At 34.1% G+C, this 55016-nt stretch overlaps 2 protein-coding genes across 11 annotated transcripts; one reads left to right on the top strand and one right to left on the bottom strand.

Moving 5' to 3' along the window:
• Positions 1-15074: 15074 nt before the first annotated feature.
• Positions 15075-17784, top strand: LOC112511468 (photosystem I reaction center subunit N, chloroplastic). Its single transcript, XM_025117097.1, has 3 exons — positions 15075-15455; positions 15579-15704; positions 17598-17784. The coding sequence occupies exons 1-3, from the start codon at positions 15156-15158 to the stop codon at positions 17685-17687; spliced, it is 516 nt and encodes a 171-aa protein (XP_024972865.1). The 5' UTR covers positions 15075-15155; the 3' UTR covers positions 17688-17784.
• A 5084-nt stretch (positions 17785-22868) lies between these two features.
• Positions 22869-36762, bottom strand: LOC112511777 (ACT domain-containing protein ACR3). Of its 10 annotated transcripts, XM_025117532.1 has the most exons (12): positions 36584-36762; positions 35928-35971; positions 34471-34675; positions 33459-34367; positions 33160-33315; positions 32665-32964; positions 32370-32415; positions 27496-27610; positions 26582-26649; positions 25412-26029; positions 24609-24713; positions 22959-23389 (listed from the first exon to the last, which is right to left on the bottom strand). In XM_025117532.1, exons 6-12 carry the CDS (start codon positions 32733-32735, stop codon positions 23072-23074), a joined length of 1341 nt encoding a protein of 446 aa, XP_024973300.1. In that variant the 5' UTR covers positions 32736-32964; positions 33160-33315; positions 33459-34367; positions 34471-34675; positions 35928-35971; positions 36584-36762; the 3' UTR covers positions 22959-23071. The 10 variants fall into 10 exon arrangements, with proteins under 10 accessions (XP_024973299.1, XP_024973300.1, XP_024973301.1 ...); XM_025117531.1 differs by having other exon boundaries at positions 22869-23389; positions 33160-34367; XM_025117533.1 differs by having other exon boundaries at positions 32665-32874; positions 33160-34367.
• Positions 36763-55016: the final 18254 nt, after the last annotated feature.

Genomic DNA, 55016 nt, shown 5'->3' with positions numbered 1-55016 from the left:
ATAATATAATATTTTATAAAAATAATAATTAAGTATTATGTTAGAACTCAATAATTATCCTAATTATATTTTAGATTTTTTATATTTAAAATGAGATGTTTATCTTGTATTTGATATGTTTATCTGTAGTTAGTTACACGAATTCAGATATGGAGCTTTAATAAGTTAACTTACGCACAATCTACTTGTAATCTTGAGTTTTAAGTAATATGCATTAATAAACAGTATTTTATACATAAAAAGTGGTTTTTAAGAATTTTTATCAAATGCTTTATAATACAGTATATATATATATATATATATAATTTTTACAAACTTCTAAATATTTAATTAGTAGGAATAAAAAGAAGAAATATTTTTCTTTCTATCGGTATTTTATTTTGGAGAGTTCTTTAAATTTACAGTTTTTTAGTCTTTTCATTTTCACGATATGAAGAAAGTTTTGTAGATCTATTGGATTAAAAAGAATAAGGTGGTATTTATTCAAATAATGAAAATATCAAACTTGAAATATGTCAAAGAAAATTGGATCTAAAGAAATTGGAATGAAATTTGATCATGTTTAACCGTATATTTGGTTGGCATGAATTAGAATGAAATCTTTTAAAAGAATTTGAATCTGTCTGTTTGGTTCGTTGGATATAACAGTGACGGTGAGCTAAGGTAATGGTATCGATGGTAGTAGCAGTAATAGTGGTGGTGGGTGCTGACAAATGGTGGTGATGGTAATGGTCACAGTGCTGGTGGGGGTGAAACCGATGGTGATAATTACAATGATGTTGGTGAAGAATACAATGATGACATCAATCGTGGTGGGATGAAATGAAATAGAGTAAATATAATAGTATGATTTTTTAAATATAGTACGAAAGAATTGTAATTCCTTGCTATAACGTAAGGAATTTACACTCCACCATATGTGGAATTTGAATTCCTTACAACACTCAAATAATGAATCAAACACAAGAATGAAAATTGCAAATTCATTCAGATTCAACTGAATTTCAATGAACCAAACGCCGTTGAAGATAAAGGTTTCAAATTTTTTAGAGTAAATTAAATTCTTAGTCTTTATGGTTTATTAGTTGTCATTATTATAGTTCTTCAAACGTGTTTATTATAGTCTCAGTACCTTAGGTATCTAAAAACGCACACTCTAACGAAATCTGTTAGATCAGTTAACTCAAAGGCTGTTTTTGTCTTTTAAACTATTTTTTGTCTTTGTTTTATTATGTGTGTGTGTGTATATATACATATCTATACTATATTATAAAGTATTTGACAAAAACTGTTAAAAATCATTTTTTATGTATGAAGTACTGTATATTGATGCATATTACTTAAAATTCAAGATTACAAGTAAATTATGCATAAACACAACTTATTAAAGCTCGATGTTTGAATTCGTATAACTAACTGCGGATAAAAATAATCAAATAGAGAATAAACATCTTATTTTAAAATATAAAAAATCTAAAATATAATTAGGATAATTATCGAGTTCTAACAAAATAATTAATTAGTATCTTTATAAGAANTTAAAATATAAAAAATCTAAAATATAATTAGGATAATTATCGAGTTCTAACAAAATAATTAATTAGTATCTTTATAAGAAAATTATATTATTAAATCAAATATAAATTACTTCGTTATTGAACCTAAATTAAATTATAATAAAAAAATTGAATTAAAAAATTACACAAAAAATGAGGAATTTTAAATAGTTAATTTGATACTAATATCGATATATTTTTGTCAAATTTTTATGATATCTTCAAATTTTTTATTTTATTCAAAAATAAAAACATCATCGCTTTCTCAAAATCACATAAAACCATATTATAACATCAACTGAGATAAAAGAATAAAATGAAATATTAAAATCAAGATGTATCTTGCTGCATTGCATGAGTACCCTTCTAGTGTATATATATATATATATATATGTATATATATATATATATATATATACACACACTACATCTCTTGTGAAGCCATCCTCACCGATGCACTTTATCTCTGGTGAAACTATCCTCTCTTTGAACTCCATCTCAGGTGAAGACATCTTCTCCATCAAAACCCACCCCCTTTTTCCCTCAACCTAAGCCATCACCACCACCTCCGTACTCCATCTCCATAATGGTTAACAAACCAACAATAATAGTCGTCCTTACCGTTGGTTTCCTTCACCACCGGTGGCCCTCCCTCTACAACTTCTCCCCCTTCTCTCACCCCCACACACATATCCCCACCAATCGTCTTCTTCATGAAACACACCCACCTCCCCTTCCTACCAGCCTCCCTTTCCCCTACCTCGTTTTCTCTAGGAAATATCCCTACCAATCGTCTTCTCTGATCTTCCCCTACCTCGTCTATGACTTTCGATAGGCTGGAGGACTGAGACTATAAGTAGGACAATGGTTCCATCTGTCCTGAATGAGGGAATTAAGGCGGGTATAGTCGAACTGGTTGATTTAAGGTGGGTGATAAGCCTCTCGTCCATAACCTAGCCCGAAGCTCTCAGGATGATTCGACCAGCGAATGAAGTGGGTCAACCCATAAACCACTAACGCCTTCCTCGTTGGGGCTCCGTGCACTGGGAAAAGGCTCCGCAAGTTTCACATCTAAGTAATACTCGATCCGATACGAGAAACATCCATACCTCATCTTTTCTAACCTTCCCCCACCTCTTCTTCTACATGGAAGTCCCCAAACTGTTTTTCTCATCTTGTCACCGCCCATCATTCTCCCCCTCCCATCTCACACATACACAAAACAGATTGAACACACATATATACACATACATCAAAGAACTTCTTTCTTCAATCTTGAACCATTACCAAAAAGAAGTCATTGAGGGTGTGTATCACAGAGCCAATAGTAGGTTCTCATTGGTGACCAGGTTGTAAAAACTCATTAAGAGAAGGGAGGGGGAGAAGTGGGTAGAGGTTTCTTGGAAAAAATGATCGATTGGGATGTAAGAGGTGGTGGGTTTAGGTAAGACCAATGGGTTTAGGGCTCCTGTGCCGGTATGTTTGGGGAGTTCGGGAAGAAGAAGATGGGATGGGGTAGGCTTAGATTTGGGGTTCACAAAATGACAAAAAATATAATTGTAGGAACCCAGAACCTCAATTGCACTAGTAATTACTGCTTGAGTTAACATGTAAGCAGAAGCAACAACAATAATACCATAATGGTTAAGACGAAATGACAAAGACATAATAATCTTTAAGGAAGCAGTCACTTCGGCTGTATTTCAATAGCTAAAAGAGATTACACAAGAACACCAAGAACACACAGTAATGTGTGTATAGAAATTCTCTCAAGTAGCTAAATCTCACAAGTGCAAAATATTCTCTCTTAAATATGGTAAGAGCGTGTCTTCTTGATTTGTAAATTGGTAAATATACCCTTAGAGAAATTACCCTTTTATAAGCGTTTCCAGAAAAGGCATCTTCCGAAATTGGCATCTTCGCTAAGTCAACGCGTCCATCAATGTGCTGCCTCCATGTGTCTAATTGCAATAATCGTTTCTGTATACGTGTTGGACGGAGAATGGAACACTTGTGAGTATGGGACAGGACGTGGAACCTTCACGTAGACGAGCTTAGTATGAGACCCATAGGTTCTACATGTACTATGCAGAGGCTATGTGTATGGGAGTTGGGCTCTGTATCCAAATACTTGGCTTTGTAGGTGCATGTCTTCGGTCTTCATTCCCTCTGTGTCAAAGATCTTGGTTCCAAGCCGCTTTTTGACTAAGTCCTCTTGACTAGAGCAAGAGACTTTTTACTTACACTTTAAATGATATTCTAACAATCTCCCCCTGAGTGTAATAAAAAGACTTGCTGGAATGTATAACTAGTCTAGAAAGCAAGAGGCCAACATGGTCCTCTGTAAATTGACTTTTCATTGAAACTGAAAGCATTAAAACTTTACATAACTTGATTACAAAAGATATGAGCTCTATACATGTTGTAACTTCATGAACCTCCTAAGAAGTCCACCAAAGTCCAATAGACCATCAATGGTTCTTATTAGCTCTGCAGCTCCTCTGGATGAGGGGTCTTCATCTAATTTCTGGATCAACCTGTGTTTTAACCAGAGTAGTGTTGTATCTGAGTACTTGTACTTTTCATCTGCTCCAAAGAAGTTCTTCTCTTTATGCTCATTCCTAAAGATGACCCATAGCTCTGGCTCAACAATGATCGTCCAAGATGGAATGTGTTGAATGCCTTCAAGTTCTTCATTAGGCGCAGTGACATACAGTTAGTCTACACCCATCTGGAGAGCAATTTGGAAGTCAACCTTGCTTATGTATTCCAACAGATCTGTCATCGCCTGTCTTATCGTAGATTTGGCCACATCGTATTTGATTCCGTTGTCCTTCTTATGGTCAGTATGGAAGTACAGAGTGAGAAGATCCCGAGGGTTCAGATTTATGAGGTCACAATCCGTGAGCACACTTATCTGGCCTTGTGATCTCTCCACCATGTACTGGTGAAAGATTATCTGGTTGTGAGCAAAGGTTCTTCTTTTGATGTCAAGTACCCGTTTGATCCCATCCCATAAGTGAACTTCACATGGGGTCAAAGTGTATTGTTGAAGAAATCTCTGTCTGATGTGCTCTTGGACCATGGGAATGCAAATTGATCTTCATGGGGGTACCTCTTCCCATTCCCTATACAGAAACTGGTAGATCTTTTTATTTGAGACTGGATCTTCTAGCATTTTACCCTTAGGCAGAGGCCTTCTCATCGCGTCCATTTGTTCTCCGATCTCATGTAGTCTGTCGTATATGGAATTGGAAGTTGAGGGTCTGCTGCTGGACTCTAGTTGGCTTGACTCTGGATGAACGTCAGTGACTTGATTGATCTGTAGAGGTTGGATTTGAGCTTGGTACAGAGGCTGGACTTGTAGAGCTTTAGATGTTGATGCAAAGATGGATGTTGATGTAGAGGCGGCCGAACTTGCAACTAGTCTCGATGGATTCATTGGCTTGAAATGTGAAGTATCATCCTCGGACTTTGAGCTGCTTTCAAGAGCATTCACCACTACCACCTCTTTTTCATGAGCTCAGACTGCTCTGGCTTTCTCCATGAATGGCTGAGGACGATGATGATGTTGATGTAGAGGATGGAACATATGTAATCATCTTCAAGGAGAGGTGGATGCATCCATGTTTTCACCAAAGACAGATGTAGAGGTAGAAGCGACATCTGATTGATCTTGGGGTCTTGGTGAAGTCACATGCTCTGGATGTGAGTTTGGAGCGGGTGTAGAGGAGACGGGGGTAGCTGGAGTAACATGTTGATGAGAGCTCTCCCCTTTTTGATGGTCTTGAGGGCTAGATTCATCTAGGTCCTATTGATCATCAAACGTTACTTCCAATTTAGACTCGGATGGAAGGTCATTGATGAGTGGACTAAGAGGCTAGTCGTGAGCCTCAGAGTCATGTGCACCTAGGGCTTGCTCTGAACAAGCTTGGGGAGATACAACTAGTGTAGAGGAAACACATTCTTCTATAGGGGAAAGTGGTATGTGGAGACATACCACTTATCTTTTCAAAGGTCTCACCCTTTTGCGAAGATGAGCCCTGTAGCATGGCTTTCCTTTGGCTGTGCAGGACAGAGGTAGATGCGACCTCTGGTTGGGTAGGGTTCGAGGTGTGCACTTCTGGTTCAATATCTCTTATTTCTCAACCAACTGGGCTAGATGTTTGGCTTGCACTGGGGGTAGGGGTGTAGAAATATGTGTGCTTAGTAGGCACCATTCGCTCTGGCTCTTGCTCCCCCTCCCTCTGCCTCCTCTTCATCTTTCCTCATCATCTTTTTCTTGGTCATCTTCACCAACATCTGTTGGAACAAAAATGTTGTATTCAAGTCTTGGTGCTGAAAACTGTTTTATATTTCTTTGTAATAGTTAGTTTGTTGTATTTTCCGTTTATATAAAAGGTAGTTACTTTGCTGTTTTTAGAAGACTGTTATAAATAGTAGCTTGTTAGCTTTGTTAGTAAGTGATTGACGTAATTAGAATCATTCATACATACTTTGATAGAAGCACATTCATTCATATGCATCAAAGTAGTTTTTATCAAGAACAAGTGTACTAAACAGTTTGGAAAAAAAAAGCTTGCCGACATATTGAAATCATCTTCTATGTTCTTGATCTTGTTATGAATTGATTGTTTAGACTTGAATCTGGGATCACAATTGGTATCAGAGCTAAATCAGTCTGACTGTATTGGATTTGGATTACAATTATCTGCTTGAATTCTTAAATTTTTGGTTTGAACATATTAAGTTACTGTTCTTGGACGTTTTGACCAAATTGAACCTATGTTTTTGTTGCAATTGTTATTGTAATTCTGTTTCTGCACTAACTGCGATCTAATATGTAAAGAATCACCTATGTCGAAAGGAAGACCAAGACCCCGTGGCAAGAGAGAGAGTCTCTGCACTTATACACTCAATCGATGGTGTGCTTGAGTTTTGTGAGTTTCTTAGGAGGTTCATGAAACTTTAGCATTTCTAGGTCTCTTTCCTTGAAACTTTTTTGGTCATGTATTGTACTCGTCTTTATCAATTCCAAATAAAAAGTAAAAAAAGCCTCTTGCTCTAGTCAAGAGGACTTACTCTAGAAAGATGCCTGGAACCAAGGGCTCTGATACAGAGATATTACCTGGATATAGTGTAACACCCCACTTTCCACATTTGCATATAAACATGTATTTCATATATAAAGAAATACAATAATACAACTTCGGTCCCACTAGTACAAGAAACTATACTACATAATTTTCAACTCAAAAGTTCCAAAATAATATTCTTGTACATCACTTGTATAATTAACAAACTTTCCAAAATTTTATCAGATAACATGCTGATCTTTATAGAGCAGTTAAACACAAATAGGAAAATAATCACATTTCCCCTTCCCTTATCTCGAGACATAGCTGGACCTTCAATGCATACTTTCAAAATACAAAATAAGAGTTAGACCTTGAGGTCTAGTGAGAAATCCCATTTTCTTTGCAATTATAAGGTGAAAATACCAAAACCGGATATAAAATTTCTTTTGCAATCGTACATATATAATCCAACTTTCATAAGTTTAAACATCATAATATAATAAGAGTTTGTAAATCTGCCTCGCCACCCATAGCATAAAAACAATCAGGTCCTCGCATCACTCTGTGCGAGTTTCTCAAAATCCCCGCTTCTTACTATATGCATATACCCAGAGCTCTTCTAGTTCTTAAGAACCAGAGCTTCTCTGTTGAACTAGAGTCCCTCTGGTTGACCAGAGCCTTTGCTCTTACCAACTAGAGCCTCTAAACTCAAACTTCTAAAATAGCCAAGACCATGCGACCAACCAGAGGCCCTTTGGATGACCAGAGCCTCTGGTCTATCTAGACCAAAACTGTTCGGAAAGAAAAGAACATAAAGATTTTGATATAACCAGAGCCTCTCTGGTTCTTTGCTATATTTATAAAAGATATTTAAAAAGGTTAAATTTATAAATATAATATAGGGTTAAGAATTTAAAAGACAAAGCTCAGACATAGAACTCGGAACAGAGCTCAGATACATAAAATTCATGATACAGAGCCTCTGGGTCAAAGTGAGTTCCGAAACACTTAAAAGATTCTCCACACAACCAGAGGCCCTCTGGTTAGTCTTGAAAACCAACCAGATCCCCTATGGGTCTCATCAAACACATACTCTTTGAATAATTATAAATCATAATGTTCGAAATCCCAAAAATATTTGTTTATCCGAAATCACGAGCAAATAATGCCTCTGGCTATAAGCCATTTCCCCCTTCTAAATAACATCGTTGTTATCATTTCAATAAGATCAATCATTCCAAGTGTTCATGTCACACAAAAAAATGTTAACTTAGAACTATCGCATCTTATGGATGTGATAACAAGAGCTATAATAGTAACACACCCACAAATGCCATCCTTATCCAAAGGTACACCTCTCCTTGATATAGCCATCCTTATCCCATGGTACACCTCTCCTTGATATGCCACCCTTATTTCCTCATTTAATCTGTAGATAAATTTGCAGTTTTAGCCAATAATGGCCTAAGAAACAGTTTCCTCTCAAAAACTTTCACAGTTCTAAACTCAATTTCAATATCATCTCAAATCCACTTTCAAAAATTGTTTATCAATCTCAAACAGTTTTGAAAGAACATCAGTACCTTTCTCAATTTAGAAACAATATTTGAAAGATACAAAAATAATAACATAAGTCCTTATTGGACACCAATTAGATGGATACCCCTAATGACTGTCCTTCATCGGATAGGCCTTGGGCGATAAACAACCCTTATTGGCCAACACTCTATCTGGATAACATTCACCGAGCAATACTTGGAAGATAAAAACATACTCACCAGTCAATACTATGACCGGTGACCACCTTCATCGGTCAACTTTTAAACACAAATAAAACAACTATACAATGCTTATTCGATGAGCATCCTCGTTGGAAAAGGCGTTTGGACGATAAACACACACTCCGGTCAACACTCAAAACCCCAACCACTTAATCCGTTAAACACTTGGGCAATAAGGTGCCCAATCCGAACAACCCTTATCCGATAAAGGTCTTCACCGGACAACACTTCGTTCGATGAAGTCCTCATCAGACAATACCTAAAAACTCAACTAACCTCATCGGTCAAGACATGACCAATAAGGAACTCTCATTGGACAACACTCTGTCCGATTACAAGCCTCATCGGACCATGCATGAACATAAGAACTTACAACAGTTTATAACAGTGTTCAAAATCATAAAACCCAGAATTTTACCAACAACAGTTATAAGCTGAATTCAAAGACTGTTTGTAAAAAAACTCACCTTTTGAAGCAAAGGGTTTTGAAGATGAAAACAACAAACAAACTAGCTTCAACAATAAGATCAAGAATCCCAGCTAGCAAAATTCCTGAAGCCTTTTCTCTCTTTTCCCAACTCTTTCTAAAAATGGCAGGAAGTTTGCCTCTTCAAAATTCCTACCTTAAATACTCAGGCATGAGATGAACTTAAGTATGAAAAAGAGTTGAATATTTGTGCTCAAAATGAATTTCTGATTAAATCTAATGAGCTTAATGAACAAATCTCAGAGTTGACCATGCATCTAGTTTATAAAGACAAACTGCATGAGTCTAACTTACAAAAGATTTCAGATCTTGAAAAAGAGTTGAGTTCATGTTTTGATGACTGAACCAAGCTGATGAGTAAAATCATTAAACTTGAAGAGGAAATTAAAAAATCTTTAAGTTCAGGGGATAAAAATTCAGAGGTTACTCAAATTGCATCCAAAGCTGAATCCACTGTTACTGATAAGATAAATCTTTCTGAAAGCATTTTTGAAACAGGAGAGTCTTCTGGAGTTAAATCTCAAAATGATTCTAAGACTACTCTTAAATCAGTCAAATCTGTTTAAAATAATAAATCTGAATGTTCATCTATCAAATCTTCTACTAATTCGAAATCTTTTTCTATGACAGATCTACAAAGGCATGGCAATGTTTGCAAGAAGAATAATCTTTCACAAAAGAAATATGAAAATGTTTCAAAAGCTAATTCTTCTGTAAAGAGCTTGAAAGCAAACTGTAATAGTTGTGATTTTAATTCTTTCAAGACCAAATGTAATATGAGAGTTGATTTGAAGAATGCTAAAAACTTTTCACATTCAGATCTCTTGGCTATTGCTCCTATACATATACATTGCAACTATTGTGGTTTAAATTCTTTTCCCATAAATGCCAAATGTAAAAAGCTTATCAGATCGACAGATTTCTAAATCTAAATCAGATCTTTCACATAAATCTAAAGCTGCAAATGGTTCTTATGCTCCAAAGAAAAATCTTTCACATATATTTTTTCAAAAGAAATAGAACCATATTTTCATTATTTTGTGTGAAGTTTATTTGGAAATGGGTTCCTAAGCAAAAATATGAATGGCACGTTAAAGCTGTATCTACTAATTTGCTTGATACTAACCTAAATGTTTCAAATTGATATTTGTGTAGACTTCTAGATAAATTAGTCTAGAACTCGAACTTCAATGGTTTAGATTCTAAACATTTTTAGTATAGAACCTATTCTTCATTGTTATGACTTCTAAACAAGACAATTCAAGACTCAAGCTATAATAATAATAGGAAAAAAATACAAGCTCTTAACGATGAGTATGACAATCAGAATAATCATACTGATGTTCATCCTCCACATTGTACACAAGAAAAAAGATTTTTCATTTGTACATGTCAAGGGGAAGTCTCTAAAATGTTGATCTGTTTGTGTGAGCTAAATTCAAAGGGGAGCATCATGATCTAAGTTTCATTATGATCTGAATCTCAGGTATATACTATACTTTAAATCTCAATATGCTTAGAAGAAGGACAACTTCTTGGTATATTAAAATGTTCTCTTAAATATTCAAACCACTTCTTTGAACTCAAAATGATTTTATTATTCTTAGTAGTGTGATTTTAAACGATTTTCATTTTATTTTTGTTTGTAACGAGTAATATCTCTGATAAGGTATTTCATTAAGTCAATACTTGAGTATTTTCTCTTCATATATAATTCCATTACATGATTCATCTATTTTTCAATATATTATTATCACGTCTCTAAATTACATAAGTTCATTTTCAGTGATAATACACTCGTTTGTAATCAAATTTGTCTTCCGAAAATATTGAACATAATTCTTCATTGTCAAATACTTCATAATTCTTTGATTGCTATATCTGTAATTTGTTCTTACATATCTTCGTTTATTTCTCTCCATATAATTTCATCTTTGAATAATTCTTTGAATATTCACCGTGTGCTTAACTGCAATATATTTATGATCTAACTCTTGTGATCAAGATTTATGAGCTTAAATGTATATATTTCCATTGATCTTACAATGCAAAAATTCTTAGATGGGACTGGGTGCTTATCAGCTAAATCTTTATGGACTATTAAAACCGATAACGCTACCCAAGAGGACAACCATACTGAGTGAGCTTAACTAAAAATGGGTATGTGTGTTGAGCTAAAAGTGTAAAAAAGAGGGGTAGTTGCTGTGAGCTTAAAATAATTATATCAGAGTTGTGTATAGGATTAAAAGAATATCAGAATCCTGATCCATCAATTATAATCCGGGCAACCACACAATCTATTAGTTCTTAATTCTTTCGAGACTACTATTGAAAAAGGCAAAGCCTAGACCAACTCTTGTTTAAAACCCCACCAACTACTTATTTATCTCTCAAAAGATACATGTTCCATTAACACTTGGGACATGTAGTTCATAATCTATCGGTTTCTCATTTGGAGATGACTGATATTGATAAAGAAGGATATATGTCCCCCCCTTCAACTCTTTTTGATCACAAATCGAGTCTGATAAATTTGTGTAGTCCACACTATTTATCTTATTGAGCTTATTTGAAAGCATTTGTTGCTTTATCTTTTCTACACTGTACAAATTTTATAGAATATATGTTATTCTATCTCAACATTCATAGATATGGCTTTTCAAGATATCAATGATTGAATGAAAGTCCTAGTGAGATGAATGTTAAAAAGTCTCATATATAAAGTACATTCGTTGTACTGAATATATTTGTTGTATTCACAGGCCAATCTTTTTATAAAAGATTGAAAATGGATTCATAAGTTGAATCTGGTTTTTCCCCAAACTCATAATCTGAAAAGATCAAATATGTGAATTTGAAAAGATTAGCTTAAATACTCTATGAATTGACGATATATTTTCTTGTGTAATTCATTTCATGGTATGATGTTTACGCTCCACATTTACATCATAAGGGGGAGTAGTGATCAAATGAATGAGTCTTTTCTGAAGATAAGGGGAATAGATACAAAACGAATGAAAAGTGTTAATTCTAGGGGGAGTAAAGAAAAATCTCTGAAAACTAATGTTGAAGATTGTTCTCTAGCTGTGACTAAGGGGGAGATACTGTTGAAAGAGAGTAAGTGTAAAGATTTTTTCTAATTCGTTTCAAAGAGGGAGTTTGAAAGAAAATTGAAGATCATTACAAAGAAAGATTACATGTTTTCTACAATGTTCAAGGGGAGATTGTTTGAAAGTAGGAGAAGATAATTTGTTTGTTACAAAGGAAAAGATTGCTTAAAAGCTGAAAAGAAGATATTATCAAGTTTAGGGGGAGCTTGTCAATAGTTGAAAATGATTACTATTTGAGGGAGATTGTTCAAAATTGTGCTTTAAAGGAGATTATGAAAGAATGGGGGAGATTGTTAAAGTTCTGAAGAAGTTTTGAAGATTGTCAGAAAGTCAAGTATAGAAAAAGTTTTCAAAGGGGAGATTGCTAAAGCTTTGAAAGATAAAATCTGTCAAAGTTTGTTGAATATTTCTGAATAAATTCTGAAGATCGTTGCTGCTAAAGCTGAAGTTTTAAAGATCTGAAGAATTTGATGGTTTTCAACTTGAATCCAAAAGGGGAGATTGTTGAGTCTAAAATATTGTATTCAAGTCCTCGAGCTTATTGTGTTTTAATATGCTTTGTAGTTAGTTTGTTCTTTGTATTGCCTGGTATAAATAAGGCTGGTAGTTTAGTTGGTTAAGAAATTAACAGCAGTTGAAAACAGTTGCATATATGATGTTCCAGGAATTAATCAATCCATTACAAATCAAGAATGCAATCAAGATCAATGATGGTTAACAATGGCAGTTTCTAAGAATAGTAGAGAGAGAATTCTTCATTGTGTATAATTCTTCAAAGATTACAATTGAGAATTACAAAAATGAAGTGCTCACAAGCGTTCTTACACAACTTACAAATGAACTAAACTATTTATACAAAGAGAATTCAAAGCTTGAATACAACATTAAACCACAAAGCATTGAACCCAACATTCTCCTCTTTTGGATTCAAGCTCTAGAAATTGGAAATCTTGAATTTCTAAAACCCAAATGCATCTCAAATCTTTTTATAGCATTCATGTACTCAATATTCTCATCAAACAACTCCAGAGCTTTAAGAAGTAAGAACATTTCTCTTAAATTCAACCTGTTGGACCTCAACGCTTTGTCGTCTTGAGCTTTCTTTAATTCGAGCTGTTTCCTGATAATTTTGATCGTTCCATCACTGTACTTTTTTAGTTCACTGAAACTCAGAAACTTTTTGGCACATTCAGAGTTTTTATATATCACACCTAACTCCGGATATTCAAGAATCATGTATAAAAGATAACCATCAACGTCTTCTAAGTCTTGATTTGGCCTTTTTAGAATCACATGCTTTTGATTGCTTTCATAATCCATATGAACATCTATAACATAAGACAATTTGCTCTGACACTTGAGAAACCTTTTGATAGCTTCTACTCCTATGTCGATTCCTTTCAATCTGACAGTCTGGTTTCGAAAATTATGATACATAAACTCCAGGTCTTCTAAGTACCAATTCAGAAAATCAGCTTCACTAAAGTACCATTCTCTACCATTTTGCCTTGTGACATAGAAAACTGGATGCCAAACTCTTACAAGTATTTTGGCTTCCACGTTCTTTATCGAGACAATTCGGTGCTTTGTTCGCACAAAGTGAATGGGTTGGCGTTTGGATTTAAGGAAGTACTTATACTCTTTATGATATTCAATGGTTTCGTTACGAATACCTAAGACTTTATCAACACTTAATGCTTTCATATGACGGATAAATATGTTGGCGTACATGTCTTCAAGATAAGGTTCTCTTATTCTAGTTCTGTCCCACCCTGGAGTTTCAAGCTTCTCAGTGATAGGCACATACCTTTATCATGTCTCAAAAATGCAAAATTCATTTTTCAATGATAATATGCTCGTTTGAATTCAAATTTGTTTTCAAATCTGTAGTAAACCGACTCTTTATTGACAAATATTTCAATATTCTTTGCAATTCAAATCTGTAAATTCTTCTTACATATATCTGATCATTTCTTTCCTGAATATTTATGCTTTGAATCATTTCTTCGACATCATGTGCTTATCTGAAATAAATCTTTTATTTTCAACTCATGAGATCATATTAAAGTTTACGAGCTTATTTGTATACATCAAAATTCATTGTTCTTACATGTAATATCGTAGATGGGACTGAATGCTTATTCCGATATAACCTCTATGGACTATCAAAACCGATAGCCCTACCCAAGAAGACAATCACACTAAAAGGTGAGCTAAAACGGAAAATGAGTATGTATGCTGAACTTAAAATGAAAAAGAGAGGGGGGTAGTAGTTGCGAGCTTAAAAGAACTGAATGAGAGTTGTGTACAGGATTAAAAGAATAGAAAAAATCCTGATCTAGATATTATAATCCGCACAACCACACAATCTATTAGTTCTCAATTTTTTGGAGACAAATATTGAAAAAGACAAAGACCAAGGCAACTCTTGTTTGATACCCTACCAACTACTCAGTTATCTCTTAAAAGATAGTTGTTTCAATAAAACGTGGGCCACACAACTCATAATCTATCGATTTCTCATTCGGAGATTTCTGATATTGAAAAAGAATGATATATGCCCCCTTAAAATTTTCTTGCTCACAATCGAGTCTGATAAATTTATGTAGTCCACACTATTTTATCAATTTAAGCTTATTTTGAAGCATTTGTTGCTTTATCTTTCTACACTACACAAATTTTACAGAATATCTATTATTCAGTCATAACATTCATAGATATGTTTCTTCAAGCTATCAATGCTTAAATGAAAGTCTATATTTAAATTGGTTAATTAACAAATAAACCCTTTAAGGATATACATTTTTACCCTTTACAATATCCAACTAAATCACCTTCAAATTTAATTATCATTTTATTACTTTTTAAATTTCTGTTTCTCATAATTTGAAAAGAAAAAGAAAAACAAAAAAAGGGAGAAATATTGCATATCATCAAGAAAGCAAAATGTGCCAATAGGAATGAAGCAATCTCACCTTATCCACACTCCCACCACAAACCATCTTCATATCCATCAATTCACACCCACAAATTTCTTCAAATTTATTTATCTTCTAATTTTGATTCTTGTTATATAAAATTCCATCAAACACATCAAAATCATTCCCATAAGCTTCTCACTTCATTTAAACCATCACTAAAAAATGGCCACCATGAACTCCAGTGTATTGGCCTGCAACTATGCTGTCTCCGGTGGTGTTGCTTCGCCGGACTTCAACTCAAAGCCCTCCTCCGCCACGCCTGCTGCCGTCGGTTACAAGTTTCCGGTCATCCGGGCCAAGCAGACGGTGAAATCATCGTCTGAATCCAGTGATCAGTCACAGCAGGGGAGAAGGGCAGCTCTACTTTGTCTCGGAGCCGCACTGTTCGCCACCGCCACCGCCACCTCCTCCGCCAACGCTGGAGTTATCGATGACTATCTTGAGAAGTCCAAGGCTAACAAGGTTTGGGTTCTCTACTTTGTACTTTGACTAATCTTATTGTATAACAACGTTCAGTGGTTTTGATTAGCTTTTTTGTGTGTTGGAAGAACATATCAAAACGACATCGTTTATTTTATTGTATAGGAATTGAATGACCAAAAGAGGTTGGCAACAAGTGGAGCAAATTTTGCAAGAGCTTACACAGTTCAATTTGGAACATGCAGCTTCCCCTACAACTTCACTGGCTGCCAAGATCTTGCTAAGCAAAAGGTATTCTTTTTTGCATTGTTTCTTATATGAAATAAAACAGTGTCTTAGGGGCCGTTTATCCAAATGCTTACCCGGTAAGTGCTTACTGAATACTGATAGGAGTTAACACTATTATTTACTTATTGGGTAAGATTTTAGTCCACCAAAACGACATCGTATGGAATAATTTACCCGGTAAGCGCTTACTGAGGTAGTTAAGACTCTTGGTCCTTGTCTCGCTCTTACAGAGTAAGATTCTTGGTCCTTACCATATAACGTGACTTGGTAAGCGTTTACCCGGGTAAGTGTTTTGTAAACGGCCCGTTAGTGTGACATGATAAAGAATTGGCATCGTTAGTGGTTGTATGAGATCGATGCTCTTATGATCAGTATGATTAACGATAATCGTTCGATTGCAATGACAAAAACAAGCTAAAGATGTTCCGTTTTTTAAAATTTAAAGTTTTTGGGTTTGAATCTTATACTTGTTGTATCGGCATCTGGTTGGGTCCAAATGAGTCGGGTTGGCTCGGGTCAACCCGAGTCAACATTTTCATTGGATTTGTGTATTTAATATATTAAGTCTAATTACGAAAACTATTATTGAAATAAAATATAAGCCATATTGATTCGGTTACATATAAACGACTTGAAATCTTGCATGAGCTTAATGAGATATGGAGCTGAATTCATGTATTTTTGTTTCTGGGATGCATCTTATTAATACAGTGTCAACGAGTTTATAGGACATCCCCAATCTTTAAGCGTCCCAATGGACCGTTTTGTAGAACTTAATTTATATACCAAAATATAAAACGTCATATCTAAAGGTGTTGTAATAAGTTTATATGACGCTTTTTGGCGTCTTAACAAGTCTTTTAGGACATTTTTAATACAAAGTGTCGCATTAGCAACTTTATAGGACACTTTTGAGAAAGTGTCATATAAACTCATTTTTTATAGGACACTTGTTTTTATAGGACATTTTTTCAAATAGTGTTCTATAAAGTTGCTAATGGGACGCTTTATATTAAAAGTGTCTTAAAAAACTTATTACGATGTCAAAAAACGTCATATAAACTTATTACAACGCCTTTAGATAAGACACTTTATTTTTTTGATTCTATAAATTAAGTCCTGTAAAGAGGTTTATTAGGACGCTTAAAAATTGGGAGTGTCATATAAACCCAATTTTGTTGTAGTGGTTGTTTGGGCTATTTGGCTCGAGAAATAACATAATGCTCCGGCTCGAATATTTTTTCAATATTTCAAGCTCGAACTCGATGTTTATTTAACAAATTTAAGTTACACATTATGGCCTAAACTTTAAGCTTTATAATTTTTTTTATTAACCTGGATATACAAGCCGATTAATCCCAGGACAACCACCTGCTTAGTGGGTAATCTAGAATCACCGCATTTGAACCTACATGGCCACAAGGGGATTCTTATTTCTTCTTGAATTCGAACCTCAGACCTCCAGACATTTTTGACCTTTGGAGTCCAAGCTCAAACCAATCGGGCAACACCCTTGTGGTTAAGTTTTATAAGTTTGTTTATGCGCCAAATCGATTAAATAGCATGTTTATCAAATTCAAGATTTGTTCAAGCTTGTTTATATATGTTTTGACTGTATTTTGCTATGGACATATGAACATGTTCGGTCAAAAATTATTCTTATGGAACTAAGTGACTCAAACAATTTAAATGTGCTTTCAAACGAGTCTAGTTGACATTGTTGGTACGGTGCTCGACCCGTTCTGTTAAATGACTTCTATTTTGTGTTCGAGACTCGAGATCAACTCGAACTCGAGTAACTCGTTAAACGCTCAAAACCCGAAAGCGTTTCCGTTATTATATTTTTATAATTCTATTTATAATTAATCTTAATTTGGTTAATTACATGATATGCAGAAAGTGCCATTCATATCAGATGATCTTGAGTTGGAATGCAAAGGGAAGGACAAATACAAGTGTGGTTCAAATGTGTTTTGGAAATGGTAGTTTTGACTCTTTTATGTAAACCATCTTTTGTATTTATGACTCAGCAACTTGATTATTTTGCAATGTCAATATTCTTCTGTAGTTTTCTTTTGGTAAATTTTATTAGCTGCTCTGTTTTATATAATGCATTGATTTTTTTAACCAATTATAGCATCTCTCGTTTTTTACCATACGGGAATGGGGGTGTTACAAGTTGTGGTATTATAGGCTACTAATAACTTTCATCGTAAGTGTAAATTGATTTAGAAGTTATTGGGTTAGCCTGCCATTTTAGGCTATGAAATGATACTAATGGTACCAATAACTTTCATTATGATTTTATACTGATTTAACGCTTAATGGGTTTGCCAACTCTTTTAGGTTATGAGTTGTTACACCCATTATCCCGTTCTTTTTTACTTGCAACCTTTTTTTTAGCTTTATTATCATTACGAAAAATTTGGTCTGTTATAATACGTACAGTCGCTTTAATCGAGTATTTAATGAGATCACTTTTTAATTTAATATTAATATTTGAGTTTCTTATATAAAAGTGTTATAATAAGTTGGAAGAGAGTTTAACAAGTTATATATTTATGAAAACGTAAGTCGCTATAAAAAAAGGGTGACAGACAAATAAGATCCAAGAAAAGTAAAATAATAATATTAGCCATTTTAATATGAATGTTTTTTTTTAAATGTCTTGTAAATCATCCTAAAAACGAACATATTTTTGATAACATACAAGTTGGAGTCTCACGTTGGCTAAATTTGGATCATTTATCCTCTATATATGTTGGAATCCCCTTTTCTCTCCTAAATGGTTGTTTCAGAGAGTAATTTAATGAGGTTCTGGTGTATTACATCTTCTCACATGGTATCAGATACAAGGTCTACCATGCGACACCCTAAAATAGGGTAAATAAATAAATATAAAAAGAAATGGGCTTTATTGGACCAAAAATGTGAAGGAAAAAAGTGAAAAGGGGGTCAATCATGTAATTTAATGAAAGTGAGAAGTGAATAAAGGAGTTTATGTTCAATCGGACTAAAAATAAAGAAAAATGTTAGATCAAGGGTGAATAGTGTAATATGGTCCGAAGTGTTGAAGTCAAGGGACCAAATGTCATTTTCTAAGAGTTCAGGGGGTATCAGACGTCAACTTTCTCATACTTGAAGGACTTTCTTTGTAGAAAATTTAAAACTTGAATGCAACAAATTTTGAAGAATGTTATTGACTCATTTAGTCAACTAATAAGACAAACAATTTAAATATAAATGAAGCCAACCATCTTAGCAGCATAATGTTTCAAGAAAGTAGCAAATATTATGGAGTAGTTAGGGAGAAATCGGAGCTCAAAGTCTCTGGCCGAAATCTCGATTTATCGTTGTTTTGAGGTGAAATACTCTCCCAAACTTCGAGTTCTTTATATGTTAGCTTCATATTTAAGTCCTTTATCGAGCTTTAGTAGGCTTATGTCTCAGATTTTAGTTTAGAAGGTCCAATTTTGAGTTTCTTTAAAGATTTTCGAGTTATATAAAAACTGAAACTTTAAATGAGAAAATGATATTCAATACTTGATGGTTTCGTTGATTCTTGTTCTTATGGTTGAAAAAAATGTTTTTCTAGAGAAAATGATATGCAAAATGAAGTTTCGAAAACGGTGAACAAACGAAGCCAAACGGTTATTTTCTGATTGCCAACGAGTTGTCATCGAAATAATGTCGACGGAAGTCTTGACGAGAAATTTTGTGGGTTGTGTACTTGTGTTATGCAAGTTTGATGGTTTGTCAGTTTTAGTACCTCAACTTTTTAAATGCTATGTTTAGGTCAAAAGATGTTACTGATAAATCAGTGCTCTTGTTGGGTCAAAAATGTTGTATTCAAGTCCTTCTACTTTAAACTGTTTTAATATTGCTTTGTAGTGTAGGTTTACAAGTTTTGTAGATAGTTTGTTCCCTTGTATTCCCTGGTATAAATAGATTGGTTGGTAGTTTTGTTGGTTGGTTAATCATTCTTTAGCATTGAGAGATTCTGAATATGTGAGATCTTTGAGAGCTCAAGAACACTTTATACTTTGATCTTTACATAAATGACTTGCCGACATACTTGGATCTATTCTAAGTGTTCTTGATCTTGATGAATAGTGTGTTATAGACTTGAATCTGGGATCTATAATTGGTATCAGAGCAAACAGAAAGAATCTGAATTGGTTTTGGAATTGTATTAAATTTTAATTGTTTGAATTTGTGATCAAAACTCCCTATTTTTGTGTTCGAAACTGTTTTTGATCATTTTGATCAAATTGAACCATTTTAATATGTTTTTCATCAAATTGGCATAACAAAAAGTGTTTCTAGTGTGTGTGCAATATAATCTGTGCAGTTTATAGCATCCAATTTTGGATTTTTGATCGAATTTGGTGATTTTCTTGAAGTTATTGTTTGACCAATCTTCATCGCCCATTGAATATTCATTGAGTGATATTCATATGCTCATCGCCAATGAATCTGTATTGACTGATTGCTCATCGCTCATTGAATGTTTTGGGTCTTCATCGCACAAGTATTGGAAGATATCTTGTGCTCATCGCCCAAGTCTTGGAAGGTTTTTGTACTCATCGCTCAAAGTGTGAATTTTATCGCTCATAATTTGGTAGTTATCGCTCAATTTTGTTGAATAGTTTGTCTAAGTTTTGGACTTCATCGCCCAAGGCATAGGCGATAAAAGGTATATATCGGACAAGCCTTTGCCCGATAAAAGTATAATCCGCCCAACACTTGAGCTGATTGTGATTTGTGCTTATCGCCTACGGTGTTGGCCGATAACCTCTTTAATCGCCCGTTGTATTGCCCAATAATATCCCTCATCGCCCAAAGCGTGAGTGGATTAAGAGGTGAGCGATATATTCTTCAAGCGATATCTTGTGTTGAGCAATTTTTCTAGTGTGAAGTGGGGTGCTATTTAAAAAAAAAAGTAAAAAATGCCATTTTCTGAGGATTCCAAACCTGTTCAAGATCATTTTCTGAACGATCATTTCAAGTCATTTTTTTTAAGATGTCAAAGGACATGGAAACATTACATCTAATTATGAGATACTAACTTCATTCTATTATGAAATTGAATCCTTGAGGGCTGAAGTTCTAAGACAAAGGCTTATGGTTGAAGGATCTTTATTGCTAAAATTTCAAAAAGAAAGCTTTGTATATAAAGGTTTGAGTGAAAGTCTAAGAGAAGAGAAAGAAATACTCAGAAAAGAAAGAGAACATCTTATATCTGATCTTGAAAATAAAGTTATCACACTGAAAAGTAGTTTGAGTGAAGCAGAGGGTGAGAGAATCAACACCCACTTAAAATTTGACATGATTTTTGAAGAAAGAGGAAAATTGTATGACAAAGTCAAACAGTTGGAGCAAGTTATTTTCAATCAAGGTCAATCTGAGTAGACACTGAAAATTTTGACACATAAACCCAATGACACAAGATTTTGCAGTCCCCAAATGGGTTTAGGATCTATTGAGTCTGATACTTGAAGAAGGCCCCAAAATCTTTGTACGATTTTAATGAAAGGGGAATACAAAATTTTATATTTCTTTTATTTGAGAGATTTTTGTTAAGTCGGAATCTGAATCACCTGTATCTTCTAAAAGTGATATGCATAAATCAGATGAAGAAGGTTTTGAAACACTGAATTTGAAAACTGTAGGATTGAGATATGATGATTTGAACTCTAGTTATGCAACAGAAAACTTGAATTTTCACACTTTGAAATTGAGACATTTTATCCCACAGAAAGTTCACTTTTCTTCAAAATATGTGTCACAAAATGAAGAATCTTCAAGATCTGATATATTTGAAAATGTGCTATATGACTCAGATCCTAAATCTGAATCAGAGGTGATTTATGATTTTTATTTGAGTGAAAGGACTCTGAAAAACAGGATTGGGTAATTCATTCTAATTCTGAATTTGACTCAAATGTTAAAATTTATGCTTTAGAGAAGCAAATTTATGAGCTTGAGGCGGAGTTAAAATCTAAGAAGAGATCAATGGAAGAAGTTCAAAATAAACTTTCGCTTAAAGTCAAAGAGCTTAATGATGAAATTTCTGAATTGACCATGCGTTTGGCTTGCAAAGATAAAATACATGAGTTAAATTTATAAAAGATCCATGATCTCGAGAAGGATTTAAATTCCAGTTTTGATGAACGAACCAAGCTAAAGAGTCAAATCATGAAGCTTTAATACTTCTATAAAGAATCAAAATGTTAAGCTTGGTAGTTGTAAATTTGTTTTATTCACTAAAAGGAAACGTAATCTGAATGCTGAATTAAAAAATTCAAAACATTTTACTTATTCAGATATATTATCTTTAACTCCAAAACATACCAAAGTGGAGTCACTAAGTGACATTCTACAAAGACCGGTCAGAAGTCCTACCAATGTTAACATATTCCAGCGTTGAACATAGGCACAATGGTTTATTCAACTGTTGTTTCAGCGGGCAACCTAAGTAGTCCAGGTGTTAGTTTACCAGACTTTGTGACGAGTGAATATCTGGACGCACCCTAAAGGCTGTTCAAAACTCTTTTATGGAAGAAATAAGGGGGATTAAATCATTATTGAAGGGGAAACAAAAGGTTGTTGAAGAAGATCCTATTCCGTCACCACCCCCTCAATCTTTTCAAGATACAGATCTATCGGTGGATGAACTTAAATCAATGTTGTATGCTAAGTTGCTATCACAGACTAGCATGGATTCGACGGATGCAGATTTACTTGCAATGTTAAGAAGATCAATTGAAGAATCCCAAACTATTAGCGGATTTACTCGGTGTTGTCATCCTATCATAGTCTGCCATCTCAGCTTGAAGCGATTATTGCACTTCTACACATGGATCTCATTCATTGGAGGGTGCTTTGACTTTTCTGTTGTAGGCTATAAATAGGGAACTTGTTTAGTGTTTTTAGTACGACGTATCTCCCAACAACCTAACGAGAGATGATGATGTCCAATCAGTATATGATGATGACGATGGCCAATCTTTCTGTTTCTGTTTGTGTTTCCTTCATCATTATGCTTATAATCTCTTTGTAGTTAAAAGCTTATTCGTTTCCGCTCTTATCATTTCAAAGGCATTAATTACTTGCTTGTAAAAGAGGATCTAGTTCCCACAGGCCTTGTAAACAACGCAAAATTTCCAACATTCCAACAAGACTTTTATTTACTTAATACCAACAACAAGATGAGGTAACACATTTAGAAGAAAGAAAAAAACAAAGACGATATACTTACATGGGAAAATACTAACCAGTCCTCGTGCTCGTAAGTTGTATATATATATATATATATATATCGTATGCCATTGATTATTCATTCTATACAAGAACACCGAAGAAATATGTCAAGGCAAGAAGCGTTCAAATAAGCTGCCAAGCGAAAAGCTCATTCTATTTCTTGCTTCGGGTACCTTAGAACTTGATGATGGGGATTTCTTTATATTAACCATCATTGTCTCCCCTATTTCCTTTCTCAGCCTTTCTATAGTTTTCATGTCTACCGGATTCCCAGAAGCATCTCTTACGTAGAAAATATTCACTGCTTGCTCACCCACGGTTGTTACACCTGCTCTTGACACCGATAGCCCATTTTCGCGCAGGACTCTTGTCACTTCAGAAAGCAATCCTACACGGTCTTTCGCACATAGCTCAAGGCTCAAACCCTTGATCACCCAAAGAAGAAAAAGAAAAACATGACTTGGACCCTTGATTAAAATTTGGTATGAATCGTGACATTAAGCATCCACAATGGTATGCTTTTTTCAAATAAAGTGGGACGGCTCAAGTAAAATGACTTGTTGAAACTATTAGAAGAGAAAGTTATAAGCATTCTAACAAATTTTCCCGGAGTTTCATCTTATAACCGGGAGATCACAAAGCCGCAGGGCCACAGAGAATGGACCAATAATTTTCACATTTCAATGCCAAATTGCCAATGATTCCCTAGAGTTACAGTTGATCATAGAAAAAGAGGTCGTATTATATGGTGGCAGAAAAAAAAGGTGTATTAGCCTCATTTATTTTGAGTAGAAATGAAGTTGGGACCTACAAAATGAAAGATGGAGAATGAATCGAAGAAAAATGGTAGAAACTAATGATACCCACTTACAAAGGAACCCTTTTGATTCTAGTTTCCTACCTTTCGGTTGGAATTACTTGGGGGATGTTTGGTTTTGAAGGATTTGAATTTCGGGGAAGAATTTGGAATTGGAGGGAGTTGGATTTGGAATCTTTCATGTGTATGGTTCAAAGAAAAATGGTAGAAACTAATGACACCCACTTACAAAGGAACCCTTTTGATTCTAGTTTCCTACCTTTCGGTTGGAATTACTTGGGGGATGTTTGGTCTTGAAGGATTTGAATTTTGGGGAATAATTTGGAATTGGAGGGAGTTGGATTTGGAATCTTTCATGTGTATGGTTCGTTGGATTTGGAATGAAATGGAATTCCATTTTTTTAAATAATGTATAAAAACAAATAATAAATAATTATAAAAATAATTAAGTTACCTTTTTATCGATGAATTATTAAAATAAATGTTTTTAATATATTTTAAAACATTATTATATACAAATTCTACGAAATTCCATGAAATCCCAACCACCATGGGGGGTTTCAAAATTCTATGTTTGCAGAATCCTAGTATTTCAAATCCAGATAATCCTACATATTAAGCACGGGATTGGAGAGGATCTGAAATCCAAATTCCCAAAATTCCATTCCATTCCTACATACCAAACACAGGATTGGAATGGACTTGAAATCCAAATTCCCCCAATTCCATTCCATTCCTACAAACCTAACAGACCTTTACTATTGTGTCTGCTTGGTTTGGTTTGTTTTTGATTTAAAGAAAATACAGAGTATAATAATATTCCTTACCTCGCTTACTCTTCGCAGAATTGCAGCCTCAATACACCTGATGACCCTCTCCTCCTCTCCTTCGGTGTTAACAGGGGAACCATCCACGTGACGAATATAATACTCCTGAATGTTTTTTAAAAATCACACACACTCTAGTTAACATCTACTTTCCAAATTCAAGCAATAAGCCCAACTAGAAAGAATATTGGCATCATCTTCTCTCTTTTTGTCACTTCAGTGGTGTTATAACTATACATGGTTGCAAGAGCAGGTCTACATCTGAAATACTCCCTCCCTCCCAAAAAGAAGACTCCAATTTACAATTATAGAGAAAATTCAGTAACATTTTTCTAAATTTTTTACCATCAAGCAAATACAAATTGTCTATAAAAATGTCCCAATGTTAGATTTACTTTCTTCAGGGTACAAAGAGAAATGGTGAGAGGGGAACTTCTAGGATCTAGAATCCCTGTCAATAAGCGTGCCGTGTAATCGCCAAGAGGCTACTCAAATACTTCGCTGATGCTATATTACAAAGCTTCACATTAGTTGTTGCATAATAATTCTAATCCCCGAAAATCCTAGAACATGTTTTCAAGGCATTGGATTTGACTCATCTACCGATGGAAGGATACATATGTAAGCCTCATTTCATTATGTCACATCTAGAAACTTGAGGTTTCTGATCGTTAGATGTTATTACTAGAAAATCCGATTTTATCCGAAGCGATGATTTAGTGCATTTCAATCAATTTAGAGAAATGATTCTTGTCGAGCAGATAAATAAAGTAAATTATGACATTTAGTTGCAAGTGACATACCTGTGTTGCATAGGGGGTATCAGATGATATGGTGGCATGAAAAACAACATATTGCATGTCTGTGAGGGTGCAGACAATATCAAACATAAGTTTTGGGCGATCCCTACACCTAACAGTGACCACCGAGTAGCCTTTCTCTGCACACCGATCAATTGAAATCTTGAGCTCCAGAAAAGCAGCACAATCAGCCTCAGCTGTTAACCCCTTCCCCGCATAATCCATTTCAGCAAATAACATCTGGTGCAGTCGGCGGTCAATATGGGTCAGACCCATTGAGAATTTGGTATGAGCCACTTTATCATCATCTCCACACACACGAAGGATATTCTTGAGCTGTTCTTCCATAGCAGACAATCGAGTCGGATCATCCACGGCACGAGAAGTGGCATCGTCATTTAAATAAACAACACATGCTATTTTCCTGTTGTGTGTCCAGACTTCAGCAGCAGCAACATTAAATTTGAGGTTCGCAATTACAGCAGAGATCTCTGATAATAGACCTGGGCGGTCCCTTCCAACAAGCTCAATGGCTGTGTAGTCACCCATAGAGTGGACCCCAACCCTTTTCGCGGGCCATGTCCTGCTTTCATCTGCTGTGTGGCCTTTCGGACCCAGAGCCTGACACATTGGAATAACCCAAATATAAAATTAATATATAGAAACAAGTTACACAAGCCAACGCTTTGCTGCAGCATTTTGCTTATAGAATAGGTAAGAGCATCCCAAAATGGGTGGGTCTTGGAGGTACATTGCCACATCAGCTTGGAAAAAAACGGTTTATACCATTGTGAGACAAAAAAAAGTGTGGACCAGTTCCACCACCACTTTTTGTGGGCTCCAAAGCCATTTTAATAAACAACTAGTACATGAATTTATTCACTGTCTTTTGTTGTAATTTTTAATTATAAATCATGGACCGGTTCATGATTGGGGGTAGAAGGTTTATAAAATGTGTTGGAAAGAGAAATCTTATGTGGCATAGTTTGGAGATGCTCTAATGTTCCACCCAATACCAAATGTCATTCTCTTTCCTGTTTTACTCATTTCTTACATCTTTCTTCTATACATTGATTTTGCTAGGTGGGTATGACGTTTTTGTGGGTATCAAGTTCCACTACAACTGAAAAATTGCAAAATTTAGAACATATATAACTTGAACAGAAAACATACCTTTTCTATGTAGTCAATCGTCATATTGTCTGTTATTTTATTTCCTTGTTGGTCTGTGACATGAAACACTGTAGAAGAATATTAGGAAACCGATAATCCACCATTTTGATATATTACACATGTGCATGTGAAAGTATACATAAAACTATGATGGAAGTTGGTATTTGTGAAAATAAAAGAGAAAAGAGACTACTCTCCTTGAGCTACTACTAGCTTTTAACAAGGTTGGCACTTGTGGAATGCTGCAAAAGATGCCACCATCCATATATAGAAAATATTGCATGCCCATAATTGTGATTAGTGCAACTTGTATGTAAGTTCCATTTCCTTCCTAAATTTGTTGGACTATATCATTACCTTGACTTTGTATCAAATACCAGGGTTTACATGTGAAGGAAACACAATACTGTTTATTTGGCTATGTTGGAGTCTCACATCAGCTAGACTTGAACCATTTCTCCTGTATATATGTTGGAACCTCCCCTTTCTCCTCAAGAGCTATTTTGGAGAGTGATCTGGGGGTTCCACATGTTCTCACGTTAAGAAACAAACGCTAATCTTCATATGCAAATATGAGAATTTATCAGATTTTTTTGTAGTGGTAATATTTGGCAAAAGAGTTATATAGGTTTCGTGGTTTTCTCAATTGCATACCTCAACAAAAAGATATATCAATCACATTATTATGACAATTACATTATTTTCGTCCAACAATAATTGAATTTAACTAACGCAAGTAATCAATTTGGACAATAGAAAAAGAGAAGGGCATTATGTAATGTGATTAAAATTGGAGCAAATGATGCAATTTGATAGGTTTACAAGAGTAAAAGTGTGATAAACTTTATGTTCAAGTAGGCAATTGGGAAAAATGTGAAATATTTTGTGTATTTCTTTTTGCAATATACACATACCATCCATGAACCATCCACCATCAGAGGATATGTATGCTTTAGTAATGATGAGATCGAGATCTGCTAGAATTTGCACCACCTCCAAAAGTATTCCTGGTTTGTTTACACTGTCAACCTATCAAAACATACAAACGTCTACCCAGTCAGTCTAACAAATTACTAAAGATTCGGATAAGCAAAGAAAAGCATCCTACTGACACATAATTAAGCCTGAAAAGTGATGTTGCTCTCATTGCATTTACTGTTTCTGGAAAATAATAACACACAACTGATCGCCTTTTGGTAACATAAAATGTAGCAAACCAGGTAAGGCCATTTAGATTTGATATGTCGTATAATTTAGTGAGTTCAGTCCTTTTTACTCGAAGAAATTATAATGTACACCCATATAAAATGTCTTGTCCACTTTTATCGGTATATTTGAAAAGGTGGCAAGGTGCACCAAGACTCCTTGGCTTTGCAAGGATTGCAGAAGGAAGTCTTATGGTAAGAGCCTTCCTCTAATACTTTGTAATTGCAGTGAGGCTGCTTCGACAACTCGGATCAATGATCTTCTCCTCATGAAGGAGTGACCAAAGCGGTTGTATATCCAGGTTAGGGGTTGTTTGTTTACCTCTTAATAGTTCCATTAAGAGGCATCCCTGAATCGTTAAGAGGTGAATCTTGTTTGGCAAAAAAAAGGTCTGCCTCTTAATGGTTCTAAAACCCTCTGAATGATTTTGTATCGTGGGCCTCCCTTAACCATTCAGCGCCCTAATTTCATCATACACAATTACTAAACAATTATATTTCATTTTGCACTATATCATGAGAGCCTCTTCATCATTCTGACCACTTAATCATTCTGCACCAAACCATTCAGCAACTGCCAAACTGCCCCTTAATCAAAAAAGAAAGTCGTGCCCAAGGCCTGTGCTTCAACTGTTATGAACGTTTTAGACCCGGGCACAAATGCAAAAATAAATCTCTACAATTACTCGATGGGGATGAAGAGACAGTACCACCTGATCCTATGCATGAGACATGCCCTCTCACAGATTTCATACAGATTTCATGGAACCAACTCCCGAGATTTCACTGCATGCTCTAACGGGAACCACTCACCAACGAACTTTTCGATTTTACGCATCGATATCGGAATCCCCTATTTCGATTTTGGTAGATACAGGCAGTATTCACAATTACTTTCTATCTCGTATTGTCCAGTTTTTACGACTCCCTATCACTTCCCAATGATTTGCGGTTGCAGTTGGTAATGGTGAGAAGTTACATACCATAGGATTATGTTCAAAGGTTCCATTGCTTGTTCAAGGACATTAGTTCTATGTGGACTTTCACATCTTAAATTTCTCCGGGGGAAAATGCGGTTCTGGGAGTGCAATGGTTGGCTACTTTAGGGCCAATTACTACCGACCACAACACCCTCACTATGTACTTTGTACATGGTGAAACAACCATCACCCCACAAGGACTCACACATACCGCACCACCATCTCCGATCACCTTAAGTTAGTTATGACGTATTCATCAAACCGAGTCAGCAGCCTCCTATTTCCACCTCCACCTACTACATTCCCTAACCATGGACCACTATAGCCCCGACCTACCGCCATCTCTGGTCAAAACTCAAAGCCACATCACTCATCCAGCAATCAAAGTCCTTCTCGACAAGTTTGCAAAGGTTTTCCAAACTCCAGAGGCATTACTTCCTACTCGTGACCTCGATCACCACATCAATCTACAACCTCAGTCCCAACAAATCAGTATCCGCCCCTATCGCAATCCATATTTCCAGAAGTCCAAATTGGAGCGACAAGTGCAACTTATGCTTCAACAAGGATTAATCCGGTCATCCACAAGCCCTATTCCTTCTCCAGTCTTATTAGTAAAGAAAAAGGATGGTTCATGGCGTTTTTGTTTTGATTATCGCACCCTTAACACCATCACCATAAGAGACCGTTTTCCCATTCCTACCGTGGATGAACTCCTAGATGAGCTGCATGGTGCTAAATATTTTTCTAAAATGGATCTCTGGAGTGGGTATTTCCAAATCCGTGTCCATTCCCCCGACATTGCCAAAACTGCCTTCCGTACCCACGAGGGTCATTACAAACTCCTTGTCATGTCGTTCGGCTTATCGAATGCCCCAAACACCTTTCAAGCAAGCATGAACAACCTTTTTCGTCACCAACTCCGTAAATGCATGCTTGTCTTCTTTGACGATATTCTGATCTACAGTCAATCATGGGAGTCACACTTGCAACAATTGGCCACAGTCCTACAATTGTTACAAGATCATTCGTTCTTTGCCAAGTTAGCTAAATGTGATTTTGGGCAGACCCAAATTGCATACTTGGGGCACACCATCACAGAAGCACGAGTTGCAATAGACCCTAGTAAAGTTTCGGCAGTGATGCAGTGGCCTCGGCCTCACTCAATAACGGGAATACTTGTTGATTCCTTGGTCTCATGGACTTATGTTCAAACTTGTTCGGTCTGTCTACAAATCAAACCAAGTACATCTCCGTACAAGGTTTGCTACAGCCGTTACCCATTCCAGGCAGAACGTGGGACTTTATTTCCATCAATTTTATAACCGGTCTTCCACCATCTCACGAAAGCACTTGTATATGGGTCACCGTGGACAGGTTATTGGAATATGGTCCTTTTTGTGCTCTACCGGCGTCTGTTACAGCCTCTAAGCTAGCAGACCGTTTCATTCATGAATATACCCGTCACCATGGTTTCCCTGCATCCATTATTTTTTTCGTGATAAGCTCTTTACTAGTAATTTTTGGCGGGAATTATTTTGTTTGCAGAGCACATCCCTTAACTTTAGTAGTTCTTACCATCCACAAACGGATGGCCAATCCGAGGTAGTTAACCATTGCTTAGAAACATACCTCCGAGCTTCGCCAGTGATCACCCCAATCAGTGGGCTCGTTACCTGCCATGGGCAGAATATTGGTACAATACGTGCATTCATAGTGCCATGGGTCATTCCCCATACGGACATCCACCACCCTTGCTCACTGACTTTGTTCCAGGGTCTACATCAGTTGCCGACCTAGACACTTGGCTTGAGAATCGTAAGACTATCCTGGACTCTGTTAAATTTAATCTAGAGCGTGCCCAAGTCCGTATGAAAAACCAAGCGGACAAGCACCGCCAAGATAAAGAACTTGATGTCGGGTCTTGGGTATTTGTGAAACTATAACCATATCGCCAACATTCGGTAGAAAACCGCTAATACCCCAAACTAGCCAAGAGGTACTTTGGGCCCTTCATGATCACGGCTCGGGTGGGAAAAGTAGCCTATCAATTGGCATCACCGGCTACTGCCGAAGTCCACAATGTCTTCCACATTTCTCTGTTGTTGTGTCCTCAACCGAATTCTGCGGTACCTTCAGACTTACCTCTTCATTTCACCAACGGGGGACCAATGTTGCTGCCCCAAGCTGTACTTCAAACCCGAAGAGTCAAGGTGGATCACAAGTGGGAAACTCAGCTCTTAATTCACTGGGAAAACACCACTTCTGACAACGATACATAGGAAGAATTGCAACAATTTCAACTCAGCTTCACTGGTTTCCACCTTGAGGACAAGGTCACTTCCCCAGGAGATGGCCATGATATGTTACAACTGCCCAAAGCTACTGACCCAAACGTACAACTCAATTGCCTACCAAACTTAAAAACTACCTTACTTAAGGTGCACCCCTTTTCTGTGTATCATTCCTCAGGTTGTTAGCTTCTAGAATATTGCTAGTCTCTCTCTTAAAATGTAGGACCGTTGGATTTTAGTCGGTTTTATTGAATGGGTAAGATGTAAAGCAAATTTCTATTAAATGAAAGAGTAAGGGATTGTCATCCCTGAACAATTATTGCAATCTTCTTCTCCATTTCTCTGTTCTTCCTTTTTCTTCACAGAGGTTCTATCAATGTATTTCAGGAGTAAACATATGAACTCCATTCCCTGATATCCTGACCTAGCCAACCAGAACCCAGATATCAGTACTCTCTCCACAAAACTTAATATGAATCTGATCTTTCCCTTGTCTGTGAACTAGCCAACACACTATTGGAAAACTACGTAAATCTGTGTGTCGTCCTTTATGGCTTGTTATTTGTTTCTTTGTTGCATTGGTACAACGTCACCCCTTGTCAATATAGTATATGAAGTTAGAAATTTTTCTAAGATTTAGTTCTACATAAATTTAAGAATGCAAGATAAAAAATTGTCTTCCAAGAGGTGCTTTAAGTTTCCCACCACAATTGAGCACAAGCAATTTGATTTTGACAACGGTTAGTGGGTATCAAATTTTAGCAGCCAGTGTATCTCTTGCTCCATAAGATGGAAGCCATGGCCCAATTTTATATTGATTATGTTGTAAGGGGTTGACCCAAAACTACAAAAATGGGTATTTTGTCCCAAATACATAGTTCAATATGGCTTACTTGGAGCATTTTGGTTGTTTCTTTCATGTTGCGGAGATGTGAAATATACGATGTGTAGACCAATATTTTCTCAAAACAAGTACACTTGTTCTAGTCTCCAGAAGCTTATCACTCAAGCTACTGTGACGATACATAGTAAAGGATATGTCCTCCATCTGCTACCGATATCTTGCTGAACATTATAATCTCATAATTGTAAAGTATCCAGATACTGATCACAATGGACAAAGTTGACATTTACGATGTCACACAACCATTTTCTTCATTGATAGTCTTTATGTTGTTTAAAACTGATTGTTTGTTTCTTCATTAAGTTATATAAAAGTGGAAGAAGCAAAGTAATATATCTCATCTAATTATTTATTAAGTCAGTATCTGCTTTATAGTACATAAATAGATGCGCCAAAAGTATATACCTTGACTAAAGTACAGTCTCCACAACTAGTATTATCCACAGAAACCCTGCAAATACAGAACAAGTGTGGGTAGAATCAAAAGAAAGAGGAGGTACAACAAGAAAGCAATTTATGTACACCAGTACACCAATATAGCAAGACATTAAGATACTTCTTCCTACCGAGCCAAAATTGAATTTTAATCATGGGCATTGGAAAGTGTCAAGACATCATACATGTGTAGTTTAGTTACTTTTTAATTGGGAGGGGGTTTTCACACAAAGGAGATGGGGGTAGAGAGAGAGAGAGAGAGAACCTTGGAGGATTTATTCTGATACTTAAGCTCTCGTACTCAGGGTCAAAGTAAGGCAATCCCCCTGGGGCCATTTACGAGGGTGTAATTTATGGAAACGTCACCCTCTGTAGATTTTTTAATTACATAACTTTCAGTTGCTGCATATTTCATATACCATATTTCCCTAACAGCAGATCACATGCTGGTTTCCACGTGAAAACTCGTGCACCCCTGAAACAAATACTGGGATATCATGCACAGTGATAATTTTCAATTCTGTGATTAACGCCCTCAAGTCCTCAAGTAATGAAGCATGCAACCCTGAAGACGAAACGAAAAGAAGATTATGAATAGTCTATGCAAGTAAATGGAAAAGATAAGTAGCGCAATATTTTGTGCAAGTTATTCCTGTACACTTTTGTCCTATTAACAAATAGAACAATATTTGTCACTAACTCTATACGATTACACAAATAGAGCAATATTTCTCACTAAAACTTTTTGAAAAAAGTATACCCTTAACAGGATGGCATAAGACCCATATGTCAATAAATGGAGTACAGCCTTCATCCAGAATTAAACAATTGATTTCACCTCCAATAAGACTGTTGTCGGTAACTTCATATCTGCTTTGAACTAAAAATGAAAAGATAATTTCATCCAAAATGTGCCCTCCAGTTTTGATAAGAAGCATGAACATTAGCATTCAGAAGATAATTCCGCTAGAGTTTCACTAACCCTTAACTTCAACATTATAACTAGAGTGCCCAACATATCACAGCTAGACACCCAAGCAAGCCAGTTGAACAACAAACCTGAGTAAGGAACAACATGATATAGCACACCAATACCATTGTCACTATGAAACCAGCTAAAACTACATGATCGGTCTATGTAGCTTTAGAGGTCAGTCCCATGTTTTCACTTAGTTATTAACCATAGCCAAGGAGAGTCCTTTCGTCCTGGTGTCAAGGACTTGCACCTGGAAGAGTCATGTGGCCTTAGCATCAACACCGTCCTGGTTAAGCTAATTAAGCGATAAGAGAACCATGTATATGAGAAGGCTATGAAGAACAAAAGAGGAGAGTTGAGAAAAAGTTCTGAGTTTATTGTCTATGCTTCTTTAATTTATTCCAACCTAGGATGTTAACGTAATTTAAGGCTAAAAAGGGTTATTGATGTTCTATGTCTATGGGGAAAATTTCATATAGACTACATGCCAGAAAATAAAAGATAAGATTAAATCAATCAACCTAAAATCATGCCTAATCGAAGGAGATCATATGAAATCAATCATTCCGATCTTGCTGCATATGAAATCAATTTGGGTCTTTTATGGCAGCTTTACAAGGCTGCCAGTTGTAACTCACTCTAAATGTGGACCAGTACACTCAGTGGGGGATTGGGGAATGATCAATTAATGTGCACACAACCTGGCTCCTTACAGCTACGACAATCTACTTACTGTGTTTAGTCCTCTGATGGAAAACTTGACTGTTGACAATATGGGCACATTGATTTTATTGCAAGATACCTTCATCATTTTATGAGTGTTTATCCATAAGAGTCCCTAACTACCAGTAGATTACCATAGTAGATCAGGATCTTGATGCTTCCACTCAACTTGAAAAATCCTCCTATTTGACTTTCTCCTTCTCCTAAAGAGAAATCTCCTTGCTAAGTTATGACATACTCCTTAAGAAAATGCCAGCCTAAGAATCAAACTAGCAAAAAAATTTCAAATTCAAATGGCGCAAGAATAAAGCATGCCCTTAAACGACGCTTGTGAGAACCATAATAATTAATCAGGCAAACATTAGCGCAGACCTTGGTTTAGATGCCTTTTCTTGAGTGTATGGCTCCTCCTGTCGGATGAAGAAAATGCCTCCTCCTGACTTGATGGATCCTCCTCTTGACCTCCATGATAAGAGAGTTAGGGAAAGAAGCCATCAAGATAGGAGCAATAAAGTTGACAGAGCAGAAAAGGTTTAGCAAGTACTGGAGGTATGAGCAAAGATCCAACTTTAGAGCCCTACAAAGGCATACAAGGATCATAGACGGGTATGAGCGCTCTAGTGGCCTTCAGATGAGTCAAGTCAAACAAATGCAGGTAAGATCTAGGTCATAATAGTAGCAGAAGGTTTGTCATACTTTATCAGAATTACAGTTTAGTTTGCAACTGAAAGAGAGAGATATAAAAGATGACTAAAGAGCATCGTATGCATTGTTGAATTTATCAAGGTTTTCATAAGGCTCTGTTTGGTTACAAAGACAGATAAGAATACACCAGCCCTTTGTAACATGCAATGATGGCCAGGGAGCTTGATTGCAGCTTGTGCTGGTCGCAGATGCAAGAATGGTTGTGAAAACTTTAAGTCAATACTCAATACAGAAAAACCTTGTCAAAGCAAAACCATCTAATTTTTAATCCCCATAGAGGGTTTGTACAAATCCTGAACGGTTTGGAGGATACATTCAAGGTCTGCAGTGAATACAAATTAGTCTAGAAGCGACAAAAAAACACAACAAAAGGAAGTTTATGTACCCGCCTAGCCACCACCAGTAGAAGCAGAGAACTCATGCGCTCTCCAGAATTCTAAGAAAAATGCTCTTGTATCATAATAGTTCAAGGTTTAAGCAATATGTACCATTATTCAGGGATAACCCCAAACATAAAGCATCTCAAATAGACCTTTGGGGTTGAACACTTACAACACTAAAACACTAGTTTTAACCTAGTTCTATCCCCCAAAAGTATATAAAAGGCGATCTTCCAATACTTCTCCAGTTGCACTTTCCAAATCAAACGAACCCACAAAATATCCCACCCGACAATAAGGTCTGGGAGGGGTAGGATGTAAGTAGATCTTACCTCAACAACCAGGAACGAGAGGTTGTTTCCCGGTGCACTTTCCCATGAAGCTAATACATAACACAGTTCTTTCCTTTTTGTATCTTAACATCAGAATTTTCCTAATACGTAGGAGATCCTTCTAATTAGCTATAATAATTTCTTATAATACAACATCACGATGCTCAATCCTAATTTAGGGGTAGGATAACACTGTAGCAACAGACTCCTAATGAGTCAGTCTCCTTCTCTAGATTTAGTTATAGCAAGCTATTTGTTTAACCACCTTAATCAACTATGCCTGTAAGCCTCTTCTTCCCATCAAAAACCAAAGCCTGAATATATGTAGCTTATACATGTCATCATTTCTCCTGCGACTAAACTCTTTTGTCGGTCCCCAACTGTAAACATGATTCTAGAGTTGGTTAGTTACCTGCCTTGACAGTTGCTGGAATGACACAAGTCTTGCTTCCCACCCTAAGCAGAGACAAGAAAATCCATCATTACTATACAAACAAAGCATCATGGGTAGTAGTAGTAGTTGCTTCTTTGCCTGTAAATTATATAGGGCTTAAATAAATGTGTGACCTCTTAGAAACTTTTACAATGGCAGCTGAAACACATTCAGTCTCATTCCAGAGCCTAGACATGTGAAAAGAAGTTATGTAACTTATGTCCCTTCTTTTCTGTCAGATACAATTTCGGAGAAACTTCATCTCCAAAATCAAATCCTTAAGGGACTAATCGCAAAACGAACTAAAAGCTACCAAACTAACGATCATCAGAACAAAAGTGATTAAGGGTTAATTTTGAAAAACATAAACACCACCCTTTCTTCAAATTTCATCAAACAAAATCATGCCAGACAGAAGATGAACCAAGAAAAAGCACCAAATGCATAAATTATAAAACATCAGACTGATCTCACACGAAATTAAACTTTTACCCAAAGAAAATTAAAGAACCCCAGAGATTGCCGGTTGTTTTATTCAACTGAAAGCTTCAAAAACAACGAAAAACACATAACCGAAATCAATGGCGCTGGCACATATGAAGAACACATTAAAATTCAACTAAAACCGGACGAACCTTTACAGTATGTTCATCCACATTAGCAGAATCAAGTAGAAGCATATGACAGTATTCAAAAAGCTAAAAGGACACTCACAAATTCTCGTGCTTTCGACGTCGGAAGAGCACTTATTATATACCAGTGCTCCTCCCACTCTCTCTATCCCCTCTTTCTCTCACTAGAAGGTTCTCTTGTCTCTCAATATATACAGGTATCTGTATGTATTTACCATTGCATCATCCTTGGCGCGAGTTTGAAGGGAATTAAAAACAGAAATATTAGCCCTGCTCTCTCGTTACCTATTTTTAGGTCTTCTGTTTCATAAATTAATCATATTTTATTGTTAATAAATTTTAATCCATTTATTTTGACAAGAACATATATTGTCTCAATTGTTATTAGAAGAATAAAACCAAGGGGGTGTTTAGAGGTTGGGTTGATTGGATTGAAAATATTTGAACAACCTAATTTAATGTTTACGGTTTGAAAAATCTTAACCCAACCTGTTGGGTTGATACATTGATACATTAAAATATTTTTATAACCTTGTATGTTATTTCTCTACTTATAATTTTTTTTATCATCAACCATTTGATACAAATTATTCATACTTTTTACGTATATCACATTGAGTTAATTTTCTCAATTTACATATATATGTTAAGAGTTACTGAGAATATATATACGAATGAGTTATATAGAGATGTGAATAGATTGAAAATATGTGTATATGAAGAGCATACATGATATTATAATTGTTTAATTTATATATTAATATAAATTCAATAATCATATTAAATTTAAGAAATAAAAAGATATCGGGTTCATCGGATTAGGTTGGGTTCAAATAATAATAACCCAATATCAACCCAATACCTACGGTTTGACAATTTTACAACTCGATTAGACATCGGGTTGTTTCGTGTTGATTTATTTCGCGTTGGGTTGGGTTGGGTTCGGTTGATCGAGTTGGTCGGATTTTTGAGCACCCCTAACTAGAAGGGTATTCGTGCCGATTTTAATGTTTAGTTTTTATTTTTTATCTTTATCGATATAATACAATTGTATATAGTTTTGAAAAAACAATAATGTTTTTATTTTTGAATGAGATATAAATTTGAAGATAGCGTAAAATTTTGAAAAAAAATAAATCGATATTAATATCAAATTAACTATTTAATAGTTCTCGTTTTTTTGTGTAACTTTTTTAATTTAATATTTTATTATAATATAATTTAGATTTAATGACAAAGTAATTTATTTTTGGTTTAACAATATAATTTTTTATAAAAATAATAATTAAACATTCTGATAAAACTCAATGATTATCTTAATTATATTTTAGTTTTTCTATATTTAAAATGAATGTTCATCTTGTATTTGATCATATTTATCTGCAGTTAGTTACACGAATTTAAAAATAAAACTTTAATAAATTGTATTTAAGCAAAATTACTTGTAATATTTGAATTTTAAGTAATATGCATCAATAAACAGTACTTAATACATAAAAAATGGTTTTTAAGAGTTTTTTATCAAATGTTTTATAATATAGTATAGATTTATAGTTTGAAAATGTTTTATTTAAAGTTATATATTTAGAATTAAATAAACTATTAATTGTTAAATAGTTTTTTCCAACTGGGATTTTTAGGCATTTTTTGACAAACGTAAGTTAGCTTGAGCATCTCTAATGAATTGATTTGGATTGATTTTTTCAACATCAATAATATTTATGAAGTCAATAAATTAAATAAAAAAAGTAGGAAAATGTTACTTTTCGCAAACTTTATGATAAAAACCAAAGTTTTTGTACAAAAACTATGAAAATATAAGGTTATTATAAGAAGTCTTTACAATGGTAGTTCTTACAAGTCACTTCATTTTTTGCTAATAAGAACATTGCATTGGAGATATTGTTATAAACTAACTTATAAGTTCTTTTATTTTTTGGGTATATGTTTGGATGAATAAAAGTTAGCTTATAGGCTAGTTTATTGAATCGCTAATTAGAGTAGCGATTATAACCCTCATAATAGTATTTATTATTTATTTATTTTTATTATTATTATTCCTTTTTTTTATTAACCTGGATATCCAACCCGTTATGCGAGCTGACTAATTCCAGGGTGACCACTTGTTTTGCAGATAGTCCGGAGTCACCGCATTTGAACCTACATGGCCACAAGAAGATTTTTATTCCTTCTTGAATTTGAACCTGAGACCTCCTGATACTTTTGACTTTTAGAGTCAAGCTCAAACCAATCAGCCATCACCTTTGTGGTTATTATTTATTATTATTAATTAGATATGTATTTATACTAATAATAATTAATATTAGTTGAAAATTATTAATTAATTTTAACTATACACTAATACTAATTGTTTTGAATTAATTATTAATCATATAAAATTATTTGTGTATTATATTTTTTGATTATTAATTAATATATTTAGTTATCAAAAAGGAAATATAATAATCTTAATAGTGTTTATGTAAGTTACGTAAAAATTATAATTATACTTATTTTATTCATAGATAATAAAATTGTTTTAAATGATTTTAATAAAATATTTAATTTAATTATCAATTATAGTTTTTGAAAAATTATTAATTAATTAAGATATGTGAGGTTGACCAATTTTTTTGTTCATACTATACGTAATGATTATTTAAAATCATAAAAAGTAAATTACGTTTTTCATTCCTATGGTTTGTGAAAATTGTGATTTCCATCCTTGTAATTTAGATATTATGATTTTCGTTCCTATAGTTTGTAAATCGTTGCTATTTTCGTCAATCTAATTTATAATTTATAGTTGTTTCAGTCCTTGTGGTTTATAATTATGTACTATTTTGGTCCCTTGTACTTAAAAATGTAAGAATTAGTTCAGGGACAAAAATAACAATAAATTACAAACCATAGAAATGAAAACTGCAATTTCTAAACCACAAAAATGAAAATCGCAATTTTTAACAAACCATAGAGACGAAAAGTGTAATTTACTCAATCATTAATTAATGTAGATTTTTTTTCTAAAATTTGTTTTAACAAGTCCAAAATTTATAATATATAATAATTAATTTAAAATTCTTTTAATTAACATATTATATTATTTTAATTTTTTTTACTATCTTGTTTGTATTAATATATTATATTATTAAATATCTGTTTTTTTTTTTTTTTTTTAATTAACTAATTTTTCAAGATATCCTTTTTGGTTATTTTACAATGTTATCATCTAGTGTTTGTCAAACATGATTGTTCGCCAGCTACCTTAATAGCTACCAACTAGCTTATCAATTATCAGTTAGCTTATCAATTAGTTTGCCAAACATAGCTTTAACCTCCTAGAAAGTGAGGGGTTCAAACTTTAATAAAGATAAAAAGGGGAGTGAATTCATTTATTATGTACAAATGATATATATTTTTATAAAACAAAACTATAGCTATGTTTAGTGAATTACGGATAAACAAGCAGTTAGCATATAAATTAGCTGTTAGCTTATAAGTTAGTTGGTAAACTAGTAACGTTTGATAAAACTAACTCATAATCTTATGACAATTTAAAACTACTTAGAGTTTTGTATCTTTTACTGGTTCTATGCTTGAATAAAAAGCAAATCATATATTTAATACTATTACTATAAGAGTACTCGCACAATGCAGCAAGATACATCTCGATTTTAATATTCTAATTTATTATTTGTCTCTGTCGATGTTATAATACGATTTTATGTGTTTTTAAGAAAGTAATAATGATTTTATTTTTGAATAAAATATAAATTTGAAAAAAATATATATATCAATGTTATTATCAAATCAACTATTTAAAAGTTCTCATTTTTTATGTAATTTTTTAATTTATTTTTTTATTATAATTTAATTTAAATTTAATAACTTATTTTTGGTTTAATAATATAACATTTTATAAAAATAATAATCAAGTATTTTGTTAGAACTCAATGATTATTCTAATTATATTTAAAAATAATTGTTTATCCAGTACTTTACGCATAAAAAGTGATTTTTAAGAGTTTTTGTCAAATGTTTTATAATATAGTATATATAATCATATTAATTACAGTTTGTTTTTAATCAAAATTTCTAATACAAGTTATCAGTAATTGTTGAGTTAACCCTTTGGTAGCTCAACAGGTATAATCTGGGGTTGCTCCCAAGTGTTATTCTCTCGAGTCCCTCAAACTTAAAGCCCGTGAATTTTTGTTTAGTTGTTAACTTCAGTGCCTTATGAAATAAGTCAATATACGTATAAACTGACATCGATACTCACGGTTATCTAAAATAATAGTTGAGTTATTTATATTTCTTTCATCAAGTTGTTTACCTTTGTTTGCCATTTCAAATCAACTGTGCCAAAAATATTAAGTCTCGTTTGGTCTGTAGGATTGATTGGATTTGGAATTAAATTTCATTCTAATTTCATGTTTGGTTTTAAATATCGTTTGGATTTGAAATCCCAAATTTTTATTGAAATCTCACAAACATTGGATTTTGAAATCCCATGGAGGTGGTCGGTATTTCATGGGATTGTGTAGGATTTGTATATTAGAAACAAACTAATATTTTGTAACACCCCTAAAAATAGAAAATATCAGACAATCAAAATTTCCAAATTTCTTCAAATTACAAAAACACTTAAAGTTTACCAGTGAAGGTGAAGAAGATAGATATCAGAGTTTTATGTTGAACTATCTAATTCCCAACATAAATTAGAATAGGCCGGAGGTTGCTAAAACCATCAAGTCTGTTATCTTTAAAACTGGATAATGGCTTATAAAGCCATCCTACTGGAACCTCTACAAAGCTCTAAACTCCACTCAGATCCCAATAATACCTGATATACTTGCCGATAAGAAAAAGTGTTAGGCTTGACGTCTAGTGAGTTAAAGCAGTTTATCATATAAACATAAAACGATTAAAATCAAACAATTTCCTTTGAATAACGACTCGTTTATTTAACTTATAATTCATTAAAAAGGAACATATTTGCAAAACTCGTCATTTCCAAATCAAGTACCCACTTTAGAATGACAACCAATATCCCAAACTTACTTAAAACGTCTGTAAGACACACTCCAAAATATCAAGTATATAGATACTACTCTATATTCAAAGTACCAAAATTATAGGTAACAAAAATACCCAAAACAACACCTTTCGGTGACTGGGGAGACCTGTTTCCACTGAATATAGTGGAAACACAAAAGCATGCCACTATCAATGTTCTTAAGTTTCACATCAGACAATGGATCCCCATATACGACTCCTCTGAATTCCACCACAAGATTCTCAAAATGACCCTAGTGTCTATTTGACCTCTAGTTGAATTGCACCACAAAAGTCAATGTCTCCTTATACGACTCCAACGAGTATCACTGAAAGACCCTATCTCCGTATACGCCTCAATAGAGTACCACTACAAGCTCTAAACATATCTGGTGACCACTTTCTTGACTTAAGTGAGAACATCAAAACTCCACATTTAACAATATGATATACACATATGCCTATTGATCCAATGCACTAGAGTCTAATTTACATAACTCCAATTGAACGACCAACATACTCAAAACATGGCATTTCCAAACAAATATGCAATAAATGCAAATCACGTCCAAAGCTCATCATTTGAGCAAATTAAATCGGAAACTTAAACTATTCATAGTCCCTAAAACTCAATTATGTAAAATCAACCCAATGCACTCCACGACTTACTTAACTATTCAAATAAAGTCGATATATTTAAAAAAAAAACATTATTGCTTGCTCAAAACCACATAAATTCGTATTATAACATCGACAAAGACTAAAAAAATAAAATGAAACATTAAAATCAAGATATATCTCGCTGCATTACGCGAGTATCCTTCTGGTTTAAAAAATATGTTTAACAATTTAATTTATTTAAAATATTCATTTAAAAAGATATTTGTTGGGTTTATCAACTTTTCCATTAAAAAAGTTAACGATTATTGTATCTGAAAATAAGAAATTGCGAAATAATACGTAGAATCATATTATTAAGAAAATTATATAATCAACTTAACCTTCAATTGAAACAAGAATATAAAAGAAAGGCAACCATGAGAATTAAACCTAGGTTAAATAGGGTCGTTTTATCAAACGTTTATCTGGGTAAGAATTTATCGACAAAACTCAGTACTATCATTTATCTATCGGATCGTATACAATAATTTACCCGGTAAGCATTAATTATAGTAAGAGTCGTCTTCCTCACCTACCGGGTAAGACTCTAGGTCTTTGTGTTTGTTCTTACCGGGTAAGATTAATTATTGGTTTTTCCCATATTCATAAATAAGATAATGTAACTTGATAAGCACTTACAGGATAAGTGTTCGGTAAACGGCCCAAAGATTCTTTATGTAACAATTACATACATTTATCAAATAATTTGTATGAATTATTGTATTTTTATTTTACATCCTAGTTTATTATATATGAAAAAAGATTAGAAAGGTCACCAACGAAGGGCCACCCCTGTATGTATGTATGTATGTATGTATGTATGTATGTATGTATGTATGTATGTATGTATGTATGTATGTATGTATGTATGTATGTATGTATGTGTAATTATAAACACGTTTTAAGGTTTTTATAAAATGTGTTTCTAATTGGATTGAAATTAATTAATAAATAAGTTTGTTACATTTTCTAAATGTATTTTTATTTGGATTAAATCGAAGAACAATGAGTCAATATGGTCTGTAATAAATATAAAACACACTAGTAGATGTAATTATACATGTGAATAATGAGTTCACTTGCATTTAGGGTAAATGCAAATAGCTTTTATTAGTTAATATTTACATGTGAATATCGTATTGCTATATGTATTGTAGATGCATTTACTTATTAGGTAAATCGGAGATTTTACTACAATTAAATTAGTTGATACTTGATATCCGTGTGTAAATACTTAATAATTAAATTTGAATTTTTATTTATTGTATGTGTGTATGTTGCACTTAATATTCACATGTGATGTTGGTTATGGGAAGTAATGATTTACTCAAGAAGTGTTTTTAAAAGGGGGTTGAATATAAACATAATAAAATTTTAATTTAAATTATATATTTTTTTATTAAAACAAAGAATTACATATTTGTTGCGGAAACTAGGATTGTAAGACCTGTGATTCTAAACAACCTAAGTGGTGATAAATTTTTGCGAACATTGAAAGAGTGAGGAAAGAAAGGTCTCTTTCAGATGCGAAGGACTAAGATAGTTCTTTAGATGTTTGACGCCAATTTTGCCTAAAAACTTTCACATAGAAGTTCTTTCAAAACGGGTGAGTAACATTGAATGACAAGGGTGACCTTTTATAACCACCATTGCATTAAATGTCACTGTCCAACTTTAACGCGTGTCTTCATCGATTTGATGATCCATGCATGTTTATACTCTTCATTTCAGTCTTTGTGGTTGATGTAGACACTTGTTAACCTATATCACATCCTGTGTATGTCGAGTGAACAGTAAATGAAGTATGGCACTAATAAAATAGTGTTTTAGAACTTACTTTCACTGACATGCTGTGGATGTTCTCATACAAGATGAGTGTAGGAAGAGTTGGTGAGCCAAACAACCTGAACAAATTTGCACTCCAAAATCTGGTTTGCCAATCGTAGTATTTGTTAGATTACTATTTGATTTTATCTTGTATTAATCTTAATTTTGGCTAGATGACAAACCAATCCGCTTTTGGTGACGATCTTTACCTCACTTTAACTAATCTTCGATTTTGTGGAAGGCGTTTAGTTCTTAGATCAATATAGATAGTTTCAAGATTTTTACAAGTAAAAATCCTACCTTTTTTTATTCCGAAATATGAGCTATATATAAAATTTCCAACTATAGAAACTTTATGAAGATGTTTTATCGGATATCTAAAGACTTAGAGCCGTTTATCAAACACTTACCCAGTAAGCGCTTATCGGTAAAATTCAACACTATTATTTACTTATCGGGTAACATTTTAATCCACTAAAACGGTATCGTATGCAATAATTTACCCGGTAAGCGCTACCGTAATAAGAGTCGTCGCCCTCACTTACCGGGTAAGACTCTTGGTCCTTGTCTCGGTCTTGTCGGGTAAGCTTCATATTCATCCGATAAAATAATGTGACTTTGTTAGGACTGAATTTCTGTATTAAATTGTATTCGTCTTGAAAAGATAAAAATTGTCTATAATTGTTGTAAAAGTCATCGTATTTGACTTTCCTTATGATCGTTTGACTTTGACTTTGAGGGTACATGTTTGACCCTATATAAAGCTTTGTCTTAGTGTAAATTTTGTAATAGAGCTCAATTGTAAGATCAGGTTACGTAAACATTAAACGTTAACTTGTTACATTTTGAAACTTTTTCCGACAACAAATTACCTACCAATCATACCATGTAATATTTCAACAACTTTACGATGAACGTGCGATACAATATTGTAGGGTAATTTCACTTCGCTTACCCTCGTTGACAACCGTCTTTCCATTGTTTTAGTTTATCGAGTCGTTTTTCTCCGTAAAATCACCATATCTCAACATTTCAGTATTGAATCGGAACTCACAAATAATCATTTTTATTAAATTCGTTACATGTTATAACGTACGAGTATCATACCATCAGATGAAATGTATTAGTGATTTATTATAATCATAAAACGTAATGTTATAATTGAGTAATTTTTATCATAATCTTCCAAGTCATTTATATTTGTAATCTAAGGGGCCGTTTATCAAACGTTTACCTGGGTAAGTGCTTACCAAGTAACATTACCTCACCGGATGAATATGGTAAGGACCAAGAATCTTACCCGGTAAGTGAGGGCGACGACTTTTACCACGGTAAACGCTTACCTGGTAAATTGCTGCATACGATGTTTTGGTGGACTAAAATCTTACCCGGTAAGTAAATAATAGTGTTGAATTTTACCGGTAAACACTTACCGGGTAAGTGTTTGATAAACGGCCCCTAACTTATCAACTATTCTTCTAATAAACATGATGAGATGAATTAAAGAATCCACTATATCGTTATATCAAACAAATTTCTTAAATATTATGCAATTACTTTATTATTACCTCCATTAAAATGATTTCAAACTAATTCTTTTAACTCTTAGGGGCCGTGTACTAAACATTTATCCAGTAAGAGCTGATCGGGTAATTTTCCTCACCTGGTCCACATGGCAAGGGCCGAAAATCTTAGCCGGTAAGAGCGATGATAAAGATAGAGAGTCTTATCCAGTAAGTGATAGTGGAGACTCTTATTCGGGTAAGCGTTTAGTGGGTAAATTGTTGCATACGATATTGTTTTAATAAACTACAATCTCATCAGGTAAAATAGATTATAATGTTGACTCCTACCGATAAACGCTTACCAGGTAAGCATTTGGGTAAACGGTCCTTATTTGCATACAATGTTGTATTTGCATCAAATTAAATTGAAACTTCAATAACTATTTTTATTATAATTTAATATAATTAGTTTAATTTGTTAATTAGTAGTAATATAATAATGGTAAATTATATAATTTAATATACATGTCTAAATTAATATTTACATGGAAACTAATAAATAGATATTCTTAATAAATAAAAGTTGTAATTATTATTATTATTAGAAACTAAAATATTAAATAAAAGAAGCGATAAGTGATTGTGCGTCTGAGTCATATTATGTTACGAAGTGTCATTGAAGGTCGAATTCCAATAAAAATAGAGTTAAGGTAAGAAATATAAGAATGAATCATTATTTTTGAACGTATATTAAGATGTGATGTACCGAGATGCAACGAATAAATCTCTGTAATTAATGTGTTGATTTGAGATGAAAAATGATCAATAATTCAAATCCGTTCTTACAGTTACCCTACACATCGTAGTAGCATCATTGAAGGGTGTAAATAACAATTAACAAATCTCTTTAATAAAATAAGGTAAAATTGGGTTTAAAATAAGAAGAGTTAAACTTCCCAATTTTCTGACGGCATTTTTTTTAAAATAAATAAATATTTACATTTTTTAAATCTGAATTAGATTAAACATAATTATTTTTTAATTAAAGAAATTAATATAAAATATGAATATTTTATTATAATATATATATATATATATATATATATATATAGGGTTTAAATTAAATAGTTACCACAACTATGTTACAAACCAGTGAGAATCGATACAAAATATATTTTTTATATGACATTTGTTCATCTAATGCTAGGATATAAGAAATTGTTTCACATATATTTGTTTTATAATATGATAGTTTTACACGTATTTGTTTCACATTTGAATATGTTTTATCCGTATATTTCATTTCATTAGGTGAATTAATATTTTTTTTTCACACATATTCATACAAACATATGTGAAACAATACCTTTAAGTCATAGGTTTAGATAAAAAAATATCATGTAAAAAATTACTTTTATATCAGTTCTCATGAGTTTATAATATATTTGTGGTTCTCATTTGATTACCGTCTCACACACATATATATATATATATATATATATTTCTATTCTTTTAACCTATTCTTCAAAATCTTTATCATCAATATATTCACTTACATATATTACATATAACTATGAATAATATCATGGATAACCATGAGTATATTCACATGTGAATATTTTTTAAATGTGAGGATACATATGCATAATCATAATTGATGGTTGAACATGATTTGCTATTTTGATTATCTTTAACTGCAAGTTTGGTTTATATGATTTACGTAAATTAACGAGTAAGGTCTTGAAAAAGAATCATTAATGAGGGACATCTCTATAGTTTCATTTTATCATAGATATAGTCACTCCTACTAACTACTTCGATTCAATTTTCGTTAATGAGGAGCAATTTTCTCTATTCACCCTCCCTCAACTTTCATTTTCAATAACAGATTTGGTCCCTCAAACTGTAACACCACAGTTATATAACAAACACTTACCAATCCATCATTAAATTAATTTAATTTCAAAAACCTCAAAATACGGGATAACAATTTACAATCTAAAATACATAATTTAAAGCTTAATAATTACATAACAAATCATAACGTATTCATGGGGGACATGGCTACCTGGAGCATACAAACTATATACAGTCCAAAAGTATAACACATACCTATACCAAAAGTAGGCTTCACACATTAATCCCTGATCGATCAATTGACCTTGTTCTTATTTTTGTCAACTTACCCTGAAAAGTTAAAATAACTAAAAGGTAAATTTATAAATTTTAGTGAATTCATGTGGAAATATGTGGTTATCATGTGTTATATAAACGTACATACTAGGAAACAAATAAGGACTCAAAAGAAAGTTTGCATAACAACACAACAACAACTTAGTTATACTACATGATGTCATTTATAGCAACATACTTTCAGAGTGGGAATCACAATGGAATTTTCAACATAGAAAGACATTAATACAACCAACATCGTACTCAAGATCATGCAAGGTCAAATACCAATTAACTTCACATACAAACATAAGACTTGGCACTAAATCTGTAGATTATGCCAAAGTCCTATAGTCACCCCATGACTCCCACTGGGCAGTGAGTATGACAGCCCCTCTGATTGTCTCACCGGAATCCATGGGATGTCGATAATCGACGCCCAAAATGCACCACAAGACAATATAAGCAATAAGACAATTAGAGAAGATACTCAAGAACTAACATGAATCATGGATGAACAAGAAAGAAAATAAGCATCCATAATCATAAAATACACCCATATGTCCACATAAACTCACAATGTGGCTCAATCTATTCGGTTGATCAAACTGAAAGCCTCAATCCAACTCCTAGTTTCTATAGTGAAAACACTTGTCACTAGCTCCCAGTGTGATTTATATAACTCCTGGAGTACACTTACCAAGTATCATAAGCAAACATTACCATTTTCACCATCTAAACTCTTTTAAAATGACAAATACACTTTAAAATTCCCCTGTACAACTCTGTTTTCAAGCCCTATTTTACCCTATAAAACCTCAGAATTACAGAATATAATCAAAAGACAATTTGTATTACTCTTTCCTAGATTTCCAACGCTTTTGACAACATATTTTTGTGATTTTTTTATGATTTTATACGATTTTTCTAAAACAGAGTTGTATCATAACTTTCAAACTCGAAAATAGCTATTTTTTTCCATAATTTCATATTAAATCCCAAACCATTTTGTACCAAATTCACCCACGATTGATGCCCTTGAAGTCTCCAGAAGTTTAGAAATGAAATGAGAAATAAAAATAGGGCCAAAATCGTTTTATTTTAGCTTAGGGTTGCTAAAATCCGAGTTGGGTCGGGTTTGACCTAGTTGGGTACCCACTTTGACCAATAAACACTTAAAAATTCATAATTTTTTGCTCGCACCTCCGTTTTCGATAAGGTTTCTGCATACGCGTTCCTTATTAAGTCTACTTTCACCTCAAACTCTCAAATTTCCAAAATTCATCTCAGAAAAACATTTGTGCAAATTCTTTATTATATAGACACTATATTTTGCACATCTATGCCTATAGAGAACTACACTTTGTTTTTTTTGACATCTACCAACTCCAACACCTTACATTAACTTATTCTGAGGTGTTCCAACCTTTACTTCATTATTCCAACCATTATACAATACTAAGCCTGTAACACATCATTTATGTTATTTAAGTTGATATATAAAGGTGTGTATGTTACAATTACCTCCTCCTTTTGAAGATTTCGTCCTCGAAATCATTGTTGCTCGAAGAGTTCTGAATACTTGGCTTTCATTTCTTCCTTGTTCTCCTAAGTCTAGTTTGGACCTTGGTGATGCTTCCATTTGACCAACACCAAGTCTATAATCTTGTTTCGAAGGTTCACCATTCTTTCATTCAAGATAGCTTCCGGTTCCTCAGTGTATCTCAACCGTTTATTAAATTTTAACTCCGCCATGGGAACCGTCTCATTATGTTTACCAAGGAATTCCATAGATAACCCACATGAAAGACATCATGAATTCCGATGAGTTCTTCTGGTAGCTCCAAACGATAAGCTTGCTTTCCCACTTGCTCAAGTATCTTGAAGGGTCCAACAAATGGAGAAATTAGTTTACCTTGCTTACCAAATCTCAGAACTCCCTTCCAAGGCGATACTTTCAACATGACCGTATCTCTAATGAAGAACTCAATTGGTCGCCTCCGTTTATCCGGATGTGACTTTTGCAGATCTTGTGCCGCTCTCATTCTTTCTCGTATAACTCAGATCTTGTCATGAGTAATTTGGATCAACTCAGGACCCGCCAAAATATTTTCACCCGTTTCTCGTCAACAAAGAGGCGTACGACACTTACGTCCATACAAAGCCTCAAACGGGGCCATTTTAATCGATGAATGATAACTATTATTATAAGAAAATTCCACTAATGGCAAGTGAACATTCTAACTTCCACCAAACTCAAGTATACATTCCCTAAACATGTCTTCTAATGTTTTAATGGTACACTCTGATTGGCTATCAGTTTGGGGATGATACAAGGTGCTAAGGACAACCGGGTTTCCAACTCGTTGCATACTCGTCCAAAACTTGGAAGTGAACCGAAAATCATAATTGGAGATTATTTTCACCGGTACACCATGTTGCACAATAATCTTGTCAATGTACAACTGTCCCCATTGGTCCATCGAATAAGACTCACGAACAGGAAGAAAGTGAGCACTTTTCATCAATCGATTTATGATAACCCAAATACTGTCGTGCTGTCTAGACGTCTTTGGCAATTTCATCACAAGGTCCATCGTCAACTCTTCCCACTTCCATACCGGCACTTCAAGAGGTTGTAAACTTCCATACGGTTTCTGGTGTTCGACTTTGACTTGTAGACAAGTGACACTTTTCAACATATCAGCCAATATCAACTTCCATACCCAGCTACCAATATTTGGTACACAGATCGTGATACATCTTTGTACATCTAGGATGAATAGATAACCGTGATTTGTGCGCTTCCTCTAGAATAACCTCTCGCAAACCCCCAAATATCGACACCCAAATTCGAGTTTTAAAGACTTTGAGACCATGATTGTCTTTAGATAAGGAGTCTACGTAACCAACCATACGTTCAGACTTCATGCTATCAAATATATCTGAAGATGTCCTCATCAACCACTTCCTTGCACAAGTCAAAGCCTCATGTTTCACTCTGATGAAGGTATAGTACGATATGCTTTATTGTCTCCTTTATGCTCACCAACTCTCCTCAATCACTATTTATATGTGTCTAAAGTCTGCTTTACCTAAGGAAAAGAAGTACCAGCCAACCACTCTTCTCAAGACATGTGGATTGTACCTAATAAAGTAGGGGTGCTCAAAATACCGACCAACTCGGCCAACCCAACACAAAAAAACTCAAAAACCTCAATTCGAGGTAACCTGACACATAGTTGATACAAAATTAGGCAAACCCGCATCTATTGGGTTGAAATTGGGTTAAGATTATTTGAAACCAACCCAACTCGATAAACCCAATCTATACTATAGATTTAATATCATTTTAAGTCCTTGATTATAACATATATACATTAGATATTAGACCAGTCTATAATTATTTATATTCAAAATTATATTACAATATCAACCGTAATTTCATTTTTATATTTGCATGAACCTTCAACTTTCTTTTTTGTGTTTGTTAGTCCTTTTTGCATGTTATCTTTTTTATTTTACTTCGTTTAAGCATAAACACTTTGCTAGATTGTAAAAGATATAGCAAAGTTTCAACCCTACCAACCCCCACGATTTGGGTTTGGTTGGGTTTTAGTTTTACTTGGGTTGGATTGGATTGAGATTTTTTGAACCACAAACATTGGGTTGGCTTGTTCAAATTCCTTCAACCTGGCCAACCCAACCCAACCCATGTGCAACCCTATAATGAAGTGCATTAAACACATAGGATATAAATAGTTGAGAAGACTCTCCTTCTCACTACCATTATCCCTCTTAGCTTTGCTATCTTCTTCTTATCTGTATAATCTATGCAAAAACCTTTGTGACTTATCCACTTTGATCTTTAGAGATTCTATCTGCTCCAAGATTAAAAGTAAGATTGTTTAGATTAGGATAACTCCTTTTTCTTCTTCTGCAATAAATTATGGATCCTCAAATCCTACACTACATTAGAGATGGTCCTTTTGTCCCTTCTGTGACCATTGACGTAGTTCTAGGCACAACTATACATCCTAGAACATCTTAACGTATGTTTTCCAAACAAGTGTACGAATGGTCAGATTAGATGAAGACATAAAGATGGTTGCCATGATACCAAAGCCAGAACGATCATAGCTATGACACTTCGTGATGAAGTCTATCACTCTGTGATGAACCTCATAACCTCAAAATCAATATGGGATACTCTATGTGTTCAGTATGAAAGTACTTTATAGGTTTAGGAAACAAGAAAAATAAATCTTGTGAGATAATATGAAATATTCATTTGTGTCAAAAATGGAATTCTTGCTGAGGTATACCAATGTTTTAATTGCCTTCTCGTTTACTTAAGAATTATTTGTAGAGAATACTATAACTCTAAGACTCTAATAATTTTTTTGGAATGTTTGCCTGAATCTTGGGACAATTATTCAATGTGTCTCAAAGTCTCAGAAGACCTTCAAAACATGCCACTAAGTGCTCTTTTGGCATCTTGCTAAATCATGAGCAATCTAGACTTTTGAAAAAGAATCTCATAAGAGATACTAAAATCTTTCCTTTATCTTTACTTTCTCCAGAGACTAGTCCCTTAGAAAATACTATGTCTATCATTAATAATGAACCATTATTCTTCGGTATGCTGTAGAAGATATCATTGACTGACCTTTCAAAGTTTGATGAATCACTGGCCCTTCTAACTAACTGCTAAGAAGGTTTGCCAAAAAGAGTAACTTTCATGGAAACACAAGTTATGCTCTTATGAGTTATGAATAAGCCTAAACGTTGACAAGGCTACCGTCATATGTTTTAATTGGGAAAAGAAAGGACACTTTGGTAGTAAGTTCAAGTCTACGAAAGTTGCCAAGCCCTCTCCTCTACATTCTAAGAACAACAAATACAAACCATAAGGGTGGTGCCTGATTGGTTTGAGCTTGGCTCCAAAGGTCAAACGTACCTGGAGGTCCCAGATTCAAATCCAAGGAGGAACAAAAATCCCCTTGTGGGTCCACAGAGGTTCAAATGCAGTGACTCCGGGCTATCTTGCACTGGGATTAGTCGGCTCGCATTGCGGGTTGGATATTCAGGTTAATAAAAAAAAGAACAACAAATACATGAAGCTGAAAAGTACCAAAAAGTCAGAAACTACAAAAGAAAAGGTAAATATCTTGTCACTAAAGAACATGATTGGACAGATTCCTTATCAGCCTCTTCTTTTGATGAAGAAGATGTTGCTTATCTCTAGATGAGATCAAGGAGGTTAAAGATAAACCATTTGAAGCAACAACTTCCTCTCCTCCAACTGAATCATCAAGTAACCCTCAAGTACCTAACTTTGATGATCCCTCTCTATCCGATGCTCATAAACGTATAACACTCAAATCTTTAAATATTGACATTTTTAATTCTATAAATGGCAAAACTAAGACTTAAAAACTAAATTTTGATTTAACTAAACAACTTGAAAAATGCCATACCAAAATCAAAGAGTTGACGAAGGCTGAAAATGATCTTCATGACCATTTGACAACATGAATCATTTGAAAAGTAAACGTATGGAAATACATTGACAATATGAATCATTTGAAAATGATCTTAGTGACCATTGACGCTATGAATCATATATATATATATATATATATATATATATGCTTGGGATCATGTGACACAATCTGTTTTCATGAGACCCTTGAGACCACCTTTTTATACTTAAAACTTCATAGTAAAACTTGTTGGTCCCAGCCGGATCTACAAGAGTTTAAAAGTAACAGTTTGTAGAAGCGGGGGATGAATACAAACACAACAAATTTCACTTTTAAAAATCCTTTATTAATAAAAAAGATCAATATAGAATTTTACAGATTGTTTGCAGAAGAGATAAAATACACTTATCTAAACAATCAAATAAACACACAAGATACATAAATCAAGAAAGAAAAGACTTGCTAACAGAAAAGGTTAAGAAGTCTTGTGCTTGGGAAGACTGGAATAACGCTGAGGTTTCTTAAGTATTTGTTGAATCTTAAGTAGACTTCACACTTGTGTAGACATGTTGGGTATCACTGAAAACCACATCAGATCACGACCTTGCTTGTCTCTATCTTCAATTTTATCTTCAATATTGCTGAAGGTTCTGTAGTATGAGTTTATCTTTCTGAAAAATACTTGTCTCTGAGAGAGTAACAAGACATGTTCAACGATTACTAAACAGACTCAGTGATGATTGTTGAAGCTAAATAAAGAGATAGTACACTTTGTAAGATAAAAAAGGATCATCATCAAATCACCGAGATAGAGGATCAACAATCTCCTTCTATTTGATGATGACAAAGCAACATAACGAAAATTACTTTGGGTATTACAATAAGAAAAAAAGTACTAGTAAAATACTTGTCCCTTTTAACTGTTTTGGATTCTTTTTCAGTGATAAAGTTTATTATGGAAATTTACTTTAATTGTGAAGGATACATGGAAAGATAAAACTTACATAATATGAATACCTAAATACTGAGAGCATATTGACTGACTAGAAGGGTGTCAGCAAATGTAAGAAATAAATAGATCTTTATTGAAATATCTTACAAGAGAAATGTTACAACTGATTACAATTGGTTTTGGCAGGCTTAAAACATAAAAACTATGCACTGATAAAGATATACAAGAGTTTACAAGACTTAAAGGTTTTCTAATATAGATTTTTGAAGCTGATGTAGTTAGGTATATCTTCTCCTTGAATCTTTCTTTTGAGCATTTCCTTTTGAATCTTGCGGTCCATCATCTCTTCATAGATCTCTTCGTTCAGCCAAGTTCGAAGATGCAAGGTGATCTATTGGGCAGAGATGGAACTCAGATATTTGCTAATACCTGTACTGACCATCATAGTAAATGAACATAAGTCCATATTCATGTTTCACATGCACTGTGTTGGGAATGAAGTGTCCCTTTTCAGGCAATGATAAATTCAACATTGAGATATCTGGCTTCTTTCTATTCTTGAAGAGTTCATCCACTGAGAATTTTGTTTCATGCTCGTTCCCGTGGGATGCACCATCTTCATGATCAGAAAGGTTTCGTCTTCGAGAGGACTTTTGTGGTAGAGGAGGAACCTCAACGATCTTCGACACCTTGTTGAATAGTTCGTTCAAAACTTCTTCAATATAAGCCTTGTGCTTGGATTTGGACTTCTGAATCGATTGTCGAATCTCGAGCCA

This window comes from Cynara cardunculus (genome assembly GCF_001531365.2).
Source record: "Cynara cardunculus var. scolymus isolate 2C chromosome LG 4, CcrdV1, whole genome shotgun sequence".
In the NCBI taxonomy this organism is placed as follows: domain Eukaryota; kingdom Viridiplantae; phylum Streptophyta; class Magnoliopsida; order Asterales; family Asteraceae; genus Cynara; species Cynara cardunculus.
This window is presented reverse-complemented; position numbering and strand designations above follow the sequence as displayed.

What these genes read in the sequence shown, in the direction of transcription:
- LOC112511777 (XM_025117531.1), bottom strand. Translation starts at nt 32,735, where the DNA reads ATGGCCCCAGGGGGATTGCCTTACTTTGACCCTGAGTACGAGAGCTTA. An exon ending in ATCAGAATAAATCCTCCAAG is followed by an intron (nt 32,416 to 32,664) that starts GTTCTCTCTCTC and finishes CTGTATTTGCAG; the next exon opens with GGTTTCTGTGGATAATACTA. An exon ending in TGGTGGATGGTTCATGGATG is followed by an intron (nt 26,650 to 27,495) that starts GTATGTGTATAT and finishes ATTCTTCTACAG; the next exon opens with TGTTTCATGTCACAGACCAA.
- LOC112511468 (XM_025117097.1), top strand. Translation starts at nt 15,156, where the DNA reads ATGGCCACCATGAACTCCAGTGTATTGGCCTGCAACTATGCTGTCTCC. An exon ending in AGAAGTCCAAGGCTAACAAG is followed by an intron (nt 15,456 to 15,578) that starts GTTTGGGTTCTC and finishes TTTATTGTATAG; the next exon opens with GAATTGAATGACCAAAAGAG. An exon ending in AAGATCTTGCTAAGCAAAAG is followed by an intron (nt 15,705 to 17,597) that starts GTATTCTTTTTT and finishes CATGATATGCAG; the next exon opens with AAAGTGCCATTCATATCAGA.